At 41.5% G+C, this 72,089-nt stretch overlaps 1 protein-coding gene across 1 annotated transcript; it reads right to left on the bottom strand.

Annotated features, from left to right (window-relative positions):
• Positions 1-52,353: 52,353 nt before the first annotated feature.
• LOC130848764 (pregnancy-associated glycoprotein 2-like) lies at positions 52,354-60,944 on the bottom strand. The gene is made up of 9 exons (XM_057727165.1): positions 60,892-60,944; positions 59,644-59,794; positions 58,574-58,691; positions 58,359-58,477; positions 56,958-57,151; positions 55,940-56,056; positions 54,169-54,310; positions 53,984-54,082; positions 52,354-52,506 (listed from the first exon to the last, which is right to left on the bottom strand). The coding sequence occupies exons 1-9, from the start codon at positions 60,942-60,944 to the stop codon at positions 52,354-52,356; spliced, it is 1,146 nt and encodes a 381-aa protein (XP_057583148.1).
• Positions 60,945-72,089: the final 11,145 nt, after the last annotated feature.

Here is a 72,089-nt window from a genome sequence, read left to right as displayed (position 1 = left end):
GCGAGGATGTGGAGAAAAGGGAACACTCTTGCAGTGTTGGTGGGAATGTTAATTGATACAGCCACTGTGGAGAACAGTATGGAGGTTCCTTGAAAAACTAAAAATAGAGTTACCATATGACCATGCATTCCCACTGCTGGGCATATACCCAAAGAACACCATCATTCAAAAAGACGCATGCACTCCAATGTTCATTGCAACATTATTTACAATAGCCAGGATATGGAAGCAACCTAAATGTCCATCCATAGATGAATGGATAAAGAAGATGTAGTACATACATACAATGGAATATTACTCAGCTGTAAAAAGCAATGAAACTGGGACATTCTTAGAGACATGGATGGACCTAGAGACTGTCATACAGAGTGAAGTGAGTCAGAAAGAGAAAAACAAATATTGTATATTAACACATATATGTGGACTATAGAAAAATGGAACAAATCAACCGGTTTGCAAGGCAGAAATAGAGACCCAGATGTAGAGAACAAACATATGGACACCAAGTGGGGAAAGTGGGGAGGATTGGGGGGGGAATGAATTGGGAGACTGGGATACCAAATTGTATGCTCTAAATATATGCAGTTTATTGTATGTTAACTGTATCTCCATAAAGGTTCCCCCCAAAAAAAATTGGGTGGTGGCCCAATTCCTGGAAATCCCTGTCCCTTCCTGAAATAGCTGGAATACTCTTCCCAGTCATTAGCCTATGAAATTAACCAACCCTATAAAAACTGACAACCCCATACCCTGGTGCCTTTCTCATCTTCTGAGATGGCCCACAGTCTGTCTGTGGAGTGTGTATCTAAATAAATGCACTTCTTACCTATCAGTTTGTCTCTCACTCAATTCTTTCTGCAATGAGACATCAGAAACCCTAGCTTCCTCAAGTCCTGAAAGGAGGTATGTGATCTCAGTTGGAAGATCTTTGGTTCATGCAGGTTTGAGTCCCAGCCTCCTGGGTTTAAGTCTGAATCTGAGGTGCATTACAGAAAATTAATTGAAAGAATTTAAATACATAAACAGCCATGACTGGGACTTCCCTGGTGGTGCAGTGGAGAAGACTCTGTGCTCCCAATGCAGGGGCCTGGTTTTGATCCCTGGTCAGGGAATTAGATTCCACATGCCACAACTAGCATTTCACATGCCACAACTATAGATCCTGTGTGCCACAACTGAAGATTCTGTGTGGTGCAACTAAGACCTGGCACAGCCATATAAATGTGTAAATATATATTTTAAAAAGCCCAATGATATTTTTGTGTGTCTCCACCACATTTTCTTTATCCATTAAACTGTTGATAGATCTAAATTTTTTCCTACATCTTTCCTATTGTGAATGATGCTGCAATCTACATGACAGCACAAATATCCCTTTGAGGTCATGGTTTTAGGTTTTTGGGTTAAATAACCAGAAGTGGGATTGCTGGATCAAATAGGATTTTTTTTTAATTCTTTGAGGAATCTCCATTATGTTTTCTAGTGGCTACATCAGTTTACATCCCCACTAACAGTGTACAGGGATCCACATCCTCATCAACATTTGTTATTTCATGTTTTTGGTAATGACCATACTAATATATGTGAGATGGTATATTATTGTCATTTGATTTGCATTTTCCTGATGATTAGTGAAGGAGGAACTATCCTTATCACACATTTACAGAATAGGTAACTGATGTCCAGAAATGAACTTATCAAGGTCACATGACTAGTAGGTGTCACAGCTGGGATTTGAACCCAGGCAGAAAAGCTCCAGGTTGTACCTGCCTCGTGAGTATGATTCACTGTCTTCTATGTGCTTAGCAAACCAGGGATCATGTTACTTTGTGTTCTGTTCTTTGCTCTCAATGTCATATTGAATGATTTCTCCTAACATTAAATATTCCCCTAAAACACAATTTTAAGATGGTTGTTTGCATGATGGCCTATGTATGCTGTGGACACTTTATGTTTCATGGGTCTTGGGATGTCCCAGGTTTTCCCTTTTGTAAGAGGCTCTGTGGACTACATCCTTGTTTATTTATGTTTTTGGGTGCTTCTGATCATTACTTTGGCACAAACATTAGCAGCAAAACTGCTGGGGTAAAGAACATACATATTTTAAGAACAAGTCATCTCCAAAATATTATACCAATTTACACTCTTTTAAGAAGTGTTGTGATCTATATTTTTCCTTTTTTGTTTTGTTTCTTTTTTTTTCCTACTGTTTCTCTAACCGGTGGCTATAAACCTCTCTAGTCTTCAATGGGTAAATGATAAAAGTGGAAAGTAGAGGAAGATTTTTGCTTTGAAAAACAGAGTTTTGGACTATCTGGACCATCATGTCATTAAGACTCCACATTTTCAATGCAGGGAACATGGGATTTGATCCCTGGTTGAGGAAATAAGTTTCTACATACTGTGTGTTGTGGCATAATAATAATAATAATAATAATAATAATAATAATAATAATAATAATAGATCATAATTTTCCTCATTTGTAGCACAGGCTACAAATATAGAGTCTGATGATCAGTGGGCTAATTAACAGACATAGCTCCAGCCCTGGCCTTAGGCTCGTGTAAGGAAACAAAGCCTTTTTCTGGTTGATATTATGGCAGTAAGCCATGCTGGCATCATATGTCTCCCAACATGGATGCAGCAGTGTGTTCTAGTGGACGCATCTACCCATTCATACATTCACTTATTCAACATGTATTTATTGAGAGCCTACTATGTGTCTATCACCAGTACTGGGGCCAATGGGGGTCATGCTCTGCAGGGACTCATGGGGAGACAGTGAAATGGCATGTATAATTAACCAGAGCTATTACTCTTTTTCTTATTGGTTGGTTCTCACCAGCAGAGAGACATTTCTTATGGTTCTATGGAGAGTACTTGGAAAATGAGTTTGAGAAACTGTTCACGTGAGTCTCCATTAAGCCCACATCATGGTATTTACTATTAAAAAACATACCAGTTCTGCTCTCACCTTCACCCCATTATCAGTTCTGCAACTGGTCCTCCATAACTCCCCTCCAGCAGATCATAATCTACTGTCATCTCAAAGGACCAGGCATATGTAACAGTGGATATATGGCAGATCTGCACATACATGGTAACCTCAGGGATTAGGGGTGTATTTTAGGATGGGATGGCAAGATTGAAGTCAATGTGCCCCCTCAACCTACCCCAGCCTTTCTCTGGCTCCCTGAAGTGGAAGCCCCTCAATCTTCTGGCCTCCTAACCACACATTTTTTGTTTACTCCATCTGACCCTCCCCATTGTGGGTTGTCTCTATCTGTCTGCATGAACCAGTGGTGGATACCTAACCCAGCCTTCTATCCCTGGGGTCCACCACAGCACCTGGCACACAGGAGGTGGTAATTAATTTGTACTCAAGGAAAAGATGAGGTAGGAAGCTAGACCTCTCTTTAACTGATAATTATCTTCCCCGAGTAAAGGCACATACTATGCATTGTGTTGGGAGTTGTTTTCCACCTTATTTATTCTTTCCTGCTCCTTCTCTCATCTGGGTCTTCCTCTACCTCTGACCCCTACTATCCACAGCCTGGGCCTCTTCCTAGGGTCTCCAAGTGGGAAGAAGTGATGTTTCTTCTACAAATGTGCCAACCATAGCTGCTTGATCCAAATGGCTTGCAGCTCTGTCCCTGGAGGAAGCTCAGAAAGCCTGAAGGTTTTGTGCACCCTTGGCCCCCCTTTACATGAGTGGCATCCTCCCCAACAACTATGGAGGCCACAGGAAGGAACATACTGGGCCCTGGAGGGGTGGGGCTGTCTCAGGGATTCACATGGCCTGTCACTTGGGAAGTGGGACCAGAAAGGACACTGCAGGTATGAGTGTCAGAGAGCTAATGCCTGAGATGGGGGAAAAAGGGAAATCACCTCAGCTTGAAATGACTCACCCAGAAGCCCCCTGGAGCAGAAGGCCACTGCCAAAAATCCTCTTAGATGGGAGGAATTGAGTCTATTTTTATTACCCATTAACATACTTCTGAAAGAGGAGGTGGCGGCATTGATTTTGCTCTCACCAACAATCCCATAGTCCAGAACACGCCCCTGCCACTTCCCTAGGGGCTGACTATCCCCAGCCCCAGCCACAACGTTCTGGAGAAACTATCATTCACATTGGGCAGGGCCTGGTCACCAAGTAAAGCCAATCATAGTACCCCATGCACCTGCCAGGATTGATTTTCCAGGGCTCAACACATGATGTAAGGTGGAGCAATCAGAGCCCTACTAGTACTTGGATGTTTCCTGAGTTTGTTTCCTTATGGGTTAGAGGCATTGGGGGTATAAGTGTAGAAGCCTGAGGGGGAAAAAACTGTCAGGCTAAGAGAATCAAAGATGAGAGAAGGGAAAGTGCAAGGGAGAGAAAGAGTGAGCTGATGGCTTCTGATTTCTTGGGTCCAGTCACTGAGATGTTTGGATCTGGCCTGTTTCATGTGTCCCAGATCCCCACAATCCTTCCGGTAAGTCTCCCCTTTACTTGAAACCAGTTGGAGTTGGGCTTCTCTCATTTGTGTTTCATATGAAGTTCTTGATCCTGCCTAATTACGAGGTACCTCCCCAAGCAAAAGAAAAGCACCCATTCTATTAGCACCATTGGGAAGGAAATTCTTTATTCTACTGAGAATAAGACTTTGCAGAGCACAAAATACAGACCACCACCATCCCTGGGTGGGAGTGCCCTAAATGTAAGTGAGTGTGTGCTTGGAGTGGGCCTGATTGATTCCTGAGGCAGCCCCAGCATTTACACTGTGGGTGTCTGCCCAATCCTATTTTTCCCAGATTGTAAACCGAGAAATACAGCCTCAGGAAGATATTAACCAGGATCCAGGTCTTTGTCCAGTTTGAGGTTTCTGTGCCTCCTTGAAACTTGCTGAAACAGGTGCCCTCAGGAACCTGTGTGGACAGAAATACAACACTATAAGTGTGATCCCTGATCTGCCACCTTCCTCAGTATCAAGATCCAGCTGCTTCTTGATTTTATTTCCCTCCTTTGGTAAGAACCAAGTGGCTCTCTCAGCAGTTGCAGAAGTGGAGTGTCCATCCAAGAGCAAGAACAGCCAAGAGATGTGATTGCCCTCTGGGAGGGGTTGGAGTTTGGAAGTAGCAGATGCAAATTACTATGCAGAGAATGGATAAACAACAAGGTCCTCCTGTATAGCACATGGAACTATATTAAATATTACATAACAAACTGTAGTGGAAAAGACTAGGAAAAATAATATATATACACATGCATAACTGAATTACTTTGCTGTGTAGCAGAAATGATTGCAACATTGTAAATCAAGTATACTTCAATACAATGAAAATAATAGAACAAAAATGGCCCATAGTTCACCTGTTCTTTCCTTCTGACCCATGCTTGCACCTTTCTCTGCAGAGAATGCCTTTTCTTTCCCCTCTTCCCCACAACCTGCTCTTTAAAACTGTGTTCAGACTCTTTACTGTTACACTTTTCTGTCTGTCTTTAGAAAAATAAGGTGAGGGGGAAGAATCAAGATGGCGGAGTAGGAGGACATGCACTCACTCCCTCTTGCAAGAGCACCAGAATTACAGCTAACTGCTGAACAACCATTGACAGAAAGACACTGGAACTCACCAAAAAAATCACCCCACATCCAGAGACAAAGGAGAAGCCACAATGAGATGGTAGGAGGGGTGCTATCGCACTAAAATCAAATCCCATGAATGCTGGGTGGGTGACTCACAAGCTGGAGAACAGTTATAACACAAAAGTCCACCCACTAAAGTGAGTGTTCTGAGCCCCACATCAGGCTTCCTAACCTGGGGGTCCAGCAATGGGAGGAGGAATCCCCAGGGAATCAGAATTTGAAAGCCAGCAGTATTTGATTGCAGGACCTCCACGGGACTGGGGGAAATGGAGACTCCGCTCTTGGAGGGCACACAAAAAAGTGTGCTCACCAGGACCAAGGGGGAAGGAACAGTGACCCCATAGGAGACTGAATCAGACCTACCTGCTGGTGTTCGAGGGTTGCCTGCAGAGGTGGGGGGTAGCTGTGGCTCACCAAGGAGACAGGGGCACTGGCGGCAGGGGTTCTGAGAAGTGCTCATTGGTGTGAGCCCTTCCAGAGGCCACCATTAGCTCCACCAAGGAGCCTGTAAGCTCCAGTGCTGGGTCTCCTCAGGCCAAAGGACCACCAGAGTGGGAACACAGCCCCACCCATTAGCAGACAAGCAGATTAAAGTGTCACTGAGCTCCACCCACCAAGTTGGATTAAAGTTTTACTGAGCTCCACCCAACCAGCCTAACCCACCATCAGTCCCTCCCATCAGGAAGCACCCATGAGCCTCCTAGACACCTTCCTCCACAAGAGGGCAGACAGCAGAATCAAGCAGGATCAGCAGTATTTCATGTTTTGGAACTGAAAATCACAGCCACAGAAAGATAGAGAAAATGAAAAAGCAAAAGACTTTGTACCAGATGAAGGGACAAGATAAAACACCAGAAAAACAACTAAATGAAGAGAGGTAGGCACCCTTACAGAAAAAGAATTCAGAATAATGATGGTGAAGATGATCCAGGACTTTGAAAAAAGACTGGATGCCAATGATCAAAAAATTGCAAGAAAAGTTTACCAAAGACCTAGAAGAATTAAAGAACAAGCAAGCAGAGATATGCAACACAATAACTGAAATGAAAAATATACTAGAAGGAACCAATAGCAGATTAACTGAGGCAAAAGGGCGAATAAGTGACCTGGAAGACAGAATGGTGATAATCACTGATACAGAAAGGAATAAAGAAAAAAGAATGAAAAGAACTGAAGACAGCCCAAGGGACCTCTGGGACAACGTTAAATGCACCAACATTCGCATTATAGGGATCCCAGAAGGAGAAGAGAGAGGGAAAGGACGTGAGAAAATTTTGGAAGAGATTATAGTTGAAAACTTCCCTAACATGGGAAAGGAAAACTATGTTCAGACCCTGTAGGAAGCCTTCCTGAACCCATGCTTACATTCTCTGGTCACTCCAGGCTGGGTTGGGTGACTTACCCTGGTGCTCCCCTTGTCTGTGGCCCTTATAATCCCTAATCTGGACCAGGCACCACTTGGTACAGCCCCCAGTGGTACCATTTGCAGGGAGTCCAGTGTAGATTTGCCTCAACCCAAGCAGGCCTCCTCATGCCTCCATGAGGCTGGGGGTTTTGAATTACTGATATTCCCTTACTTCCTCAAAACCTTCTTTGAGCCCAACTCACAGACTGGGAACTGGGGCTTAGCAAGTAGCCTAGGAGGCCGTTAAAGGGGGCATGATCCAACCCAATCTGTGTATTCATCATAATCAATGCCTGGCCAAGGTTGATAAGGTCCCCGATCTGTGGGAGATGAGAGTGTTCCCACTTTAAGGTGTGGGTAGTGGGGCTAGGACTGGCCTGGGGTGGAGATGCCATTAGCACCACAGAGAAGACCTGAGGCCTGGCTGTGCCCTGAGTTGACCTCAGATGATTAGACCAAGCTGGATCAAGAATTTGGGTTCCATTTGTGCAGGGCCATGGATTTTAATGAACACCTGCTCCTCCTGCACACACCTTCTGAAGTGAGTCACATGGGCCTCATGTATTCTGTACAAGCCGGGAAATGGAGACTCAGGACAGGACCAAATGGTTCCTACTGGAGGGCAAAATGAGTAGAGAGCAGGGTAGTCTTCTCTTTGGCATCACTATGATCATGTAGCAGAAATAAGCCAAATTCATTGCAATGCATTGTGGATTCTGCATCTGTTCAGGAAAACAGAAGCCCATTATACAATGTTGCTGCCAGGTTTCTAGTGAAAATTCTGCCTGGGTAACAAGCTTTTCATGATGTGGTGTATTATAGATAAAGAGAGAGAGTATTCAGGCCCTTTAATGGAGGTAGAGCATAGATTTTATTGGACTCTCAAAGGCCCCCTAGATTGAAAACCCATTTATCAGGCCCTTCTTACATCTGTGGCCCCCTGCCCCCGCTTTCCCTGCCCACATGCCTGAAGCTCTTGACTGCCCCCAGGAGGCAAAGATCATTTTTATCCTCTCCCAAAATAACCCAGATCTGCATGAATCCTGAGGGATCAGCGCAGCTCCACCACTTACCAGATGTGTAACCTTGACAAAGCCCTTGCTCTCTGCACCTCGGTTCCCTCCTCTGTATAATGGCACTAATCATAGTACTTGCTGTGTGGGGTTGTTGCAGAATTAAACAACTTATTACCATGAAAGTACCCGACACATTCAGAGATTGAAAAGTGGGTGCTTTTTACCCTCTATCCCTGCTTCCAGTAAAATAAACCTTCAGCTGCTTATGGGCAAAGGAGCTGCAAATCCACACCCCAAGCCACGCTCTGGGTTAGCTGTTCTGGGAGTTTGAGTCTCAGCAGGAACGCTGTCACCCTAGGAACACGTTTCGTGTTGGGAGCAGGTACTAAGACACTTTGGGAAAGATGGGCCCTCCCAGTTGGTTCTGCATGTGTTTTGTAAGCAGCTGTTGCTCCCAGAGGCAGCCCTGTCTCACCTTCTTGATTCTAGTTACCCAAATGGTGTCATAGCCAAGAAATACATAAATCGTCCCAGAGCTGTACTTGAAGCTGGCGTGGCAGCCTAAGAGCTGACAAGTAGTGGACAAGTGATGGTCGAAGAGTTTGTGTGTGCCTGCAGACACAAGTGATGAGAATCCCTCGGGTGCCAAGGACAGAGAAATGGGTGGGATGGTGAGTATATGATGAGCAGGTGTAGGGGGTGGGGCAGGTACTCACAGCAGGTGGGTTGGAGCAGTAAATGGAGTGCACCTGCAAGTCAGATGAGCCTGTGTCAAAAAGGACACTGAACTACTGAGGGGGCATTCCAATTGTGATGTTGCCAAGATAGGACAGCTATGGGGGATGGGCAGGGGTGGTTAGGTGCCTGGCCACTCTTGATCCTTGAAGTTGTGCCTTCCTCCAGATTTCTGATGTCTCCTGAAATCACTTTAAAACTTTCCCAGTTCACAGCCTCTGCTCAGAACAGTGCCTTCAATTGCCTTTTTTTTTCTTTTTTCTTTTTTGTCCATGCACAATCTTAGTTCCCCAAGCAGGGATCAAACCCACATCAGTGCAGTATTAGCACAGAGTCTTAAACACTGGACCTCAAGGAAAGTTCCAGTGCCTTCATTTGAGGAGCTCTCCAGTCTCCCCTTCAAGGCCCAGCCTGAGTGTTCCTTCTCCAGCTGACCCTCCTAGGTCACCCCAGGCCACTTCCTCTAACCTCAGACCATATTCTATCAATACCACGCAGTTGAACCTTTTATTGGACATGTGTTTACTCTTTGCCTATCACTCAGTCTGCCCTATGTATTCTTTATTTTTTTTAATTTTATACTGCCCTATGCATTCTTTAAGGAGAGACAAAGGAAACTGGAGACCTTTTTTAAAATCAATAACAATAACTATAGTGTTAGGTTTTTATGAAGTCACAGGCCATAGGGCTCAGTAACTTTTCACTGGTGTCCTCCTTGGATCTTCAGAGGCTTATCTTGCTCTGCCTGGGGTTTCAAACTTGATGTGCAGTTGGTTTTATTTTTTGATCAGACATGGCTTACCTTTCACCTATAACTCCATGGTTCACTTAGTTCAGAAAGAAAAATCTCCCTCAAACTAATGACATATCTTTTGTACAAAAGGAATGTTTACCTGTCCCCTGGTCATGGCTGGGTCCAGTCACCACAGACCAAGATCTGAAGATGAGAGTGTTTTCTCCTCTTGAAATGTGATCCCTTTTCCCCAGTGTTTCTACTTCCTGCAGGAGCCTAGCCCCAATATGCAGCCTGGCCCCTCCAGATGACCCCCAGGGCTAGGCCAGAGCATTCACATCCAGGTAGTTCCTCAGGGTTTGAAGGGAAAAATTCAGGTCCTCAGTGACATTCTGGGACGTGTAGTCAATATTCTCCTCCAGGAAATTTGTCAGAAGGTTTTTTTTTTATCCCTGAGGGGTTCTCTCATGGTCTTGATCTTTGTGAGAGGGATTCTTTCACCAAGCATTGGGAAAGGAAAAAAAGAAGGGGCAGCAATCAGCTGTCCATGTTGTTGCATGGCTGTCTTACCTTGCATTGTAATGGTGTTGTGTATTTACCCAGCATTTTTAGAATGTTGTGTTATTATCAGGATGTTGTGCAATGAGCAGGGCAAAAACCTCAGTTTGAATACAGTTTATGTACTGTAATCTTGAGTTAAGCCAAATGTGCATTTGGAGTTTCAGTTTCCCCATCCATAAAGAGGTGGAATACAATAATCCCCATCGCCCGTACAGAATGTTGTGGGTATTAAGTGAGATGATGGATATAATGCACCTGATATGTATGAAGTCTCAACAATGACAGGCTTTACCATTGCTATTGCCGTCCACTGTATATTTTTCAAAGACTTTGGGAAGGAGGTAGAAGGGGGCATCATTATCTTCTTTTCACAGAGGAAGAACTTGAAATGCAGGGAGATTTGTGACTTGGTAGTGATTACACTGCTTGTTAGAGTTAAAGCAGCCTAAAAGTAGCCTTCCTGATCTTTCTGCAGGGCTCAAGCAGAAAAGAGGGGTGAGAGCAGAAGCCAGGAGATGGAGAATAAATTAGAGACATTAAAAGGTTAAAGAAACTACAAAAGTCCAAATAGAAAGCAAACAACACAGAAAGAAAAACTCAGAGAGTTCTGCATGCACAAAGACATCAAAAGTGATGGAGAGATAAAAGAGAGACACAGAGATGAAGGCACAGACACATTCACACTGAAATGGAGAGAGAGCAGAGAGAAGACCTACAAGCAAATACGGAGAAATGCTGTTCCATAGGACCACACTTACAGTTGCAGATGTTGTGCACTGAACAATTCTAAGGAGTGCCATTTTCACACAGGTCATGATGTGACTGGCACACCCAGAGTTGTGCAACCCTGCAGGCTGACCTCAGGACCCTTGGGCCTCATGGTGCCCATGGAAAGGTACTCATCAATAGGTGTGAGTTGAATTTTAACACTGTCAGGGAAAGATTACATTCCCTTCTAACTCTGATGGGGGGAAGAAGAAGAGGACAAGAAAAACCACAGAAAGGGAGATGATGCCACTTACAGTCCCTGTACTTACATGACTAGGCACTCTGAGAGGGCCACCAGACCAAGAATCCCAAGCTACATCATGTTTCTTTCATGGCTCCAATTACTCAAGAAAGAACATGCAGTGGTGGCCAAGAGCTCCTAGTTAGATATGCTCTGACCTGCCTTCATTGTCCCCTTTAGGCCACTAATGGATCTGATAAGGAATACACATATCTTGATAAAATCTTTACCTGCATCAGTATCCTAAGGGAGTGTGCTTAGAACATTCTTAGAACACAGATATTTCTACTGTAATCTCTTCCTTGGTGCTTGGCTGCAAAACCAAATTGAACCTCATGGGCTAACTAAGAGTGGGGAGACTCTTGCCAACTTGCATAGAAAACACTGCTACTAATGTGATAAAAGTAAATGCTGGGGGTCATGCTTAACATTGGCAATCTCATGTGGTTTTCCACACAAGTTCATGAGATGTGCGTTGCTGTCCTCAGTTGGAGAGGAGACTGCTAGGAGGAAAAGATGTCAAATTGCAAAGTGAAGACTTGAGCAGCAGCCCAGTGACATTCGAGTGTCTTTTGGTAGTGGGACAGATGGCACAAATCAGGGGCACTTATGATGCCAATCTGCATCAAAAATCTAGGCTAGAGTAGTATTACAATTGCAGAGTTTCACTATTGGAAGAAATGTGATACATGCATCCACAAGATACTTTATGTTATCCAACAAATAGCTGGAGGACCCTTTGTGCTGGGACTGGGTTAGATGCTGGAAAGTCAAAATCTAGTAAGAGACAGTTGGTCCTCATCTCCAGAGAGCTAGCAGTCTAGGGTAGTTCTCACAAACTCATTGCCCAGGAAGCAAGAGAAATGAATAGAAGGCCTGTGCGGGTGTCATAGACACGGGGCAGGTGGCACATACCTTACCAGTGGGGGCAGCCTCTCCTCAGCTCCAATGAGCATCTGCCATGGTGGAAAGTAGCCTGGTTGGCCAAGTTTTCAAGAGACATCAGAAGCCTGGATATTTATGTAAAATCCACTGTTTTTAAATGTTAGAAACTATATTTTTTTCTTCCAAAAACATTTGGTGAGCCACACCTGAAGCAACTGTGTGCTGGATTCATCTGGCAGGTTGTGCAGGCTTTTATTTTTGAACAAGTGGGGGGAATATAGAGGGGACAGAGAGGGGATTCTATTCAAGTTGGTTGAATGAATAAGAGACTGAATGCATCTTAACCATGATAATTTTCCTTCCTTTTGTAAGGAAAGGACGCCATGGTTACATAAATCAACAAATTTTATGATGTCCACTGGCAGAGCATCTGGTATAATTCCCTAATAGGATCCATGCCTGGGAACATATTGTCTACCAAACCAAACATAGAAAGAAAGGACAGAAAATACCACTCAGAGCTCTGGCTCAACCTGAGGTGAACAGGCTGCCTGTTAAACTGTTATGCCAGCCAAAGTAAAAACAATGGAGTTTTATGCTTCCTTCCAGGATTCTGAGGGCCTTGACGTTCCTGTGTGATCTATCCAGGCTACTCCCTTGGCTAGAACAATGGGAGGCTGACCTGGTCACCAGATGGGTGATAGATGGGGTGCTGCATCTTCCTACTCATTTTTGTACATTGTTAAAATTAACTTTTGGTAGTTCAATCCCCATGGAGGGGATTTGACAGCATTTAGCAAGTGACACACACAAATATTATTTAATTCAGCAATTCTACTTCCAGGGATCTATGCCAAAGATACAATGGCAAAAATGCAAAAAGACATAGGCACAAAGTATTCACTGCAACATTGTTTGTAAAAGCAAAAGATAAGAAACATACCTGAAGTGACCATCTATGGGGGAGTTTTGAATAAGTCATAGGGCATCCGAACAATTGGGTATAATGGGGGTGAAGGGAGACACGGAATGGGTGACATCTTCCAGGTATACAGGTTAATTTTTAAAAAAAGAGGGACCAGAAAAGTGCTTATAATTTGTTGCTTTTCTATATACATATATGTCTATCTTCAATAAGAAAGTGGAAAGATAAACCAAATGCTAATAAAAATTATAATTTATGGGGAAGGGACAGGGACAGAAGTAAGATTTTTCTTGTTTTATAATTTGCTTTTGAAACCATGTAAATGTGTAACAGAATCAATAAATAGATAAATAAACACATCTGTCAAAATTGATAGCTAAGACAATTGAACCTAATTCTGTCAAGTTGGTGACATAACTTCACAGAATGAAACATTTCTTTACTGGCTTTAAAATGAAGAATTTTGACTCTACATTCAGAGTAGGATATCTTTTAAGGAGTAAGAGGAACAAACACACAAAAACACCATCCCTTCAAAACAAAATCAAAAAGAAAAATCCAAAGAAATCTGTTAGTGTATCCAATACCTTATTGTTGGTGATATTACTACTGTTATTTTGAAAGTATGGTATGCATATACATGCTAGTTAAAGCAAGCAAGTAATTAATGCTCTTGTTGTTATGAAGCAAGACTTTCAGTGGAATAGAGAAAAGATATTTAAGTAGACAACAAAAAAGCTTAAGTAAATCTCATGTTCTTTTTTTTTTATTATTATTTTTTGGGGGGTACACCAAGTTCAATCAACTGTTTTTATACACACATCCCCGCATTCCCTCCCTTCCTTGACTCCCCCCAATCTCATGTTCTTAAAACTTGAGTTTGAAATATAAGTTTGTACCAATGAATTACTGTCCTTTTTTTTTTGAAAAAAGAATATCTGTACTTCCTTGATCTGACAACTGAAAAGCCTAGACGCAATGGCAACTTGACAATACCCTGTGAATATGCTGAGGCATAGCTTGTGGCCTCTAAATATGATTTCACATCAGAGGATCCATAGATTCTTGAAGAGATGGCTGATTTCAGGACTAGGCCAAGAGATTCATACGATAAGCCTTGGTATCTTGAAGGACTGGAAAGTTAAGGGCCTTCGAAGACCACCAAGGGTGAAACAAAAAGTTTAGGAATCCATTTGAAGAGGCCAAAAGTGGGACAATTTTGAAACATGAGGGAAGGGGGCAGGGCCAACCATTGGAAGGGTAACATAGCCCGAGGACAGGACACAAACTGAGGAGAACCAAAAGTCTCCAAGATGGCAGAAAAGTTGACTTCCACTAGACCTTGAGCCTCCATAATGGAAGTATAAGAATCAAAAAGTAGGCAGTGGCCCAATTCCTGGAAATCCCTGCCCCTTCATGAAATAGCTGGAATAGTCCTCCCACCCAATAGCCTATGGAAATACCCAACCCTATAAAAACTGACAACCTTATACCCTGGTGCCTTTCTCACCTTATGAGATGGCCCATAGTCTTTCTGTGGAGTGTGTTTCTGTCTATATAAATCCACCTCTTACATAGTTTCTCTCTGAATTCTTCTCATGATGAGACATCAGGACTTAAGCTTCCTTAAGTCCTGAAACCAGGTGTGTGATCTCAATTGGACAACAAGGTTTTGTCCTGGTTTGAGTCCTGGCTGTTTGGGTTCAAGTCACAATCAGGGTTTTTTCTGGTTTTGTGTCCTGGCACATGGGTTCAAGTTCCAGCCTGTTCTGCACAGTTTCAGCTGGTGAGCACAAAGTGACAATAATAAGGTAAGAAAATGGTAAGAGTTAAGTCATGGACTGAAACAGGCCCTTGGTACTGAACTCGGAGAGAGAGCAGTGAATGGTTATGTGAAAAAAAAATTAAATCCCTGCTCAGGAATTGAACCTGGGTAGCCTGCATGAAAACCAGGAGTTCTAGCCACCAGACCTGCAAGGGCTAGAGGCTAAAAGCTATTTTTTCACTGGCTCTTGCCCCAGTGAAAAATGCATTTCTCATGGAGGCTAAAATTGTAAAAGCAGGTACAAAGTTTATTACTAAAGACATAGCATAACAAGTGGAAGAGCACACAGAGAAACATTTTTTTTTGTTTGTTTGTTTAGTTAAGACAGAAGCAAGGCAGAGATGCACACCCAGAGAGAAAGGGTGTGGGTGTTGTCCTAATGAGGAGGAGTACAGTAAAGAGACAGTTAAGTCATTTATATAGGGCGTTTCTTCTGGGGCTTTGTTTATATTTGACCAATTATCTGACTTTGTTCACAACTGAACTGTCTCAGGATCCTCCGCATCACATGTGTGCAAGTTTTTTCCTATATGGATTTCAGCCCAGAGGCCTATGGGAAAGCCTTAGCATGACATATTATGGGGTCATTCTCCCTCCTTTTTGACCTCCAAGGAGGCTTTCTGTGCATGTGTACTGTCTCCCTTGTCCCAAGGTTGGGGAGTGTATGACCTCTTGATCTCTTAACAGGGTTTAGCTGCTCTCTGTCCCCTCCATAAAAGTGTCCAATGTTCAGTTATTTATGCTATTTCGGTGCTGTTCCTTATATCAAAGTGCAGATAATGAAATATAGACAGGAGTCCAGTCATAAATATGTAGTCCTGGAGCCCATTTGTCTCTTGCCTCTAAAAATGTGAAGAGGGGGTTGGTAGTGAATGTGTGGCCTGGAGCTTATATTCTTCTCTGCCTCATGAGATGTATATGAGAGGCCAGTTATAAATGCCTAGTCTGGATCCAGTCTATCTCCTATGTCAGTACATCATGTGCCAGGTATCCTGCAGAGGATGCTCTGCCGATGTCTGCTCACTTTTGACTGACGTATCAACCCTCGATGCTTATATACATTCAATAGCAGGTCCAGGAAAAAATTGTTAATCTGTATACTCTTCTCCTTGACTCTGAGGTTTTTGGACTATATTCTTACATTCTTCATCATTCCTGTTCCCTCCCTCCCTCCCTCCCTCCCTCCCTCCCTCCCTTCCTTCCTTCCTTCCTTCCTTCCTTCCTTCCTTCCTTCCTTTCCTTCTCCCCTTCCCACCTTCCTCCCTTCCTTTGTCTTTCTTTTATTTATTTTTTTATAAATTTATTTATTCATTTATTGGTTGTTTTGGGTCTTTACTGCTGTACATGGGCTTTCTGTAGTTCTGGCAAGCAGGGGCTACTCTTCATTGTGGTGCACGGACTCCTCATTGCAGGGCTTCTGTTGTTGCAGACAATGGGTTCTAGGCATGGAGCCTTCAGTAGTTGTGGTACATGGGCTCAACTGTTGTGACTCATAGGCTCTAGAGTGCAGGCTCAGTAGTTGGGGTGCATGGGCTTAGTTGCTCCGCCGCATGTGGGATCTTCCTGGAGCAGAGCTCAAACACATGTGACCACCAATGTGTACTTTTTATTACTTTACCTCCCTTTCCTCTGACTCTTACAAGTTCTGACCCTTTCTCCCCAACTTATAGCTAGATCAACTCCCACTGTTTGTCAACACTGTTGGGGACGTCTTCTGTGCTATTTCTTTGCAACAACTTTTTGGGCACTAACACCTGATTGGGAGACTACCTTGGAAGGGATAGCATCTAAAATCATAAGTGCAAATCTTGATCATATTGTGTGGTTATTTGTGACTTTAGCATGGAATTTTGGATAGCTCAGGATTTAGGGATGTGACTTCAGGCTTGTATGAAGTCACGCCAGTCCCAAACAATACCCCTTGGGGCCAATTACTCTGGGATTGGGAAAGATTTGGACAACAGGAATTAAAAGGAAAACAAACAATCAAAAAAAAAAAAACTTTAGTAGGTTATGTCATCAGGTTTGGCCACCATATGAGTTAAGAAATTTAAAGTGGAGTGAAGTACCCTATATTCAAGTTTTTATGCCCTCAGCTTCTAAGCAATGGAATCCAAATGGAATTAAAGGTGTGTGCAACTTACAGGGATAACTCCAGGAAGGACACAGAGGACAGTTAAATTGACATACCCTAAAGGACCATGAATCCTGAATGAAAGTGGATCTGTCCTCCCCAAGCTTCATACTCTTTTGGCTATGCAATTCCTAGACTACTCTGCGCCAAACCTCAGGCGTAAAATTTTGGGTATGATGGCTGGTCCTCAGACTATGATGAATGATTTTTTCCAATTAGCTTATTATGTTTTCAGTAACAGGGATATAGGGGAAAAGACTGAAAACACCCAGAGAAATATGCAAAAGGCCTAAATGATGGCAGTGGCTTTGTGTGCACAGAGACCACCAAAGGAGAAAATGGCTTTTCCAGGCCATTCTGGCCCTGGCAGACCACAAAGCCCATGGGTACCCATACAGTGCCAATGAACCCTGTGTGCACCAAACGGACACTGAGGGAGGATTGTGACTGTTGTGCCCTTTACGCATAGCCAGGGATTGGAAGAGGGAATGTCCCAGACAGCAGAGAGTGAAGGGACCCCCTTGGCCATTGATGGTTTTGCAATCAGATGACTGTGGGGGTCCAAAGCCAAAAGTGGCTCTGCCTAGAGATACCATCTGCATGACTAATGTCAAGCTTCGGGAGGTCATTGATGTGGTGGGCCATTTGATAGAATATCTCATAGACAGTGATGCAATCTTCTTGGTCTTAACTGAAAGGATTGCAAACATTAGCAGTCATAAGGAATATGTAATGGGGTTGTCAGGGAAGAGACAGGGGCACAGTTTCCTGGAATCCCTTTTGTGGAATATCAGTGGCCAGCTGTTTTTACATTTCTTTCTGTTTTTGCCTGACTGTCCCATCCCTTTAACAGGAAGAGTTTTATTAATGAAGTTAAGGTCTACTCTGTTTCTTGAGATGCAAGGGAACCACCCTCATCACCAAATGGTTCTAACAAAAAGCAAAAAGGAACAGATAAAATCTGAAGCTAAAATAGAAGCCTTAGTAAAGACTGTGGAATGTGGAATATCAAGATTCTAGGCTTGGCCAAATATATCCAGCCACTGATTTTTAAGTAAAAATGCTTTTATGGTGTCTAAATATGAGGTTCAGATTTCATTTTTTCTTTCTTTTTTTTTATGTTTCAGATTTCTTAAATCTAATGAAGATCCTCAAAAATGTTTGTAAATAGATAACCAAAATAGGAGGCACTGCTCTGACTAAACCGACAATAGCTGATATTCGGGGCCTGATTCAAATTTTGGAAGAGGCCTTCTCCCCTAGCTAAATGATGAAAAGTAAAATTTTCCAACATAGGTGAATGGGTATGTCAGGCTTTCAATATTATTGTTGTAAGCATGAAATTCTTTGAAAATGAAACAAAATTGTCTTGTTTTCCAAATATAAACTTTCCAGGAGCAGAAGTGTGTCTCCAAAAGTAATCCAAAGCCCACCAATCCTTTGACAACTCCCCAAACCTTCCCTGTTTATCTTAAGAGGCTTGTAAGTATTAAACAAAGGGGAAAAAAGTCAAAGTAGAAGGAAATTCCCTGCACTTTGAGATGTATATGTTCTTTTTGGTCTTATCAAGAACCCTTATCTCGGACACCTTTTTAAAGGCAAATTTTTTTAAAAAAGAGGGTAAAGTAATTTAGAACTTGACTTGTCAAGGATAAATAGAAATTCTAGGTGCCTTTTATGTAGACACCAGTAAGAAGTGTTTAGCTATCTATATAGGTGACCTTGATTTTTTCCATCTGCCAGGAGCCCAATTTGAATCACACCTCTTGTAACTGATAGGTTTTATGTTGTACTTGACAGAAATTTTGGAAGGGGAACTCTGAGGCCTCAGAGTTTTTTGTGTTTGTGTATTCCTATATACCTATGTGTGTGTCATAGATATATGGTATGCCAGAAATTAATTGTAAAAGAGCTGTGTTTAATTGACTTAAAGGAAATTAAGTGCTTATATAAATATGCAGGAATAGAAGATAATCTGGTCAGAATGAATTTCAGGTTCATGTCATCTGGGAAATATTCAGTACTAAAGTGATATCTGGTACTGTAGGTGGCTTAAACTTGTTTGTTTGATTAATATAGACATGTCTTTAGAATTATGTATGTTGAGTATAATACCTCTGTTGTACTTAGGTTTATTGGGGTGAAATAAAACCTTATAATGGTATAAATTTGTCAACAAGAAAAGTAACTCTATGTGGAAAAATAAACCTTTTAAGGAAACTAAGATGTTTGTTTTCAGTAGAAGAAGGTTGGAGGAATGAGCAAAAAAGTACTGAAAAGAGTTGTGCATGATGAGGATTGTCTAGGATTGGGATTAAATTTAGTTGGGTAAATGAATTTTGTTGGGAATGAGCTGGAACAACAGAGAATTTGGATTCTCCCTCCCAAGTTTTCTTGAAATGCTGCTTTTTATAACAGATATTGTGAGTTTCTTTGCCTTTAAATGACCTGTATTTGCTTTTGAGATCTTTTGTAACTTTGCTTAAGGAATAAGTATTGCCTCATAATGATGTATAATCTTATTTGATGAAGTGTTTTAAAAGTTTTTGACAAAATTCCCAAATATTAAATTTTAATTAAGTTTGTTTTGACTTCCAGCTAACTGTGAGGTCCTTAGTGGGCTTCTGTTGGTATCTTAAAGATAAATATTTAATTAGGATTATTTGGAATGTTAAGTGTAATTATTCACAATTCTGCTTATTGTAAACAAGTTCTTCGAGTATACTGTGATGAAATGTTTAACAATGCCTTTTAAGTCTTCTGTCATTTATAGATATTTTTGTACTCTAATGCTGGTACAAAAAATGTTTCTTCAACAAGGATATTCATAGAAAAGTTATGGAAGCAATTACAACAGTTTCACACTAAGATGATGGCTATGTGAGTATTCCAGCATATACTGACTTACAACAAAAACCTGTCCTGCCCTGGGGCCCCCTAGATCATGCATCCAAAGATTTTTACTCCCTGTCAGGCAAGGTTGATGCCCCTACTTAGTCTTGAAGAAACTACAGGACATGGACCATTTCCCTTCTGCTTTCCATAAAAATAAGGGAGTAAAATCTCTGAGTGGGGAATAAAACAGGAGGGAAGGGAGCAGGTGCAACATTTGAAAGAAAGGCATAGCCCAAGGACATGACATAAACTGAATAGAACCAAATGTGTCCAAGACGGCACACAAGTTGACTTCCACTAGATCTTGAGCCTCAGTAATACAACTGTAAGGATCAAAAAGTGGGTGATGGCCCCATTCCTGTAAATCCCCACCCCTTCCTGTAATAACTGAAATTCTCCTCCCACTCATTAGCCTATGGAAGTACCCACCCATATAAAACCCATACCCTGGTGCCTTTCTCACCTTCTGAGATGGCCTGCAATCTCAGACTGTAGAGTGTGTTTTTCTCTAAATAAATCCCCTTCTTACCTATTGCTTTATCTCTCACTGATTTTTTTTTTTTCTGTTATGAGACATCAAAAATATGAGCCTCCTTAAGTCCTGAAATCAGGTTTGTGATTTCAGTTGGAAGAGTTTGCGTTTTGACAGGGTTCAAGTCTCAGCAGCGTGGGTTCAAATCCCCATCAGGGTTTTGGCAGGGTTTGAGTCACTGTCGCTAGGGTACAAATCCCAATCTGAGATGCAAGGTTTCAATTTTAGCATGATAGGAAATCAATTGAAACAAATTAAATATACAAACAGCCATGAGAGGGACTTCCTTGCAGTCTCAGTGGAGTACACTGCACACTCCCAGTGCAGGGGCTTGGGTTTGATGCCTGGTCAGGGAATTAGATCCCACATGCCACATCTAATAGTTCACTTGCCACAACTAAAGATACTGCATGATGCAACTTAAGATCCTGTGTGCTGCACTTTATACCCGGCACAGCCAAATAAATGAATACTATTTTTTTTAACCCAAATAATATTCCTTCACATGTCTCTACCACATTTTATTTATCCATTCAACTGTTGATGGATCTAAGTTATTTCTACATCTTGGCTATTGTGAATGGTGCTGCAATGTACATGACAAGATAAATATCCCTTTGAGATCAGGATTTTAAGTTTCTGGAATACACACCCAGAAGTGGGATTTCTGGGTCAAATAGGAATCCTCTTTTTAACTTTTTGGGAATGTCCATTATGTCCAGCAGCTACACCATTTTATATCTCCACCAACAGTGTACAGGGTTCCACATCCTCATCAACAATTGTTATATTTTGTTTTTTGAAAATGACCATTCTAATGGTTGTGAGATGGTGTCTTATTGTCATTTTATTTGCGTTTTCCTGATAATTAGTGTGGGAGGAACTATCCTTCTCCCAAAGTTACAGGATAGGAAACTGCTGTCCAGAAATGAACTTATCAAGGTCACATGACTTGTAGGTGTCAGAGCTGGGATTTGAACCAAGGCAGAAAATCTCTAGGATGTACATGCCTGGTGACTATGCTTCTCTGGCTTCCATGTGCTTAGCAAACTTGGGATCATCCTGTTTTGTATTTTGTTCTTTTCTTTTAATGTCATACTGGAATGATTTCTCATAACACTAAATATTCTCCTAAAATACAATTTTAAGGAGGTTGGTTGCATGAAGGCCTATCTATGCTGTGGACACTTTATATATGGGTCTTGGGATGTCCCATATTTTGCCTTTTGTTAGAGACTCTGAGGATTATATCCTTGCTTATTTAAGTTTTGGAGTACTTCTGATCATCATTTTAGCATAAACCTTAGAAGCAAGAGAGCTGGGAGAAAGACCATACATATTTTAAGAACAAGTCATCTCCAAAAATATTGTACGAATTTACACTCTTTCAAGAAATGTTCAAGGTCTGTCTTTTTCCTGTTTTGTTTTGTTTTTTGTTTTTTGTTTCTTTTCCTACTGTTTCTCCCACTGGTCACTACAAACCTCTCCAGTCTGCATGAGTAAAGGATCAAACTGTAAGGTGAGCAAAGATTGTTGCTTTGAAGATCAGAGTTTAAAACATCCCAGGTGGTCCAGTCATTACTGGTTGATATTATGGCAGTAATTCATGCTGACAGCATATGCCTCCCTATATGGATGCAGCAGTGTGTTCTAGTGGAAGCATCTACCAATTCATCCATTCATTTATTCAACAAGTATTTATTGAGGGGAAGTTATGTGCATGTCACTAGTACTGAGCCCAGAAGAGTGGAGTTGACTTCCTTCTTCTGTACAGTTGGGGTCATTCCCTGCAAAGGCTCATGTGGAGGCAGTGAAATGGCATATTTAATTAACCAGAGCTATTACTCTTACTGTTATTCATTGATTCTCACCAATAGAGAGACATTGCTTATGGTTCCACTAAGAGCACTTGGAAAATGATTTTGACTAACTGCTCACATAATTCTCCATTAAGCCCAGATCATTATATATTTTTTAAAGCTCTTTATTGGAGTAAAATTTCTTTACACTGTTGTGCAAATTTTTGATGTACAAAATAGTGAATCACCTGTATGTATACACATAGCCCCTTATCACCTCCCTCCTGTGACTCCCTCTGCCCCTCCCTACTCCACCCCTTTAAGTCATCACCCATCATCAAGTTGATTGCCATGTATTATGCAGCAGTTTCATACCATCTATTTTATATTTGGTAGTCTATATATGTCAATGCTAATCTCTCATTTGGTCCTAGTGCCCCCTTTGCCCCCACCACTTATCCCCAAATCCATTTGCTACATCTACATCTTAATTTTTGCCCTGTCACTGGATTTATCAGCATGTTTCACTAAGAGTCCATATATATGAGTTAGCAAATGGTATTTGTTTTTGGTTTCTGACTTACTTTGCTCTCTATGATAGATTCTAGGTCCATCCACCTCCCTACAAATAACTCAATTTAATTCCTTTCTATGGCTGAGTAATATTTCATTGTGTATATATGCCATATCTTCTTTATCCATTCATGTGTTGGTGGGCATATAGGTTGTTTCCATGTCTTGGCTATTATAAATACTCCTGCAATGAACATTGTGGTATGTGTTTCTTTTTGGATTATGGTTTCTCAGGGTATATGCACAGGAGTGGGATTGCTGGGTCATATGGTAGTTTTATTTTTAGTTTTTCAAGGAGCTTCCATACTGTTTTCCATAGTGGCTGTTGATACAATTTACACTCCCATCAACAATGCAGGAGGCTTCCCTTTTCTCTGCACATCTGACAGGATTCTGCAGCATTCCTCAGTGTTGAAGAGAGTCAGGAGGAGATGGCGGCAGTCATCCCAGGTAGGTTGGTGGATGTAAAAAAATTGACTCATGGAGGTCAATCATTACTTGTGGCTTCTCCAAATAGGATGGGGTGTGGTGTTTCCACTTGAGAAGATCGGTGGTACTGAAGGGCTGATAATAAAGGACCAGGAGTCCTGGCTGGATAGAGCCATCCTCATTGACCTAGGGTGGGGCTTGGGCCTCTCGTAAGGGCATCTGCAGGGCTGCAGGCTCTTGAACTTGTTGGTTGGTTAAGCGAAGTCACCTTGGGCTTGGAAGCCATTCTGGATTTGGAGGCGGTGGAGACACAGATGGCGGAGAGCTGTCTGGTAAAGGGTGAGGAGGCTGAACGGGAAATGGCAGAGCAGTTGGCATATAGGGCAGAGGCACAGGGGGCTCTTCTTTGGGTTCTGCTTGGTGGATACCCTTTGCTTGCTTTTCTTTGCTTGTCCTTGGTGCCAGCTGGACCATGAGGATCCTACACTGTCCCTGTCTATTTGCACAGAACTGAACCCAAGGAGGGAGCTGAACGGTGACTTGCAACCAGGAATCTATGTATAGAAACTGGTCTGGGTGCCTGGGGGTCCCTGTCAGCACTCAATACACAGCTCTAACCATAGGAAGGTCTAGAGTACCCTCCGTGGGCCATCCCACCCTGAAGGTGGACCATTCTAACTCACACAGGGTACAGAGCTTTCCCAAGGTCATCTTAACTGCGTAGTCTCTGGAAAAAACGTTCTGAAAGTTTTTCATCATACAATCCAAAACAGTCAGCTTAGAGGCACTTCCCCCCTCATGTTGACAAGTGTAATCTGCCTCTTTGACCAGGGAGGAGAGGGGCATGCACAGGAAGGGCCTTGTCTTAGGGCCTTATAACTCAGGTAGTGCTGATGTTGCTACTCCTGGAATGCCCAGTATTCTCAGACAGTGTGAGTATGTGTCTCCTTAAAGATGGCCCTGATCGTTAAAAGTCTCAGGCAGACAGGGCTGTAAGGAGGTGGTGTCTTGTAATAGGGTTTGTGGAGGAATAACTTCAGGTGGGGCTCTGGAAGGTGTCTGGGGTGATTGACCCTCTTGTGGGCACTGAGCAGGTGGAAGGAGCAAGTATGCCTACTCTTTGCCTAAGTGAAGAGCCTGAAATCCTTGTGAATCAGGGGATTATGAAGGAAAGGTGACAGAGGAAGGTAGCCTCGTAATGAGAATCCAAAAGTATACAAGAACACATCAGAGTGTGCCACTCTGTGTGGAGTGGTCCAGTGGACCAAGAGGGAGGGAGGTACAGATTTGTCTGACAAATGTGCAGTTCTTTTGGGGGAAAACCTAATTTCTCAATAAGTCAGCTCAAAGACTCAAGTGACAGAAGGGGAGAGTGAGCCATGAAATTTTAAGAAAATAATTTTGGCAGAGGGCCCTAGGGCAAAAGGGCTGCTTGGACATACACAATTGCTAGATCAAATCAGTAATCAATTGTCTCCCCCTCCCCATCTATCCCACTCTGTGTTGGTGTTGCAAAAGCAAAGAAGGGTGGGTGCCCCCTCAGAAGAGAAGACCACTCAGGTGCCCACCTGGCCATGTCCCCATGGGGAAATTAGGTACATCTTAGCTTTGGTGGGTAGTATAGAGTCCCAACTTGAATCTGACTCACAGGGAGGGACTGGGTCCCCCAGAGACAGACATTGCCCTGAGTCATATGAGGTCACCATGGAACCACAGGTTAGGGTCCACTTGGACTCCATAGCCAGGAAGGCCATGGAGCCACACAATCGCCCTGGAATGAGGATGAACCAGGGCACTCACTCACACACACATTCACAACAGAGTTTATCACAGTGCCTCCCCTCTCTGGCAAGGTGGCTAACTGGTTGGTGCCTCCCCCCACTGGGAAGGTACTTAACTGGTGGTCTTCTTACTGAAGACCGTAGGAGGTGATCAAGTTCCTCTTCCGGAGATGGGACCTTACTGGGCTCATTGCTCTGGGGCCTTACCTGATCCTGTGGCCATTCCTGGTGAATTGGTCCATCCCTCCAATGAGTCCAGTTGGGGCCAGGCTGTCTGGAAAGTGAGAGCACTGGTCCGAAAGAGAACTCAGAATACCATCAGGTGGAGCACCTCCTTGTCCCTCTCAGAACTCCTCTCTGACTCAGCTGAGCCACTGGTTTGATGGCTCAAGGGGCAGGTGTGGTTGGAATCTCACTGGGGCCTCCAGAAATGTTGCAGAAATTGGTCCATTGAGAAACCAAGCACCACACTCAGAGGGTTGGAGACCTCAGGTTTATTAAGCTAGTGGCAGCAGAAGAGCTAATGCTCCAAAGTTCTGGGCCCCAAACTCAGGGTGAGCTTTACTTTTATAGTAAATGTGTTTACAGAGCATGGAAGTTTCCAAACAGAAACTTACAAGAGCAGGTGCAGTACATTCCATTTTTTAGCAAAACATCTTAAAGTTACATTGATTTGTTAGATCATCCTGTTTTCCTGTTTTTCTCCGTGCAGCAAGCATATTTCACAAAAGCAAAGCAAGCATGGAGTTATTTTTAGCTGAGTGTAAGTTTCTAACTTTCCTCTTCATTCTGATTGCAAAACCATCAATGGCAAGGGGCCTCTGTCACTATCTGGCCTCCTGGACATTACCTCTGCCAATCCCTGACTGTTTGCAAAGGGCACAAGGATCACAATAATTCTTTAGTGTCTGTTTTGTCCACACAGTGTTAACTGGGCTTGTTTGGGAACCCATAGGCCTTGTGGTCTGCCAGGGCCACATTGACCATGAAAAGCCAGCATTCCCTTTGGTGGATTATGACTGGACAAAGCCAGAGCCCTCATTTGGGCCATTTGCATATTTCTTCAGCTGTGTTCAGGCTTTTGCACCATACTCCTGTAACTGAAAAACAAATTAGCAATTTGGGACAAATCATTCAAAAGAGTCTGAGAATCAGCTGTTGTTTCTTGAATTTTGCACCTGAAATTTGGGGCACACTGAGATAGGAAATGCATAGCTAAAAGGTCCAGAAACACAAGGGAGTAGGGATCCACTATCACTCAGGATCAATAGCCATGTAGGGTGTGGCAGTTAAACATTCCTCTGTCTCCTACCTGGAGTTATCCCTCTGAGATATACATGCCTTAGATTCCTTTGGGGATCCATTGCCTAGATAGAAGGCCATGAAGAATTGAACATAGGGAACTTTACTCCATTTTAAATTTCTTATCTCATACTGTGGCGGAACCTGATGACATAACCAGCTAAGATTATTCCTTTGAATTCCTGTTGTCCGAATCTTTCCCAATCCCATATTATGTTGCCCAGAGGGGTATTGGTTGGGATTGATGCAGGTGGGCCCACTTCAAACAAGGCTGAAGTGACATCACTAACTCCCGAGCTATCCAAAATTCCCCTCTTAATTCACAATTAAGCAGGCAATAAGGTCAAGTTTAGCACTTATGATTTTAGATGCTATCACTTCCAACATAATCTCCCAACCAGGTATTAGTGCCAAAACATTCACAAAGAAATTGAACAGAAGATTTCTGCAATGGTGTTGACGATGAGCAGCAGTTATTCTAGCTACAAGTTGGGAATAAAGGGTCAGCACTTGTAAGGGTCAGAATGAAGGGAGCCAAAGCAATAAAAAGTATACTTCAGTGGTCACACAGCTCTTCTGAGGTTATCAGAAGAAAGAAAAAAAGACGAAGAAAGAAAGAAAGAAAGAAAGAAAGAAAGAAAGAAAGAGAGAGAGAGAAAGAAAGAGAGAGAAAAAGAAAGAAAAAGAAAGAAAGAAAGAAAGAAAGAAAGAAAGAAAGAAAGAAAAGAAAGAGAGAGAGAGAGAAAGAAAGAAAGAAAGAAAGAAAGAAAGAAAGAAAGAAAGAAAGAAAGAAAGAAAGAAAGAAAGAAAGAAAGAAAGAAAGAAAGAAAAAGAAAGAAAGAAAGAAAAAGAAAGGGAACAGGAATGAATAAGCATGTAAGAATGTAGGATAAAAAACTCAGAATCAAGAAGAGTATACACATTAACATATTTCTCCTGGACCTGCTGTTGAATATGTACACACATAGAGGGTTGACACATCAGTTAAAAATCAACAGACGTTGGCAGAGCATCCTCTCCAGCATACCTATCATGTGACTTACTGAGATATGAAAAATATGGGCTCCTGGCTAGGCATTTACAACTGGCCCCTTGTTTACATTTCATGAGACAGAGAAGAAAATGAGCTCAAGGCCAGACATTCATTGCCAGCCCCCTGTTTATCTTTCATGAGGCAAGAGACAAATGGGCTCCAGGACTATATATTTACAGTCAGATTCCTGTCTATATTTTTGACATCTGCACTTTAATTTCAGAGACAGCAAGAGGAATAAGGTAAAAATATGATTATTTACATGATTCTGGCATTGGCCAGGAGGCGCTAAACCCTGTTAAGAGATCAAAAGTTCATACACTTCCGATCCTTGAGACAAGGGAGAGAGTACGCAGGCACAGAAAGGCTCCTTGGAGGTCAAAAGGAGGCACCCCATAATGTGTCATGGTAAGGCTTTCCCATACGCCTTTGGGCTGAAATCTGTCTTGGAAAAAAGTTGTGCAGTCATGATGGGGAGAGTCCTGTGACAGGTCAGGTGTGAAAAAAGAAACCAGATAATTGGTGAATGGTAAACAAAGAAACGGAAAACTGCCCTATATACATGACTTAACTCTCTCTTACTTTTAAAAAAAAAAAGCTCTGTATTGGAATATAATTGCTTTACACTGCTGTGCCAGCTTTTGCTGTATACCAAAGTTAATCATCTGTGTGTATAATTATATCCACACATTCCCTCCCTCCCATGACTCCCTCCACCTCTCCCTATCTCACCTCCCTAAGTCATTACCCATTATTTAGTTGATCTCCAAGTATTATGCATTAGCTTCATACCAGCTATCTACTTTCTATTTTGTAGTCTATACATGTCAATGCTACTCTCTCATTTTGTCCCAGCTTCCCCTTCACCCCCCATCATGTGTCCCCAAGTATGCTCCCTACTTCTACATCTTAATTTTTGAGGTGCCACTGGGTTCATCAGTACCATGTCTTTAAGATTCCATATGTGTGAGTTAGGATATGGTACTTGTTTTCTTCTATCTTACTTCACTTTCTAAGACAGACTCTACATCCTCACACCTCCCTACAAAAATACTCAATTTTATTCCTTTTTATGGCTGAGTAATATTCCACTGTATATATGTGCCACATCTTCTTTATGCGTTCATTTGTTGATGAGCATTTAGGTTGCTTCCATGTCCTGGCTACTGTAAATAATGCTGAAATGAACATTGGGGGTACCTGTTTCTTTTTGGATTATGGGTTTCTCAGGGTATATGACCAGGACTGGCATTGCTGGGTCATATGGAACTTTTAGTTTTTCAAGGAACCTCCATATTGTTTTCCATGTGGAAAACATAGTGGATGCACCAATTTACATTCCCATCAACTGCACAGGAGGCTTCCCTTTTCTCAGCACCCTCAACAGCATTTATTATTTCTAATGTGGCTTTGACTTGCATTTCTCTAATGATTAGTGATGTTAAGCTTCTTCTCATGTGTTTGTTGGCTATCTGCATGTTTTCATTGAAAAATGTCTATTTAGGTCTTCCACCAATTTTTGGATTGGGTTATATGCTTTTATGGTATTGAGCTGCATGAGCTGCTTGTATATTTTGGAAATTATTCCATTGTTAGTTACTTCCTTGGCATATATTTTCTTCCATTTTGAGGGTTGTCTTCTTGTCTTGTTTATGATTTCTTTTGCTGTGCAAAAGCTTTTAAGTTTCATTAGGTCCAATTTGTTTATTCTTGATTTGATTCCCATTATTCTAGGAGGTAGATCCAAAAGGATCTTGCTTTGATTTATGTTATAAAGTGTTCTGACTATATTTTCCTCTGAGTTTTATACTGCCTGGCTTTAGATTTAGGTGTTTAATCCATTTTGAGTTTATTCTTGTGTATGGAATTAAGAAGTGTTCTACGTTCATTCTTTTACATATAGCTGTCCAATTTTCCCAGCACTGCTTATTGAAGAGGCTGTCTTTTTTTCCCATTGTATTTCTGCCTCCGTTTTCAAAGATAAGGGACCCATATGGGTGTGGGTTTATCTCTGGGCTCTCTATTCTGTTCCATTGATCTATGTTTCTGTTTTTGTGCCAGAAACATACTGTCTTGATCACTATAGCCTTTTAGTATCATTTGAAGTCAGGGAGCCTGATTTCAAAAGCTCCATCTTTCCATCTCAAGATTGCTTTGGCTATTCGGGGTCGTTTGCATTGCCATACAAACTGTAAAATTTCTCATTCTATTTTTGTTAAAAATGCCATTGGCATTTGATAGGTACTGTGTTGAATCTGTAAATTTCTTTGGGTTGTGTAGTTAATTTCACAATGTTGATTCTCCCAATCCAAGAACATGGTATATCATTCCATCCCTTTGTATCATCTTTGATTTCTTTCTTCAGTATCTTATAGTTTTCTGCATACAGGTCTTTTGTCTCTTTAGGCAAGTTTGTTCCTGGGTATTTTATTCTTTTTGTTGCAATGGTAAATGGGAGTGCTTCCTTAATTTCTCTTTCTGCTCTTTCATTGTTAGTGTATAGGAATGCAAGAGATTTCTCTGTATTCATATTGTATCCTGCTACTTTAGTAAATTCATCAATTAGTGCTAGCAGTTTTCTGGTAGCATCTTTAGGGTTTCCTATGTAGAATATCATGTCATCTGCAAAGAGTGACAATTTTACTTCTTCCTTTCTGATTTGGATTCTTGTATTTCATTTTCTTCTCCGATGGCTGTGGCTAAAACTTCCAGAACTAGGTTGAATAATTGTTGTGAAAGTGGGCACCCTCGTCTTGTTCCTGTTCAGAGAAGGAATGCTTTCAGTTTTTCACCATTTAGAATGATGTTGGCTGTTGGTTTGTCATATATGGCTTTTATTATGTTGAGGTACTTCCTTTCTATGCCCACTTTCTGGAATTTTTTTTTTTTAATCACAAATGGTTGTTGAATTTGTCAAAAGCTTTTTCTCCCTCTCTTGAGATTATCATATGTTTTTTAACCTTCAATTTTTTAATATGATGTGTCACTGATTGATTTACACATGTTGAAGAATCTTTCCATTCCAGGGATAAACTCCACTTCATCTTGGTGTATGGTCTTTTTAAAATGCTGTTGGATTCTGTGTGCTAGAATTTTGTTGACAAATTTTGCATCTTTATTCTTCAGTGATATTGGTTTGTAATTTTCTTTTTCTGTGTCATCTTTTCCAGACTTTGGTATCAGGGTGATGGTGGCCTTGTAGAATGCCTTTGGGAGTGTTCATCCTTCTGATATATTTTGGGAGAGTTTGAGAAGAATAGGTCCTAGCTCTTCTCTAAATGTTTGATAGAATTCGCCTGTGAAGCCATCTTGCCCTGGCCTTTTGCTTGTTGGGAAATTTTTAATCACAGTCTCCATTTCAGTACTTTTGATTGGTCTGTTCCTATTTTCCATTTATTCCTGGTTCAGTCTTGGAAGATTGTACTTGTCTAAGAATTTATCCATTTCTTCCAGGTTATCCAACCTGTAGTTGGATGTAGTTACTTGTAGTTGTCCTTCATCATCTTTTGTATTTCTGCAGTGTCAGATGTTATTTCTTTTTCTTTTTTCATTTCCATTTCTGTTGATTTGTGTCTTTTCTGTCTTTTTTTTTCCTGATGAATCTGGATGCTGGTTTATCAATTTTGTTTATTTTCTCAAAGATTCAGCTTTACTTTTATCAAAGATTTCTATTGTTTCCTTCCTTTCTTTTCCATTTATTTCTGATCTGATCTTTATGATTTCTTTCCTTCTGCTCACTTTGGGGTTTGTTTTTCTTTTTCTCTAATTTTTTAAGTGTAAGTTTAAGTTGTTTATTCGAGATTTCTCTTGTTTCTTGAGATAGGATTGTATTGCTTTAAACTTCCCTGTTAGAACTGCTTTTTCTGCATCCCATTGTTTTGGGGTTGTTTTGTTTCCATTATCATTTGTTGCTAGGTATTTTTTGATTTCCTCTTTGATTTCTTCAGTGATTTCTTGTTTGATTAATAACATATTATTTAACCTCCATGTGTTTGCAATTTTTACAGTTTTTTTCAGGTTATTGTTATCTAGTCTCATGGTGTTGTGGTCGAAGAAGAAACTTAATATGATTTCAATTTTCTTGAATTTACCAAGGCTTGATTTGTGACCCAAGATGTGACCTATCCTGGAGAATGTTCCGTGTGCACTTGAGAAGAAATTGTATTCTGTAGTTTTTGGATGGATGCCCTTTAAATATCAATTAAGTTGAGATTCTCTAACGTGTCATTTAAAGCTTGTGTTTCCTTATTTGTTTTCTGTTTGGATGATCTGTCCATTGGTGTAAGTGTGGTGTTAAAGTTTCTTACTCTTATTATGTAACTGTTGATTTCCCCTTTCATGGCTGTTAGCATTTGCCTTATATATTGAGGTGCTCCTATGTTGGACACATAGGTATTTACAATTCTTATATCTTCCTCTTGGATTGATCCCTTGATCATTATGTAGTGTCCTTCCTTGTCTGTTGTAATAGTCTTCTTTAAAGTCTAAATTGTCTGGTTTGTCTATTTCTACTCCAGTTTCCTTTTGACTTCCATTTGCATGGAGTATCTTTTCCCATCCCCTTACTTTCAGTCTGTATGTGTCCCTAAGTCTCAAGTGGGTTTCCTGTAGAGGGTATATATAAGGGTCTTGTTTTTGTATCCATTCAGCCAGTGCCTTTCTTTTGGGTTGAGTAATTAATCCATTTACATTTAAGGTAATTGTTGACATGTATGTTCCTATGACCATTTTCTTAATTGTTTTGGGTTTGTTTTTGTAGGTCTTTTCCTTCTCTTGGGTTTCCTGCTTAGAAAAGTTCCTTTAGCAATTGCTGTAAGACTGGTTTGGTGGTGCTGAATTCTCTTAGCTGTTGCTTGTTTGTAAAGCTTTTGATTTCACCATTGAATCTGAATGAGATTCTTGCTGGGTAGAGTATTCTTGGTGGTAGGTTTTTCTATTTCAGGACTTTCAGCATATCCTGCCACTCCCTTCTGGCCGGCAGACTTTCTGCAGAAAGATCCGCTGTTATTCTTATGGGTTTTGCCTTATATGTTACTTGTTGCTTTTCTGTTACTGCTTTTAATATTTTTTCTTTGTGTTTAATTTTCATTAGTTTGATTAATATGCACCTTGGTGTATTTCTCCTTGGGCTTATCCTGTATGGACTCTCTGTGCTTCTTGGGCTTGATTAATTATTTCCCTTTCCATGTTGGGGAAGTTTTCCACTATAACCTCTTCAAATATTTTCTCAGACCCTTTCTTTTTGTCTTCTTCTTCTGGGATGATTCGAATTTTGTTGCACTTAATGTTCTCACCGCAGTCTCTGAGAATGGTAATCTTTCCAAAGTAGACCAACTATGGGGGCTGAGGAGGGGCTGTTAGGGCAGGCCTGGCTGCCCTGGCCACCCTCAATTCCCATAATTCTACCCTTGAAGTTGTCCCTTGTCTCCTGAAATCATTTTCCAAGCATCGTCCTTCACAGTTTTTGCTCAGACTAGTGCCTGCATTTGATTTATTTTCTCCATGTGTGATTTATTTCCTTGAGAAGGGATCAAACCTGCATCATTGCAGTATTAGCACAGAGTCTTAACCACTGGACCTCCAGGGAAGTCCAGGTGTCTTCATTTAGGAAGGTCTCCAGTCTCTCATTCAAGGCCCAGGCTTAGTGTGTCCTTCTCCAGGTGGCCCGCTTAGGTCACCCAGGGCAATTCCTCTAAACTCAGACCATATCCTTTCAACACCACACTGTTGGCCCTTTTATTGGACATGGGTTTACTCTTTGACTATTCCTCAGGCTGGCCTACACATTCTTGAAGGAGAAATGAGACCTTTTTTAAAATCAATAACAATAACCAGAGAGTTAAAATTTTGTGGTGTCACAGGCCATAGGGCTCATTAACGTTTTTTCCATTGTCCTTCTTGGATCTGTGAAAGCTAACCTTCTCTGCCTGAGGTTTCAAACTTGAAGTGCAGTTGGCTTTATCTTTTGATCAGCATAGCCCACCTTTCACCTGTAACTCTGTAGCACACTTAGTTCAGAAATAACACCTCCTTCAAACTAATGACATATCTTTGACACAGAAATGTTTGTTTACCTTCCACCTGGTCATTGCTGGGCCCAGTCACCACAGACCAAGAGCCAAGGAGGACAGTGCCTTCTCCTCTTGGAGTGAGGTCCCTGTTCCCCATAGTGTGTGCTTCCTGCAAGAGCCCAGCCCCAACATCCAGCCTGGTACCTCCAAGTGAACTCCAGTGCTAGGCCAGAGGATCATGGGGAGATTTAGAGCACCATCCTTCCAACACACTCAGAGCCAGGATTCTCCCCAGGGGATGAAGAGATAATTTAGGGTCATCAGTTTCATTCTGTGACCGTGCGTCTGTGTTCTCCTCCAGGAAATGTGTCAACAGGTATTTCTCCTTGGAGGTGTCTCACAAGGTTTTGCTCTTCATTAAGGGAATACTTTCACTGAGCATTGAGAAAAGGAAACAAAGGAGGGGCTGCAATGATCTGTCCATGTTATTGTATGACTGTCATACTTTGCATTGTAATGGTGCTGTGTATTTACCTAACATTTTTATGAATGTTTTGTTATTTTAGGGACGCACTGCAAAGAGCAGGGCTAAGACATCGGTTTGAATACAGGTTCCATTCTGTAATCTTAAGTTAAGTCAAATGAGCATTTGGAGGCTCAGTTTCCCCATTGCTAAAAGTTTGGAATATAATAACCCCCATCTGCCATACAGGATGCTGTGGGTATTAAGTGAGATGATGGATAAAATAAATGTGATATGTAGGAAGTCTCAACAATGACGATTGTTACCATTGTTATTGCCATCCCATTTTATCTTTTTCAGAGATGCTCTGGTAAGGAGGTAGAAGGGGGATCATAATATCTTTTTACAGGGGAGGAAACTGAAATGCAGGGAGTTTGTGACTTGGCTGTGGTCAACCTGCTTGCTAGAAGTAAAACAGTCTAGAAGTAGCCTTCCTGATCTTTCTCCAGGGCCCAAGCAGAAGAGAGGTGTGAGAGAGAATATCAGCAGATGTGGTATAAATAAGGAAATGAAGAGGTTAGAGAAGGAAGGAAGAGTCATAAGATGAAGAAAAAACTCAGAGTTTTCTGCATGCACAGAGAAAGCCAAAGAGATGGAGAGATAAAAGAGAGAGATTCAGAGATGAAGAACAGACACATTCACACAGAAATGGAGAGAGAGCAGAGAGAAAACCTAGATGCAATCACAGGAGAAGTGCCTTTCTATCGTTCCACACTTAGAGTTGCAGATGTTGTGCAGTGAACAATTCCAAGGAGTGCCATTTTCACTTAAGTTGTGATGTTACTGCACCCGCAGAGTTATGCAACACTGCAGGCTGACCCCAAGATTCCTGGGCCCCTCAATGTCCATGGCAAGGTACTCATCAACAAGTGTGAGATGAAGTTTAACTCTGTGAGGGAATTATTACATTTCCTTCCAAGTTGAATGGGTGGAAGGATAATAGGACAAGAAAAAACACATAAAGGGATATGATGCCACTTAGCAGTCCCCATGCTTATATGAATAGGCACTCTGAGAAGGCCACCAGTCCGAGGATCCCAAGGCACTTCATGTTTCTTTCCGAGCTGCAATTACTCAGGAAAGAGCATGCAGTGGTGGCCAAGAGCTCCTAGTTATATGTGCTCTGACCTGCACTAATTGCCTCTTTTTGGCCAATAATAGATCTGATAACCAATATGAATCTGTTGCTAAAATCTTTACCTCCATTGGTGTCCTAGGGGAGTGGAGGTAGAAAATTTTCAGGATACAGTGATTTCTATTGTAATCTTTTCCTTGGGGCTTTGCTGCAAAACCAAACATAACCACATGGACTAAATAAGATTGGGAAGACTCTTGCCAACTTGAAGATAAGACACTGGTAGTAATGTGATAAAAGTAAATGCTAGGGGCCATGCCTGACATTTGTGATCCCATGTGATATTCCTAGCAAATTCATGACATGTGCCCTGCTGCCCTCAGTTTGACAGGAGATGCTAGGAGAAAAGAGGTCAAATGGCAAAGTGAAGATTTGGGCAGCCCAGTGGCATGAGAGTGCTTGGCTTTAGGTAGTGGGACAGATGGCACAGATCGGGGGCACTTATCATGACATTCTGCATCAAAAATCTAGGCTAGAGTAGTATTACAATTGCACAGTTTCACTACTGGAAGAAATATGATGCAAGCATATCATATGCCAATCATTTGTGGAGCACCCTGTGTGCTGGGGTCTGGGATAGATGTTGGAAAAATACAGTCGTGTAAGACACAGGTGGTCTTATTTTCAGGGAGATAACAGTCTAGGGCAGTTCTCACAAACTCATGGCCCAGGAGGCAAGAGAAATGAATAGAAGGGCTGGTCAGGCATTGAGGACACAGGGCAGGCAGCACATGCTCTACCAGCTGGGACAGCCTCTGTTTAGCTCCAACCAGTGACTGCCATGCTGGAAAGCAGACTGGATGGCCACATTTTCAAGAGAGGTCAGAAATCTGGATATTTATGTAAAAGCCTCTAATTTTAAAAGCTAGCATGTATTTTTTTTTTCTTTCTCACAAAACATATTGTGAGCCAAACCTGAAACAAATGTGTTCTGGGTTCAACCTGCTGGTTGTGCAAGTTTTTATTTCTGGTCTAGAGGTGGAAGTAGAGAGGGGAGAGAGAGAGTGTTCTATTCATGTTGGTCGAATGAATAAAAGATTGAATGCAACTTAAGCATGTTAATTTCCAGTCAGTTTGTAAAGAGAAGTCAATAAGTATCATGTAAACCAATGAATTAAAAAAAATCCATTTGCTGAGCATCTGATATAATTCCCCAATAGGATCCATACATTGAAATATTTTGTCTACCAAACCAAACATAAAGAAATAATTATTCAGTGTCATCTTTCAAAGAGATAGAAAAGACTACTCAGAGGTTCTGCTGAGGCTGAGATGCACAAGATACCTGTTAAAGTGTTATTCCAGACAATGTAAAGACAATGGAGTTTTATGGCTCATTCCAGGATTTCCAGGGCCCAGGTGTTCCTGCATGTGATCTATCAAGTCCTGTCCCTTGCTTAGAACAACAAGAATCTGGTATGGTCACCAGGTAAGTGATAGATAGGATGTTGCATCTTCCTCCTCATTTTTGCACATTGTTAAAGTGTGGCTTTGGTGGTTCCATCCCTATGGAGGGGATTTGTCAGCACCTAGCAAATGATACATACAAAAACCATTTAGTTCAACCATCCTAATTCTAAGGATTTATCCCAAATATACACTGGCAAAAATACAAAAAGACATATGCACAAGCAATTCACTGCAAGATTGTTTGCAAATGCCAGTGATTAAAAGAATACCTGAAGTGCCCATCCACTGGGCAGCTTTGAATAAGGCATATAACAACTGAACAATTTGGTATAATGGGGATGGAGGGAAGCATGGAATGGCTGAGATCTTCAGGCTATACTGTTTAGTTTTGAAAAAAGAGGGACCAGAAATGTGCTTATAGTCTGTTGCTTTTCCATATACACATATGTCTATTTTCAACAAGAAAAAGTGGAAGAATATATCAAAAGCTAATAAAAATTGTAATTTATGGGGGAGGGACAGGGAGAGAAGTGAGACGTTTCTTGTTTTATAATGTGACTTTACAACTATTTAAATGTGGTACACAATCAAAAAATAGGTAAATACCTCTGTGCAACTTGAGAACTGAGACAAATGAACCTATTTCTATCAAGTCTGTGATATAGCCACACAGAATAAAATATTACACAAGTGGCTTTAAATTGCAGAATTTTTACTGTACATTCAGAGTGGGATATATCTTCTAAGGAGAAAGACAAAGAAACAAACAAAACACCCTCCCTCCAAAACAAAACCAAAAGAAAAAGCCAAAGAAATCTGAAACTGTACCCAACACCTTATTATTGGTGATATTGCTGCTGTTATTTTGAAACTCTCATAAGTATGCACATACAATTTAAAGAAAGCAAGTAATTTACACTTATGTTGTTATGAAGCAAGACTTTCAGTGAAAGATACAAAAAAGGTTTTAGTGTACAAAAAGCTTAAGTAAATACCTGTGGTCTTAAGAATTGAATTGGACATATATGTTTGTAACAATGGATTTTTTTTTTAACAAAAATGTATCTTTCTTGGCTCTGACCACTAAAAGCCCCCTCTCTTCCCCCACTTTTCTTTCCCTTTGTTTGAAATTGTATTAATTAATCCAAGGTTGAAGTCTCAGGCAATGTGGGCTGTGATTGTATCTCAAAAGCCTGATAAGAGTTAACTTTTAGCCTTCTCCTAGGCCTATTTTGGTTGTGTCAGAGTCAGAATTCTGAAAAAGATATTTTAACAAGCTAGCTGTTTTTAATTGCATATGCAGAAAGAATCGGTTTTGTCATGTAAAAAAAAATTTAAACAATTTTCTCCAAAATCTAAAGAATATTTAGACATAATACTTAATTAAATGTTTGACAATATTTAATAGTTCACATTATTAAAAGACATCCTTCTCTTTCTATAGTGATGGTTTCACAGCAAAAATTTTAAGAAAATAGTACAAAAGTGGCTGTGAGAATAAGGGCAGCCTGGCTGATAAAATGTTTTCCCAGCAGGGATTGTCCCTATAGGGAGGTGTGGTCTTTGTTTGTTCAGAATAATCTGAATGCATAAGAGAAATTTCAGGAGTGGGGTAACCTGGGTCCCCACCACTGAGGGTTTGGAGAAGATAGGAAGGGATTCTTTAGAATGTTAGGATAGTTTTTCCTCCTTTCTCAGGCTTTTGAATATAAGAGAAAGCCCTGAACAAAAGAGAAGGTCAGTCCATTTTTCCATGCTGTGGCCATAAAAGTCTAATTAAAAAATACCCATTTTCAGGCCAGTATTCCATCCCCCAATATAAATAAAGGTTAGGCATGGCTACAGTAGAATCTAAGTTTTTCCCTTTTTTTTAGCCCATCTGTCTTAGAAAGGGGATCCTCCCATGTGAAGTAACCTGCAACCAAGAACATGGCAGTGCTCCTAGAGTGGAATCCAGCATCCTAGAAATGTTTACTAGAAGGTTGGTGCCTGAAGGGATGTAGGGTGTCCCCTCAATTCCCTTCAAAGCTGGTGGGGTTTTAAGCATATATGCCCACCAATTCCTGACCAGACATCGCTGGCCCTTCTTGAAGCCTCATGCAAGGCACCCATCAGGGTCAGAGAAGGACTTTTGAACCTGTGCAGACCAGTTGCCAGAATTTTTCTTAGGATGGATCCCTTGTCTCTAGGTCTTATTATGCTGGAGTGTATTCCTGGAGACTGAGCATCTATAAAGCCTAGGACATAGGCTTTTTGGAAGTGGCCAGCCCAGTAGGTAGTCTGTTACAGGCTATGGGCTGTTAAGGCCTGGATTGAAGGCAGAACTCCTGGAGCAGCTGAAGTTGGCCTCAATGGAAAGTGCCACCAGGATCAGAATCTGAGGGATGAGTGATGGGAATATTCCCAGAGAGGATGTTTGGGCACAGAGTAAGGTGGGATATTAATGAGCAGAGGAACCCCAAGCCTATCAAACTGTTTGTTTGACATCAAAGATACAATTGAAGGAGACATAAGGCTTATGTGAAAAAAAACAGGCCCTGTTTCCTGAGTGGAGTAGGTTAGAAAATCACAGGAAAAACATAGTGAAGAGCTGGGTGTGTGCCTGGCAGGCTGCTTGGGAGAAAGACATTGGAAGGTAGCGGGTCCCATGGAAGGTAATTTTTCCTCTGAAAGAAATAAAATGTGGTGTGTAGCAGGGCTCAATTTGTAGGAGACAGCAGCAGGCACTGAGCTTGGGCTCCAGGTGCATTGCTTGCTGATGCAGAAGACCTGCTTGGGGTCAGGGCATACTGGGAGTTGTAGTTTAGGGAGACAGAGAGAAAGAAAGAGAGAGAGAGAAGGAAGGAAGGAAGGAAGGAAGGAAGGAAGGAAGGAAGGAAGGAAGGAGGATCTGAGAGTTTGAGTAAAAGATTGAGAGAAGGAATGCAAGTGAGAGAGAGAAGAGACACTTTGGACTCCAGAACTGAGAGAGCTGAGAAGCCCTGCATGTCTTGGGAAGAGAACAAAGCAGAGAGCAGAGGGCAAACATTTTCTCACAGGAGAGACGGTGAAAGTCAGAAGTCTCCAGCCAGCAGTTTGTGAGAGACCGGCCATTTACCTTGCATTATTGGGTTTCAATACCATTTCACCCCAAAGAGGCAGCAGTGAGCAGTGGGGGCAAGTGAGACCTTAATTCCCTGCTCAGGTATTGAATACGGGTAGCCCGCATGAAAAGTAGGACAGCTAATCACCACAACAGCAATGACTAGAGGCTAGAAGCTATTTTTCCCTGGCTCTTGTCCACAGTGAAAAGTGCATTTCTCATGAAGGCCAAAACTCTAAAAGCAGGTACATAGTTTATCATTAGAGATATAACATAACAATGAATGGGAGAACACACAGAGAAACAATCTGTTTACTTATGACAGAAGCAAGGCAGAGATGCACACTGGGAGAGATAGCATGTGGGCATCCTCCATAATGAGGAGTGCAGTAAAGAGGTAGTTAAAAAAGTCCAGGGCTGGATGGCTTCCCAGGTGAATTCTATCAAACATTTTGAGTAGAGCTAACACCTATCCTTCTCAAACTCTTCCAAAATATAGCAGAAGGAGGAACACTCCCAAATGCATTCTACAAGGCCACCATCACCCTGATACCAAAATCAGACAAAGATATCACAAAAAAGAAAAAAGAAAAAAGAAAAAAACACAGGCCAATATCAATGATGAACATAGATACAAAAATCCTCACCACAATTCTAGCAAACAGATTCCAGCAGCACATTAAAAAGATCATAAACCATGATCAAGTGGGGCTTATCCCTTGAATGCAAGCATTGTTCAATATACGCAAAGCAATCAATGTGATATATTAAGAAATTTAAGGCTAAAATCCATATATCGTCTCAATAGATGCAGAAAAAGCTTTTGACAAAATTCAACAACAGTTTATGATAAAACCTCCCCAGAAAGTGGACGTAGAGGGAAGTTACCTAAACATAATAAAAGCCATATATGACAAACTAACAGCCAACATCATTCCAAATGCTGAAAAAATAAATAATTTCCCTCTAAGAACAGGGACCAGAGAAGAGTGCCGAGTCTCACCACTATTATTCAACATAGTTTTGGAAGTTTTAGCCACAGCAATCAGAGAAGAAAATGAAATAAAAGGAATCAAAATTGGAAAAGAAGAAGTAAAATTGTCACTTTTTGCAGATGACATGACATCATACAAAGAAAACATTAAAGAAGCTTCCAAAGAATACCTAGCACTAATCATTGAATTTAGTAAAGTAGGAGGATAAAAAAATGAATGCAGATAAATATTTGCATTCCTATACAATAAAAATGAAAGGGTAGAAAGATAAATTAAAGATACAATCACATTTACCTTTGCAAATGAAATAATAAAATACATAGGGATAATCCTGACTAAAGAGCAAAAGACCTTTATGCAGAAAATTATAAAACACTCAGGGAAGAAATCAAAGATGATGCAAAGAGATGCAGGGACATACCATTTTCTTGAATTGGAAGAATCAATATTGTGAAAATGACTATGCTACCCAAAGCAACTTACCAATTCAACACAATCCCTAACAAATTCCCAATGACATTTTTCATGGAATTAGAGCAAGAAATTTTATAATTTGTATGGAAAAGCAAAAGACCCCAAATAGCCAAAGCAATCTTGAGAAGGAAAGATGGAGCTGGAGGAATCAAGCTGCTTGACTTCAAACTATACTGCAATTCTATAATGATCAGGACAGTATGGTACTGGCACAGAAACAGAAATATAGATCAATGGAAGAGAATAGAGGGCCCAGAGATAAACCCACACACTTATGGACACCTTATCTTTGGAAACGGAGGCAGAAGTACAGTGGAAAAAAGCATGCTCTTCAATAAGTGGTGCTGGGAAATTGGACAGCTACATGTAAAAAAAAAAAGAGCTTAGAACACTTCCTAACACCATACACAAAAATAAACCTGACATGGATTAAAGACCTAAATCTAAGGCCAAACATTGTAAAACTCTTAGAGGAAAACATAGGCAGAACACACTATGACATAAATCAAAGCAAGATCCTTTTGGATCCACCTCCTAGAATAAAGGAAATCAAATCAAGAATAAACAAATGGGACGTAATGAAACTTAAAAGCTTTTGCACAGCAAAATAAATCTTAAACAAGACAAGAAGACAACTCTCAGAATGGGAGAAAGTATTTGTCAAGGAAGCAACTGACAAATAAATAATTTCCAAAATATACAAGCAGCTCATGCAGCTTAATAATAAACAAGCAAATACCCAATCCAAAAATGGGCAGAAGACCTAAGTAGACATTTCTCCAAAGAAGACATGAAGGTGGCCAACAAACAAATGAAAAGATGCTCGACATCACTAATCATTAAAGAAATGCAGGTCAAAGTCACCATGAGGTATCACCTCACACTGGTTAGAATGACCATCATCAAAAAATCTAAAACAATAAATGCTGGAGAGGGTGAAGAGAAAAGGGAAGATTCCTGCACTATTGGTTGGAATGTAAATTGGTACAGCCACTATGGAAAAAAGTATGGAGGTTCCATTAAAAACTAAAAATAAAAGTACCATATGATGCAGCAATCCCATTCCTGGGCATATACCCTGAGAAAACCATAATCCAAAAAATAACAGATACCACAATATTCATTGCAGCACTATTTACAATATCCAGGACATGGAAACAACCTAAATGTCCATCAACAGATGAGTGGATAAAGAAGATATGGCACATATATACAATGGAATATTACTCAACCATGAAAAGGAATGAAATTCAGTTTTATGTAGGGATGTGGATAGACCTAGAGTTTGTCATAGAGAGTGAAGTCAGAAAGAAAGAAACAAATACCATATGCTAACTCATATTTATGGAATCTTAAAGAAATGGTGGTGATGAACCCAGTGACAGGGCAAAATTTAAGATGCAGATATAGTGAATGGACTTGGGAACATGGGGTGGGGAGTGAAGGGGATAATGGGATGGAATGAGAGACTAGCATTGACACATATAGACTACAAAATATAAAATATCTAATATGAAGCTGCTGCATAATACATGGAGGTCAACTCGATGATGGCTGATGATACAGACGGGTGTGATAGGGAGGGGTGGAGAGAGTCTGGGAGGGAGGGAATGTGTGGATATAATTATAAATACAGATGGTTCACTTTGGTATACAGCAAAAATGTGACACAGCAGTGTAAAGCAATTATACTCCAATAAAGAGATTAAAAAAAAAAAGAAAGAGGCAGTTGAGGCATGTAAATAGGGCAGTTTTCTGTGTTTTTCTTTACCATTCATCAATTATCTGGTTTCTTTCTTCACAACTGACCTACCCCAGGACCCTCCCCATCATGGATGCACACCTTTTGTCCAAGATGGATTTCAACCCAAAGGCCTATGGGAAAGCCTTACCATGATGTATTATGGGGTGGCTCCTTTTGACCTCCAAGGAACCTTTCTGTGCATATGTACTGGCTCCCTTGTCTCAAGAATGGGGAGTGTATGACCTCTTGATCTCTTAAAAGGGTTTAGCCCCTCTCTGCCAATGTCAGAAAAGTGTCCAATATTCTTTTTTTCCCCTTATTCCTGTTGCTGTTTCTGAAATTGAAGTGCAGATGTCAAAAATATAGACAGGTCTGGTCATAAATATGTAATCTTGGAGCCCATTTGTCTCTTGCCTCTGGTAACGAACGGCTGGCCTTGAGCTCATTTTCTTCTCTGTGTCATGAGTTGTAATCAGGGGTCATTTGCAAATGCCTAGCCTGGAGCCCATCTATCAAGTACCTCAGTACGTCACATGCTAGGTATGCTGGGGAGAATGCTCTGTCAATGTCTGCTGATTTTTGAGTGATGTGTCAAATATCTATGTATGTACACATTCAACAGCAGGTCCAGGAGAAATATATTAAAGTGTATACTTTTCTCCTTGACTCTGAGGTTTTCTCTTACACTCTCACATGCTTATTCATCTCTGCTCTATTTCTTCCTTTTTACTTTCTTTCCTTTTCTTTCTTTCTTTCTTTTCTCTCTTTCTTACTTTCACTTTCTTTCTTTCTTTCTTTCTTTCTTTCTTTCTTTCTTTCTTTCTTTCTTTCTTTCTTTCTTTCTTTCTTTCTTTCTTTCTCTCTCTCTCTCTCTCTCTCTCTCTCTCTCTCTTTCTTTCTTTCTTTCTTTCTTTCTTTCTTTCTTTCTTTCTTTCTTCTTTCTTTTGTCCTTCCTTCCTTCTTTCCTTCCTTCCTTTTCCCCTTTTTTCTTTCTTACTTTCTTTCTTTATCTTTTTTCTCTTTCTTTTGTCCTTCCTTCCTTTTCCCTTTCTTCTTTCTTTCTTTCTTCCTTTCTTTTCCTTCTTTCTTTCTTTATCTTTTTTCTCTTTCTTTTGTCCTTCCATCCTTCCTCCCTCCCTCCCTTTTTTCTTCCTTTCTTTCTTTCTTTCTTTCTTTCTTTCTTTCTTTCTTTCTTTCTTTCTTTCTTTCTATTTTCTTTCTTATCCTTCTTTCTTTCTTTGTCTTTCTTTTTTGTCTTTGTTTCTTCCTTCCTTCTTTCCTTCCTTTCCTTCTTTCCTTCCTTCTTTCTTTCTTTCTTTCTTTCTTTCTTTCTTTCTTTCTTTCTTTCTTTCTTTCTTTCTTTCTTTTTCTTTCCTCTGTTTACCTCTGAAGACCTGTGTGACCACCAAGGCATACATTTTATAGCTTTTACTCCCTTCACTCTGATCCTCATGAGTGCTGAATCTTTATTCCCAACTTATAGCTAGACTAACTGCTGCTAATCATCAACACCATTGGGGACATCTTCTGTTCCATTTGCCTGTGAATTTTTTTGGCACTAATACCTAGTAGGGAGACTACCTTGGAAAAGATAATATCTAATATCATAAGATCCAGACTTGACCATATTGCATGGTAAATTGTGACTTAAGTGGGGAATTTTGGATAGCTTGGGGCTGAATGTTGTTACTTCAGGCTTGTCTGAAGTGGGCCAGGCTCCATCAATCCAACCAATGCCCTTCTGGGCCATATACTCTGGGGTTAGTAAAGATTTGGACAACAGGAATTCAAAGGGAAAATCTTAGCCGATTATCTTATCAAGTTTGTCCACAATATGAGTTAAGATATTTAAAATGGAGGAAAATACCCTATGTTCAATTTTTCATGGACTTCTATCTAGGCAATGGATCCCCAAGAGAATTTAAGGCATGTGTAACTCCAAGGCATAACTCCAGGAAGGACAGAAGAACAGTTTACCTGACACACCCCACAGGACCATGGATCCTAAGTAATAGTGGAATTCCTCCTCCCTTGAGGTTCAGGACCTTTTAGCTATGCATTTCCTATGCCAGTGTGCTATAAACTTCAGATGCAAAATTCAGGAAAAAGCAGCTAGTCTTCATACTCTTTTGAATGATTTGTTCCAAATTGCTAATTTGGTTTTCAGTTACAGGGATATGGTGCAAAATGCTGAACACAGCCAGAGAACAATGCAAAAGGCCCAAATGATGGTTCTGGCTTTGTCCACTCAGAATCCAGCAAAAGGAAAGCTGGCTTTTCAGGGCCAATGTGGCCCTGGCAGATCACAAGACCTAAGGGTACCCATACAAGGCCAGTGAACCCTGTTTGGACAAAAGGGACACTAAGGAAGGAATGTGATCCATGTGCCCTTTGCAAACATCCAGGGATTGGCAGAGTGAATGCCCAAAAGAGTAGAGAATGACAGAGGCCGCTCAGCCATTGATGGTTTTGCAATCAGAGGACTGTGAGTCCAAGGCCAAAGGTGTTCTGCTTAGAGATACTCTGTATATAATTAATGTCTAGCCTTCAGTGGTCATTTTTGTGGCAGGTCACTTGATAGAATATCTCATAGTCATTGGTGCAAACCTTCTCAATCTTAACCAAAAGGTTTGGAAACCATATCTGTCACAAGGAAAACATAATGGGGTGGTCAGGGAAGAGACAGGGGACACTTTACTGGAACCCCTTTTGTACAAGATCAATGGCCACCTGTTTTTCCATTCTTTTCTGCTTGTGTTTAATTGTGCCATTCCTTTAATGGGAAGAGATTTATTATCTAAGTTAAGGGCAACTCTGTTTCTTGATGGGGCAAGGGAACCTCCCTCGTCACCAAATTTTTCCAACAAAAAGCAAAAGAAATGGATAAAATCTGAAGCTGAATTAGAAGCCTTAATAATGACCCTGGAATGCAGAATATCAAGGTTTCAAGCTTGGCCATGGATATCCAGCCCATGATTATGAAGTAAAAAGGGTTGTATAGGGTCTAAATATAACATACAGCTTTTTTAACCCTAGGGAAGATCCTCAAAAATGTTTCTAAATAGATTACTCAAAAAGGAGGTCACTGGTCTGACTAAGCTGACCATATCTGATACTCAGGGATTGATAGGAATATTGGAAGAGGACTTCTCCCAAAAGATAAATGTGGAAAAGTCAGTGTTCCATCATAGGTGAATGGGTTTGTCAGGCTTTCAATATCATTGTGCTAACCACCCAATTCTCTGAAAAATCAAACAAAACTGACCTTGTTTTGCAAATGTAGTCTTTACAGGACCAGATGTGTGGCTCCAAACGTCATCCAAAGCCCACTATTCCTTTGAGCACTCATCAAAACTTCCCTACTTATCTTAAGAGGACTGTAAGGTTTTTTCTTAAGTAAACACATTTCTTTATCTGTTTATTGGCTGCATTGGGTCTCTCTTGTTTTACATGGGCTTTGTCTAGCTTTGACGAGGAGGGACTACCTTCGTTATGTTGCACTGTCTTCCCAGTGCGATGGTTTCTGTTTTTGTGGACCTTGGACTCTACAAGTGTGAGCTCGTGTAGTTATGGCAAGTGGGCTTAGTGGTTTTGGTTCATAGGATGTAGAGGAAAGGCTCAGTAGTTGTGGTACATGGGATTAGTTGCTCTGCATCTCATAGGATCTTACTGGATCAGGGTTCAAAACCCTGTCCCCTGCATTGGCAGGCAGATTCTTAACCACTGCACCACCGGGGAATTCAGGAATCTTGTAAGTATTAAACAAAAGGGAAACAAAGTCAGATGAGGAGGAACTGGGTTGTACCTTTGAAATGGAAACCTCCTATTAGGTCTTCTGTGGAAACTTTATTTCTGTCATAATTTTAAATGCAAATTTTTAAAAAAGAAAGTAAAGTCATTTAAAATGACTTGTCAGGGAAAAGTAGAAATCCTAAGTGTCTTTTCTGTAAACACAGTAAAAAAGGTTTAGCCATCTACATAGGTTACCTTGATATGTCCCATCTGCCAGAAGTCCAATTTGAATCCAACTGCTTGTAACTGGTAGATTTTATATTTTAGCTGAATCAGGAGTGAAGTATTGGAATGAAAACTTTGAGGTCTCAGGGTTTGTTTTTGTTTGTGTGTTCATATGTATCTCTGAGTGTGTCATAGATGTGTGGTATTGTCAAAAATTAATTGGTAAAATACCTCTATTTAATTGACTTACACGAAATTCAGTATTTATATAAATACTCAGAAATAGAAAACAATATTGTCAGAATGTATTTCAGGTTCACTTCATCTGGAAAATATTCAGGACTAGAGTGATATCTGATACTGAAAGTGGCTTAAACTTGTTGGTGTGATTAATATCAATGTGAATTGAGTAATCCATATTGAGTATCATACTTTTGTTGTACCTAGGTTTACTAGAGGTCAAATAACACTTTATTCTGCTTTAAATTTGTCAACCAGAAAATAACTTTATATGGAAAAACAACAACAACAACAACAAAACCTTTGAAGAAAAGTAAGATGGATTTTTTCAGTAAAAGAAAGTGACAGGAACGACCAAAACAAAACAAAACAAAACAAAAAAACAAAAAAACTGTATGCAAAGAGAAGTATTTAATCAGGATTTTCTAAGATTGGATTAAATTTCCTTGATAAATGGATTTTTATTATTAGTGGGCTTGGCCAAGACTGAATTTGTTTCTCCCTCCAAAGTTTTCTTGAAATGCTGCTTTAATAACAGATAATATGAGTGTCTCTGCCTTTAAGTGATCTGTATTTGCTTTTGAGATCTTTCATAACTTTGGTTAAGGAATAAGTATTTTCTCATAGTGACCATTGATCTTATTTGACAAAGTGTTTTAAAAGCTTTAGAAATATTTCACAAATATAACAATTTTAATTTTATCCTTTGACTTCCAGCTAACTATGGGGTGCTTCAGAGGGCCCTTGAGACACCTAAAAGAGAAATATTTAACTAGGATTACTTGGTATGTTAAGGGTAATCATTCATAATTCTGGTTATTGTAAACAAATCTATTGATTACACTCTAATGAGCTGTTTAACCATGCCATTTAAGTCTTCTGTCTTTTATAGATATTTCTGTACTCTGATGCTGGTAGGAAAAGTGTTTCTTCATCAAGAAGATTCATAGACAGGCTATGGAAGCAACTACAAGAGTTCCACATCAAGGGGTTGGCTATGTGATGATTCTAGCATATACTGACTTAAAACAAGGAGCTGTCATGCCCTGGGTGCTCTTAGATCAGGCATCCAGAGATATTTATTCCTTGACAGCTAGGTCCAATGGCTTTATTCAGCCTTGAAACTGTTACAGGGGATGTATCAATGCCCTTCTGTTTCCCATAAGAATATGGGTGTGGGTACATCCCTTGTGACACAGAGGTTAAGAATCTGCCTTCCAGTGCACAGGACACCAGTGTGATCTCTTGTCTCAGAAGATCACACATGCAGTGGAGCAACTTAGCCCGTGTGCCACAACTACTGAGCCTGTGCTCCACATCCCATGAGGCACAGCCAGTGAGCCATTAGCCAAACATTTTGAAGCCCACACACCTAGAGCCCATCCTCTGCAAGAAGGGAAACCACTGCAATAAGAGCCTTTGCACTGCAACGAAGTGTAGCATCCATTCACCACAACTATGGAAAGCCCATGAGCACCAAGAGAGACACAAACACAGCCAACAAATAAAAATATTAAATGCATTAAAAATAATACTATGTGAGTAAAATCTCTGAGAGGGTAATGGTACAGTAGGGAAGGGGACAGGCCCAACCTTGAAAGAATGACATACCCCGAGGACATGATATAAACTGAGCAGAGCCAAATGGGTTCAAGATAGTGAATAAGATAATTTCCACTTGACCTTAACCTCAGGAATACAAATACAAGAATCAAAAAGTGAGCAGTGGCCTAATTCCTGGATATCCCAACCCCTTCCTGAAATAGCTGGGATACTGCTCCCACTCATTAGCCTATGAAATTACCCATCTATATAAAAATGACAACCCCATACTCTGGTTCCTTTCTCACCTTCTGAGATGGCCCACCACTGTCTGTGGAGTGTGTTCCTGTGTAAATAAATCCACTTCTTATCTATCAGTTTGTCTCTCAATGAATTATTTCTGCAATGAGATATCAAGAACAAGAGCTTAATTAACTCCTGAAACCAGGTGTATGATCTCAATTGGAAGACCTTGGGTTTGAGATGGATTTGGATTTGAGTCCCAGCCACATGGATTCAAGTCCTAATCTGAGGAGCATGGTTACATTTTTAACATTACATCAAATTGATTGAAAGAAATTAAATATATAAACAGCCATGATTGCAACTTTCCTGCTGGTGCAGTGGAGATACTCCACACTCCTCATGCAGGGGGCCTGGGTTCAATCCCTGGGCAGGCAAGGACATCCCACAAGCCACAACTAATTGTTCACACTCCACAACTTAACATCCTGTATGCCGCACCTGAAGGTCCCACATGGTGCAACTTTGACATGCTGAAGCTAAATAAATGTATACTTTTTTTTTTTTGAAAAATAGTGAATGATATTCCTTTGTACATGTCTATCACATTTTCTATACCCATTGAAATGTTGATGGATCAATGTTGTTTCTACATCTTGGCTATTGTGAATGATGCTGCAAGGTACATGACAGGAAAAAAATCCCTTTGAAATCATGATTTTAAGTGTTTGGGATACATACCAAGAAGTGGAATTGCTGAATGAAATATAAATACTCTTTGTAATTTCTTGAGGAATCTCCATTATGTTCTCCAGCATCTACACCATTTTACATCCCCACCAACAGTGTACAGGGTTCCACATCCTCATCAACACCTGTTATCTTTTGTTTATTGATAATGACCATCCTAATGGATGTGAGATGGTGTCTAATTGTCATTTGATTTGCATTGTCCTGATGATTAGTGAGGGATGAGCTATCCTTATCTCAATTGTACAGAATAGGAAACTGATGTCCTGAAATGAACTTATGGAGGTCATATGTTTAGTAGGTGTCAGAGGTGGGATTTTAACCCAGTTAGAAAAGATCCAGGATGTACATGCCTGGCAAGTATGCTGCACTGACATCCATGTGCTTAGCAAACCTGAGCTCATGCTCCTTTGTATTCTGTTCTTTCCCTGAAGGTCTTATTGGAATGAATTGTCTTCACATTAAATATTCTCCTATAACACAAATTGAAGGCAGTTGTTTGCATGATGGCCTATCTGTGCTGTGGACACTTTATGCTTAATGTGTTCTGGGATTCCTAAATTTTACCATTTGTATGAGATTTTGAGGACATCCTTGCTTTTTTGCATCTTTGGGTGTTTCTGATCATCAATTTACAATAAAACTTAGGAGCCAAATTCCTGGGACACAGACCACACATATTTTAGTATCGATTCATCTGCAGAAAGATTGTACCAACCTACACTGTTTCAAGAAATGTTGTGGTTTTTCTTTTTCCTTTTTTGTTTCTACATTTTCTCTTACTGGTGGTTATATGTCTCTCTGGTCTGCATGCGTAAATGATAAAAGTGGAAGGTGGGGGAAGATTGTTGCTTTGAAGATCAGATTTTGTGACATTCTTGGTGGTCCAGTGCTGAAGCCTCCATGATTCTAATGCAGGCAAAGTGGGTTTGACCCCTGGTCAGTTAACTAAGATTCCACATAATGTGTGGTGTGGTCAAAAAAACAAAAAAGAAATTGAATAAGATCAGAGTTTATCCTCATGTTGGTAGCACAGGCTACAAGTATAAAATCTCATAAAAAGTGGACTCATTAACAGACACAGCTCCAGCCTCAGTCTTAGGCTCATTTAGTGAAGCAAAGCCTGATTTTCTGGTTGATATTATCCCATAAGACATGGTGACACTATGTGTCTTCCAAGAGGGATGCGGCACTGTGTTCTAGTGGAAGCATCTATTAATTCATTCACTCAATTATTCAACATGTATTTATTGAGGTCCTACTATGTCCCTGTCACCAATCCTGGGAACAGAAGACTAGAGGTGGCTTCCTTCATCTCTATGAGGGGGTCATGCCCTGCAGGGGCTCATGGGGAGACAGTAAATTGGTGTATGTAATTAATAAGATTTATTACACTTACTCGTATTGGTGATTTCTCACCAACAGGGAAACATTGCTTATGTTCCACGAGGAGCACTTGGAAAGTGATTTTGAGAATCTGTTCACATGAGTCTCCATTAAGCCCAGGTTGTGATCCTTAGTGCTAAATACATATGTTCTGCTCTCACCTTTCCTTCCTTTATCAGCTCTGCAACTGCTCCACTTTCACTCCCCTCAAGCCTATCATTTCCCAGTCCTCTATCCCTGAGGTCCATCATAGCATGTCATACAGACTAGATGCTCAGTGAATTGGTTCTGCATGAAAAGATGAGGAAGGAAGGAAGATGTCCCTTTCCTGATGTTGGTCTTGAAAGAGAAAAGGCACATACAATGCATTGTGCTGGAGTGTGTTTTCCACCTTATGTATTGTTTCTTGCTCTTTCTCACATCTGGGTCTCCCTCCATCTCTGACCCTTGCTATCCCTACATTGAGCAGCCTCCTAAGGTCTCTATGAGGATAGAATTTATGCTTCTATTCCAAATATGCCAAACCATGACACCTTGATCCAAATGATTTGTAGCTCTGCCCCAGAGGATGCTCAGAAAGGTTGAAGGTTTTGTGCACCCTGAGTCCCCTTTACATACATGGCATCTTCACCAACAGTGTTGGAGGCCAAGGGAGGGGACAGCCTGGGCCCTGGAGTTGTTGGGCTGGCTTAGGGATTCACATGGTCTATCTCTTGGGAAGAGGGACTGGAAAGGACACTGCCGATGTAGGTGGCAGAGAGCTGGTGACTGGGGTGTGAGGACATTGGGAGCTATCTAAGATTGAAGGGCCTCACCCAGAACTCCCCTGGTGGAGAAGACCACTGCCAAGGTCCTGTGAGATGGGATGAATAGAATCTATTTATATTATCCCGTATTTTCCCTATGAGTGAGGAGGTGGCAGAGTGGGTGGTGGCACCACTATGTCTTCCATGGTGTAACATCCTGCTGCCACTTCTTTTGGGACTGCCTCTCCCCAGCCCCAGTCCACTGATGCTGGAGGTAACTGTCAATCACATTGGGCAGGGACAAGTAACCAAGTAAAGTCAATCATACTACTTCAGACCCCTGGGCAGGATGGTTTGCCTATGGCTGGACACATGAACTGAGGTGGATCCATTAGAGCCCTCCCTGTTACACTGATGTTTCTGAGCTTTTTTTTCCTTATGGGTTAGGCCCTTGGATACATATTTGTAGAAGCCTGAGGAAGAAAGCTGTCAGGCTAAGAGAATCAAAGATGAGAGAAGGGAAAGGGGGTGGGAAAGAAGGAATGAGCTGATGGATGATTTATTGGGTCCATTCACTGAGATGTGTGCATCTGCTCTGGTGTCTGTGTCCAGATACCCAGTATCCTTCCAAAATGTCTCTCCTTTCCTTGAGATCAGTTAGAGTTGGGCTCCTCTCACTAGTAGTTCACACAAAGTTCTAGATCCTGCCGGATTATGAAGCACCTCCCCTTCCGAAAATACAGGCAACCATTCATATTGGAACCATTGGGTATGGAATCCTTTATTCTTTACTGAAAATATTGCTTTACAAAGTTCCAAACATAGTCCACAACCATCCCTGGGCAGAAGTGCCCTATGTGTGAGTGACTGTGTGTTTGGAGTGGGCCTGATGGACTCCTGAAGCAGCCCCAGCCTTTATACTGCAGGAGCCAGGCCAATCCTGTTGTTTCCCCGATCATAAACTGAGAAATACTGTCTCAGGAAGATGACACCAAGGGTCCAGGTCTCTGGCTTATTCGAGTGCTGTGGTTCCCCTTGAAAGTTGCTGAGACAGAAGCCCTGAGGACTCTAGGGGAGATGGCAATACACCCCTGTCAGCCTGAGTGCTTACCTGCCACCCCCCTCATTACCCAGAAATGGCAGCTTATCAGATTTATGTCCCTTCTTTAGTAAGAACCAAGTGGCTTTGTTAGAAGTTGAGGAAAGGGGGTGTCCACCCAAGAACAAGAGAGCCAAGACATGGGGTTGTCCTGAAGCACAGGGGTGGTGTAGGGAAAGATTGGAGATTTTGATTAGCAGATGCAAGCTGCCATACAGAGGATGAATAAGCAACAGTGTCTTGCTGTACAGCACAGGGAGCTCTATTCAATACCAAATGAAAAACAGTAATGAAAAAGAACAGAAAAAAAAATATATATGTATGCATGAGTCAATTTGCCCAACAGCAGAAAGTAAAACAACATTGTCAATCAACTATACTTCAACAACAACAACAACAACAACAAAAAGGGCAAGAATAGCCCATAGTTCCTCTTTTCCTTTCCTTCTGACCCATGCTCAGTGTTGCCTCTGCAGAGAATGCTTTTTTTTCACCCTCTTCCCCTCCCTCTTCTTTAACACTGTGCTCGGCCTCCCTAGGGTGACTTCCTGGACCCATGCTCACCTTCCCTGACCACTCCAGGCTGGGTTGTGTGACTTGCCCTGGTGCTCCCCTTGTCTGTAGCCCTCATAACCCCTAATTTGGACCGGGAACCACTTGAAACAACCCCCAGTGATGCCCTTTGTTTGGAGGTCAGTGTAGATTTTCCTCAACCCAAGCAGGAATCCTCATGCCTCCATGAGGCTGGGGGTTCTGAATTACTAAAATTCCCTCTCTTCCTGAAAGCCTTCTTTGAGCCCATTAGCCTACTCTAAAGTCTCACAGGGAGCTGACATTAAGCCTCAACCCTGTGTCAGGGCTGTGCAGTCACTGTGAACCCTTTACTCATGTGAGCATCCAACCTCCCCACAGAAGGGTCTGGTAGCCCAACTCACAGAGGGGAAACTGAGGCTTAGCAAGGAGAAATTACAGCTGATGAAAGGGGAACTATGTATTTGATTATCCACCAGGACCCTTTTGAGATGGGAAGGGAGACTGTTAATCATGATGGTGGGACAATACAATCAGACTGACCCCAGCCAACCTTAATTGTCACTTGGCCTATTTCTGGGGTTGCTTGAGATAACTTTCTGAGTTCATTCATTTGAGGGCTCTGGTGGAACTGAAGCTGTTTCAGGGCAGTGGCCTTAGTGTTCCCCTCTCCTTGTGCCTCATACCATGCCAGGATGGGGTGGTGCCTCCATTTATTCCAGGATGATGGATGGCCCAGACTGCCCTCTACTCTCAAGTGGTTAGGTTTATGGGAGGCCCTGGACCAATCATAGGGGCTCAGCAACATCTGCAGGGCTGTTGCTTGGCCTGCAGAGGTTCTCCACTTTTTACCAGCAGCCCAGAGTTTCTGCCAGTCCCAATTTTGAGATCCAGCCCCCAGGGTTGTCCCCTCACCTTCCAAATGTAGGCTTGAGCGGGCACTGGGTAGTCAGTGCCGTTGATGTTGAGGATGAGGGTAGGCAGTTGAGTGACAGAGCTACATGGAACCACATGCTATAAGAGAAAGCAGAGAGAGGTTGGTCCAGCTGATCCCTGCTGTTTGGAGAACCCCAGAGTGACCCTGTGGCATGTCAATTCACCTCTTGCTGAAAACGTTTGCTTTTGATGAGCTTCAGGATGTTGCTGATCAGTCTAGTTGGGCCAATCAGCGAGGTGGTCCCAGTATCCAGAATGGCCTGGCAGCCATTGAAACAACCAACAGTCATTCCATCCATGGAGATGCTGAGAGACAGTGGGACAAAGTGGGCACCAGGATCACTCTGAAGTCTTCCCCAATGACTGCCCCACTCCCTAACTGTCTCCAGAACAGTCCTTCAGCTAATTCCTTGACTATGTTTTCCTTTGCTTTGGTCATGTAATCTTCTTTGACTTCCTTTCATTTCTTGAATGCACCAGGCTCTTTTGTGCCTCAGGATAGGCTGATAGCCCTTCCTAGAAGACCCGATTGCCTTTGTCTAGCAAATTTATCCTCCTCTTGCAGGTACCAGCTTAAATGATACTTTTTCAGGGAAGTCTTCCCCCAGACTAGATCAGGCTTTTGTCTTGGTCTCTCTTTTAGACCCTTCCTCAATTGTATCATGTATGAAAGTGGTAATTCATTATGTATGTGACTCATTTCATGTATGTCTGCTGCACTAGATGTGAGGGCAAGTTGTATTCACGGTGCCTCCCTCAAGTGTGCAGCACACAGTGGATGTACAGCATATGTTTGTCTAGTGAATGAATGAGTAATTTAGTGAGTGAAGAAACGAATGGGGAGTAACCACAGACCTGTGTCTTGTGTCTGAACAATAATGTGTCACCACACACAGTGAAGACAAATGTTCTCTGGGGCAGCAGATGCTCCTAGTGTTGAGTGGGGAAAAACAGGCTGCCCAAGGAGAGGTTGATTCCAAGCACGGCCCCCTATTGTGGCTCTGACATGGAGGCCCCCACCAGGTGATGCCCGAGCTAGCCCAGGAGACTTACAAAGGACATATAAGATTCACTCTGAGAGTATCACACAGAATCCCATCATTCATTGCCCCTTGTTCTCAAGCCACTCCTGGATTTCAGCTTCCCGATTCTGTCTGTCACATCCCCTGCCCCACTGTGTTCCAGGGATATGTGAATGTGTATCAGTGGATGGGGAAGTGTCTCTCACTATGAGTTGCTTTCAAATTCAGGAGGGTAGCCAACCTCTCTCTCTGTTGCTGGTAAGTTTCTCCCTAAGGAGATCAGTTTTCCCTGTTTGTCCAGGACTTTACCTCTTTTTAAACTAGCAGTTTTGTGTAATACAATTTCCCTTGGGCTGGGGTAGCCCTGGAGAGTTGCTCATCTTATGACAGCCCTGTTTATGCTGGTGAATTTCTCCCTAATCCTCATTTCTTCACAGTTTAGGGTCCTTTAACCATGAAGAATGCCTCAGAGCACACAGTGGGTGCAGGACTCTCTGGGCTGTATACGCCTCTCCGAACCCTGTTCAGGATGCTGGTCAGGGCCCTGAGTGGGAGACCTGGAGTGATTATGAGCCCATGTGTCATGTGTGTATCTGTGTGTTTGTGTGTCTGTATATGTGTGTGTCTGTATGTTTATCTGTGTGTGTTTGTGCCTCTGTGTCTCTGTTTGTCTCTGTGTGTGTCTCTGTGTGTGTGTTTGGTTGTGTGTATCTGTGTTCTTGTGCATGTTTGTAAGTGTGTCAATGTGTGTTTATATGTGTCTCTGTGTTTGTTTTGTATGTATGTCATTGTGGGTGTAGTGTATGTGTCTGTGTTAACTGTGTGTTTATGCGTGCATTTGTGTGCATCTACATGTGTCTGTTTGTAAGTGTGGGAGTATAACTTGGGGTGACCCTTGGAGGGAAATTCTTACCGGTCCATGGTTATCTGCCAATACTTGGTTTTGGACACTGGTATCCACTTGAGCTGTCCTTTGTGGTAGCTGTGGTCCACCCCGCCAAACATCACCAGGCTGCCATTCTCCTTCCCACTGGGGAGAGAAGGAAGTGGGAGGGCTCCTTGTCAGAGAATAACAGCATTCATTGAGTGCTGTGCTTATCCATCCATCAGAGGCACTAGTATGGTACCCATTTGACAGATGTGGAAATTGAGGCACAGAGGGATTGAGTACCTGACCAGGGCCAGTCACCCACTAATGAATGGCACAGAAGAGGTTTGAAGCTTGGCAGCCTGGCTGGACTCCAACAGCTCACTCTTCTGAAGAGGGATGTCCTCTCCAGCAACCAAAGTGCTCAGAGCCACCCTCAGAGCCATTATGCTGGAGGGGTCTGGTCTCCCCTTTGTGTAGCCTGTCATTTGTCAGAAAAGCCGAGGCAGGAAGGCACTAAGGGCATGAGTTCAGGCTCACTGAGGGTTGGCTTCATGGGCCTGTGCCATGTGACAATCATGCGCCCAGCACTCAGCAGGGACCCACATATTTGGTATCCCTGTTTTGTAATTCCTAATACTTTTTGAACAGGAGGTCCCAAATTTTCATTTTGCACTGACTCTAGTCAATTATGTAGCTGGTCCTGGGCTCCCAGTAAAATGTTAGTGAGGAAGTAAACATTCCCACCATCCCTCTCCTTCCTTCCATATCAGCATCAGCAAATCCTCTTGCCTTTTTCTGCACCCTGTATCCTGAGATCTTCCATTGATCTCCTTCTTGCCTCCCTGTCTTGGACTAAACCTCTGCCCTTGAGCTCATGAGCATGCTGTGTTCCAATAAAACTTTATTTAGAGATACCCGTGGTGGGGCAAATGTGGGCCTGGGGCTACAATTGTGCTGGGCTAGACAGTCTCTCAGGAAACTTCTGGCTTAGGTGGTCTATAATTTCTCATGAAACTGAGTGCATCTTAGAGCTGAGAGAGCTTCACCAGGTCAGACTTACTCGCTTAAGTAGAAGGCAAAGACAGGCTGAGAAATAACGCCTTGTGTCTTCAAGTTGTCAAAGACAGGTGTCGTGTTTTCAATGGCGAGGCTGGGGTAAGCCAGGCCCAGGATGCCATCATAGGGTTTATGTTCGTACCCAGTCTGCCACTTGTTCAATTCAAATGCCTGGCCCAGGTTGACAAGGTTCCCGATCTATGGGAGAAGATGTGTTTGGGTTGTGGGGCTGGAACAGGGGTGGGGTGGAGATGCCCTGAGGACCAAAAAGAAGACCTGAGGCCTGGCTGTGCCCTGCATTGACCTCAGATGGTAAGACCAGGCTGGGACAGGAATGCAGGTTCCATCTGAGTAGGGCTGTGGATTTTACCCAACACCTGGTACTCATGCACATACCATCTGCAATGAGTTAAATTGGCCTCATGTCATTTGTACAGGTGGGGAAACTGAGACTCAGGACAGGACCAAGTGGTTCCCACTTGAGAATGAAATGAGAGGTGTGCATGGTAGCCTTGTCATTTGCATCTGTATGATAAGATGACAGAAATGGACGGAATACTTTGGAATGCATTGTGGATTCTTCAGCTGCCCAGGAACACAGAAGCCCATTATACAATGTTGCTACCAGTGTTCTTAGAAAAATTCTCCCTAGGGAATATGCTTTTGGGTATGTGTGTCTTAGATACAGAGAGAGAGAGAGAGAGACAGAGAGACAGAGAGAAAGAGACAGAGAATAGTAAAACTCTTTGGTCGAGGAAGGCCATATAATTTATTGGACTGTCAAAAGCCCCCTAGAGTCAGAACCCTTTTATCAGGCCACTCTCATATCTGTGGTCCCCTACCTTCCCTGCCCAGATGCCTAAAGCTCTCAGCTGCCCCCAGGAACCAAACATAATTTTTCTTCTCTCCAAGTACTCCACACCTGCATGAATCCTGACTGTCTAGCCAAGCTCCACCATTTTCCAGATGCCTGACTTTTACAAAGCTCTTGCTCTGTGCACCTCAGTTTCCTCCTCTTTATAATGGAGCTAATCACAATACTTGCTGTGTGGGCTTGTTGCAGGATGAAACATGTTATTACCATGAAATTGTCCAGCACAGTGTGAGAATAGAAAAGTGACTGCTTTTTCTCCCTTTCTTCCTGCTCCCACCAAAATTAACCTCTGAATGGCTCATGGGCAAAGGAGCTGCAAATCCACACCCTGAGTCAAACTCTGGGTTAGCTATTCTTGGAGTTTGTGTGACAACAGAGGTGCTGTCTCCCCAGGGCCAAGCTTTGCAGAGCAGGGGCCAGCCACTAGGGAATGTTGGGAAAGACAGGCCCTCCCAGTTGATCCTAGATGTGTTTTGGAGGCAGTGGTAGCTCCTAGGGGCAGTCATGTCTCAGCTTATGGTTTCCAGTTACCCGGACGGTGTCATAGCCAAGAGATCCAACAGTCGTCCCAGTGGCATATATGTGTTTGAAGAACTTGCATGTATGCTGGAAGGTGGTGGACAAGTGAGGGTTGAAGAGCTTGTTTGCACCTGCAGACACAAGAGATGAGTGTCCCACAGGTGCCAAGTAAGGTGGGTGGGAGAGTGAGTGTAAGATGGGTAGTGGGGGGTGGAGCAGTTACTCACGGCAGGCGGGGCTGGTGCAGTAGATGGAGAACACCCACAAGTCAGATGAGCCTGTGTCAAAGAGGACCCTGAACTCCTGAGGGGGCGTTCCAATGGTGATGTTTCCGAAGTAGAGCAGCTACAGTCACCGGGGAAGTGTGGTTAGGGCAGGCCTGGCTGCCCTGGTCACCCTCAATTCCCTGAGTGCTTCCCCTCCAAGTGTCCCATGTCCCCTGAAATCAGTTTCCATCCACTCTCCTTCACAGCTTCTGCTCAGACCTGTGCTTTCCTTTGATTTTTTTTTTTCTACGTGTGAACTTACTTCCGTGACCAGAGATCGAACCAGCGTTAGTGCAGTATTAGCACAGAGTCTTACCCACTGGTGTCTTAACCCAGTGCCTTCATTTGAGAAACTCTCCAGTCTCCCCTTCAAGGCCGAGCCTGAGTGTATCCTTCTCAAGATGGCCTCCTTAGTCTTTCCCTGGCACTTCCTCTAAACTCATTCCATGTCCTATGAACACCATGCAGTTGGCCCTTTTATTGTACATGTATTTACTCTTTGACTATCTCTCTGGCTGGCCTAAGCATTCTTGAAGGAGACACAAGACCATTTTAAAATCAATAACAATATCCATAGTCTTAGATTTTTATGGCATCATAGGCCATACGGCTCAGTAACTTCTTTCTGGTGTCCTTCTTCAATCTGCAGAGGCTGAGGTTCCTCTGCCTAAGGTTTCCAACTTGATGTGCAGTTGGCTTTATCTTTTGACCAGACATGGCTCACCTTTCACCTAAAACACTGTGGCTAGGTTAGTTCAGAAAGAACAATCTCCCTCAAACTAATGACATATTTCTCACACAGAAATGGATGTTTACCTTCCCTCTGGTCATTGCTGGGCCCCGTCACCACAGCCTAAGACCTGAGGATAAGAGTGCCTTCTCCTCTGGGAATGGGGACCCTGTTCCCAAATGGTTCTGCTTCTTGCATGAGCCCCACACCCAGCATTCATCCTGGTACTTCCAAGTGAACCCCAGTGCTAGGCCAGAGCACCAGGGGACGCTGTGGAGCAGCATCCTCCCCACACACTCACATTCATGTGGTTCCTCAGGGGGTGAAGAGAAATTTTTGGGTCATCAATTTCACTCTGGGACCTGTTATCCATGTTCCTCTCCAGGAAATTTATCAGCAGGTTTTTCTCTCTGCGGATTTCTCGCAAGGTGTTGATCTTCGTTAAGGGGATTCTTTCACCAAACATTTGAAAAGGAAGAGAAGAAGGGGCAGCAATCACCTGTCCATGTTATTGCATGAGTGTCATACCTTGCATTGTAATGGTGCTGTGCATTTACCCAACATTTTTATCAGGATTTTTTTCCCAGTTATTATCAGGATGCCATAAAAAGAGCAGGGCAAACAGCTCCTTTTGAATACAGATTCTTTTCTGTAATCTTGAGTTAAGTCTAATGTGCATTTGGAGTCTCATTTTCCCCATCAGTAAAAAGGTCAAATATAGTAACCCCCATCCCCCATATAGGATGTTGTGGGTATTAAGTGAGATGATGGATATAATGTACTTGGTGTGTAGGAGGTCTCAACAATAACAGCTATTACCATTGGCATTGCCATCCCACTGTATTTTCTTCAAAGTAGCTCTGGAATGAGGTATCAGTGGGATCATTAACTTCTTTTTACAGAGGAGGGAAATGAAATACATGGAGCTTGTGACTGGGCTGTGGTCACCCTCCTTGTTAGAGATAAAAAAGCACAGAAGTAGCCTTCTTTATCTTTCTCCAGGTCACAAGCACAAGAGAGGGTTGAGAGTGGAAGTCAGGAGATGGGGTATAGAAAAGGAAATGATGAGGCTAGAGAAGAAAGGGATAGTCATAGGAGGAAGAAAAAAGTCATAGATTTCTGCATGCACAGAAACAGCCAAAGAGATGGAGAGATAAAAGAGAGCAATAGAGAGATGTAGAACAGACACATTCACTCAGAAATGGAGAGAGAGCAGAGAGAAGACCTAGAAGCAAATACAGGAGACATGATCTTCCATTGGACCACAGTTACAAGTGCAGGTGTTGTACACTGAACAATTCCAAGGAGTGCCATTTTCACATAGGTCATAATGTGACTTCACCTGTAGGGCTGGTCATCTCTGCAGACTGACCCCAAGACCCTCTGTCCCCTCGTTGTGCATGGCAAGGTACTCATCAGTTAATGTGAGTTGATGTTTAAGACTGTCAAGGAATGATTATATTTCCTTCTAACTCTAATGGGTCAAAGAATCAGAGGACAAGAAAAACCAGAGAAAGGAGATGATGCCACTTTCAGTCCCCTTACTTACATGACTAGGCACTCTGAGAGGGTCAGCAGCACAAGGATTCCAAACCACTTCATATTTCCTTCCTGGTTGCAGTTATTCAGGAAATAGCATGCAGTGGATTCCAAGAGCTCCTTGTTATATATGCTCTGACCTGCCCTAATTGTCCCCTTTGGCCACGAATGGATCTAAAAAGAAATATGAATCTGTTGATAAAATCTTTCCCTCCATTGGTGTCTTAGGGGAGTGGACATAGAAAATTCTCAGAATACAGAGGTTTCTACTGTAATCTCTTCGTTGGGGCTTTGCTGCAAAACCAAGCTGAACTGAATCGACTAACTAAGAGTTGAGAGACTCTTACTGACTAGAGGAAAAGACACTGGTAGTAACAGGATAAAAGTAAAGTCTAGGAACCATGCTTGACATTTGTGATCTCATGTGATCTTCTTAGCAAATTCATGAAATGTGCATTGCTGTCCTCAGTTCAACAGAAGGTGCTAGAAGGAAAAGAGGTGATACGACAAACTAAACACTTGAGTGGCAGCCCAGTGACCTATGAGTGAGTAGCTTTAGGTAGTGGGACAGATGGCACAGGTTGGGGGCACTTATGACACCAATCTTCATCAAAACTCTAGGCTAGAGTTGTATTGCAATTACAGAATTTCACTACTGGAAGAAATGTGGTGCATGCATCCACGAGAAACATCATAACATCCAACAAATATTTGCAGAGCAGCCTGTATGCTGGGTTTAGGTGTGGGAAATTAAAATTGAGTAACACATAGGTGGTCCTTATCTTCAAGGAGTTAACAGTCTAGGACATTTCTCACAAACTCATGGCCAAATTGGTAAAATAAATGAAAAGATGTGCTGGGCAGGCATCATGGATACGGGGTAGGAAACACATGTCCTAGCAGAAGTGACAGCTTGTGCTTAGCTCAACCTAGCGACTGCCATGCTGGAAAGCAGCCTGGATGGCCACGGTTTCAAGAGAAGTCAGAAGTCAGGATATTTATGAAAATCCCTTCATTTTAAATCTTAGCATATATATATATATATATATATATATTTTTTTTTTTTTTTTTCCTTTTTCACATAGCGTAATGTGAACCAAACCTGAAGCAAGTGTGTGCTGGATTCAGCCCACTGGCTGCACAGGTTTTTATTTCTGCCCTGGAGGTAGGAGTAAAGAGGAAACAGAGAGAGGGTTCTATGCATGTTACTGGAATGAATGAAACTGAATTCAACTTAAGCATATTTAGTTCCCTTCCATTTGTAAAGAAAAATCACCAGGGTCACATAAAGCAATGAATTGAATCATGTCTACTTGCTGAGCATCTGATATAATTCCCCAATGGGATCCATGTCTTGAAATATTTTGTCTACCAAAACAAACATAAAGGAAGAAATTATTATTCAGTGTTTTAATTCTCAAAAGAAGTAGAAAAGACCACTCAGAGCTTCAGCTCAGCCTCAGGTGAACAAGATACCTGTTAAAGTGTTATTCCTACCAATGTAAAGACATTGGAGTTTTATGGCTTCTTCCAGGATTTCCATGGCCCGGGTGTTCCTGTGTGTGATCTATCCAGGCCTGTCCCTTGAGTAGAAAAATGGGAATCTGAGCTGGTCACCAGGTAGGTGATATGTGGGGTGCTGCATCTTCCTACTCAGTTTTTGCACATTGTTAAATCTTGGTTTTGGTGCTTCAATTGCTCTGATGGGGATTTGACAGCCCCTAGCAAATGACACACAGAAAAAGCATTTAGCTCAGCCATTCTACTTCTAGGGATTTTTCCCAAAGATACACTGGCAAAACTACAAAAAGACATATGCACAAGGTATTCACTGAAACAGTGTTTGTAAAAGCCAATGATTAGAAACATATCTGAAGTGCCCATCCACTGGGGAGCTTTGAATAAGGCATGGGGCAACTGAAGAATTAGGTATAATGGTGATGGAGGAAGGCATGGAATGGGTGTGATATTCATGTTATGTTGTTCAGTTTTGGAAAAAAGAGGGACCAGAATGTTGCTTATAGTTTCTTGCTTTTCCATATACACACATGTCTATTTTCAATAAGAAAGTGTGGAAGAATAAATCAAAATCTAATAAAAATTGTAATTTATGGGTGAGGGACAGGGACAGAAGTGAGATATTTCTTGTTTTATAATGTGACTTTGCAACCATTTAAATGTGTTACAGAATCAAAAAATAGATAAATAAACACATTTGTGGAACAAGAACACTAAGAAAAATGAACCTAATTCTATCAATTTGCTGATATAACTGCACAGAACAAAACATTACTTAAGTGGCTTTAAATTACAAAATTTGACACTACGTTCAGAATGGGATATCTTCTAAGGAGAAAGACAAAGAAACAAACAAAACACCCTCTTTCAAAAACAAAAACAAAACAAGCAAAAAAAAAAAAAAAGGAATCTGGAACAGTATCCAACACCTTATTGTTGGTGATACTGCTGCTGCTGTTGTGTAAGTATCATAATTATGTGCACACAAGTTAAAGAAAGTAAGTCATTAACGCTGATGTTGTTATGAGGCAAATCATTCAGTGCAAGAGATAAAAGAGATTTAAGTATGCACCCAAAAAGCTTAGCTATACCCCTGTGGTCTTAAACTTGATTTGGAATATACATTTGTACAAATTAATTATTTTCCTTATAATTTTTTCAAACAAAATATGTACCTGTGGCTCTGATCACTTATAGCCTAGAAACAATGGCAACTTGATATCAATGACTATCCTGAGGCCTTGTTTGTGACCTCTAAATACCATTTTCCACCAAAAGATCCAGAGATTCTTGAGGAGATGGCTGATTTCAGGGCTGGGCCAAGAAATGCACAAGTTAAGCCTAGGAATCTTGAAAGACCAGAAAGTTGAGGGCCTTCAAAATCCTCCTGGGGGTGGATACAAGTTTAGGAATCCATATGAGGAGGCCAAAAGTGGGACACTTTTGAAACAGGAGGGAAGGGGGCAGGGCATATAACCTTAGAAAGAATGACATAGCCTGAGGCCATGACATAAACTGAGTAGAACGAAATCAGTCCAAGAAGGCAGGCAAGTTGACTTCCACTAGAAGTTTAGCCTCTATAATACAAGCATAAGGATCAAAGAGTGGGCTGTATCCCTATTCTTGGAAATCCCCAACCCTTCCTGAAATAGCTGAAATACTCCTCCCACTCTTTAGCCTGTGAATGCACCCACCCTTGAAAAAACTGACAACCCCACACCCTGGTGCCTTTCTCACCTTCTGAGATGGCCCACAGTCTGTCTGTGGAGTGTGTTTTTGTATAAATATATCCACTTCTTACCTATTTTAGTTTGTCTCTAACTGAATTTGTTCTGTGATGAGACATCAAGAACATGAGCTTCCTTGAGTTTGGAAATCAAGAGTGTGATCTCAGTTGGACTGCTTTGGGTTTTGTCCAGGTTTGAGTCCTGGCCACATGGGTTCAAGTCCCAATCAGGGTTTTGGCTGGGCTTGTGTCCTGGCATGTGGGTTCAACTTCCAAACTGATGTGTACAGTTGTAGTTGGTGACCATGAAGTGGCAGGGATAAGGGAAGAAAATGTTGAGTTAGGTCTTGGTCCTAAGGAGGCCTGTGGTACTGATCTTAGAGAGGTGCCAGTGAGACTTGGTGTGAAGCAAGATCTTAATTTCTGCCCAGGATTTGAACCTGGGAAGCCTGGGTGAAAAGCAGGAGTCCTAGCCACCAGACCAGCCAGGCTAGAGGCTAGAAGCTATTTTCCCCTGGATCTCGCCCCGCAGTGAACAATGCATTTCTCACAGGGGCTAAAACTTTAATAGCATGTACAGAGTTTATTATTAAAGACAAAGCATAAGAACAAGTGGCGAGCACACAAAGGAACAATTTATTAATACAGACACAATTTAGACATGCACATCCAGAGAGAAAGGGTGTGGGATTCCTCCATAATGAGGAGGAGTAAGGAAAAGAGACCATTAAGTCATTTATATAGGGTGATTGTTCTGGGGCTTTGTTTACTTTTGCAAATTATCTGATGTCTTTTTAAGATTTGTTTATTTATTGACTGTTTTTGGTCCACATTGATGCATATAGGGTTTCTTTAGTTGTGGCACAGGGGTAAATCTCCATTGTGGTGCATGGCTTCCTCATTGTGGTGGCTTCTCTTGTTGTTGAGCATGGGCTCTAAACATGTGGCCTTCAGTAGTTGTGGCACACAGGTTCAATAATTTTCACTCCCAGGCTATAGAGTGCAGGCTCAATAATTATGGTGCACAGGCTTAGTTAGTCTGCAGTTGTGGGATCTCCCTGGAGCAGAATCCTGGAAATGGGATTTTTGAACCCATTTCCCCTGCATGAGCCATAGAATTATTAACCACTACACCACCAGGGAAGTCCCTAATTATCTAGTTTCTTTCTTCACACCTGCCCTGTCCCAGGACCCTCCCTAGCATGCGTGCATACTTTTTTTTTTTTCCAAATGGATTTCAGAACAGAAGCCTATGGGAAGGCTTTACCATGACATATTATGGGGTGATGTCCCCTCCTTTTTGAACTCCAAGGAGCCTTTCCATCCATGTGTAATATCTCCCTTGTCCCAAGAATGGGGAGTGTATGACTTCTTGGTTTCTTAACAGAGTTTAGCCCCTCCCTGCCCCTGCCATAAAAGTGTCCAATGCTCAGTTATTTACACTATTTCTGTTGCTGTTCCTTCAATTGAAATGAACATATGAAAATATTGACAGGAGTCCAGTCATCAATATGTAGTCCTGAAGCCCATGTGTCCCTTGTTCAGAAAGTGTAAAGTAGGGACTGGGATGAATGTCCAACCTGGAGCTCATCTTCTCTGCCTGATGAGATGTAAATGGGAGGGCATTTGTAAATGCCTAACATGGAGCCCATTTGTATCCTACCTCAAATCATCCCTGAGAGATGAGAACCCCAATAAGTCTTTATTCAGATGATGAAGGGTGAAGGTCTGTCTTCTGCAGCTTCTTCATGCTGGCCTGGGGCTTGTAGACCCTACCTAGTTGGGGTAACCAAAATCTCATCTTGTCACATTAAGGGGCCCAGGGTGACTTTTGCTGTTGTTGTTGTTTTTAGCAGGATCTGTTCTGAGGAGTGGCTGGAATCTCTGCATCACCATCATCTGGTCTGGGAACCCACTGTGTCCTTAGAAAGAGTGACATAGAGAAGTAGATCAAGAAGGCATGGGCCAAAGATCAGTTAAAAAAAATATTGTAACCAGGAGTCCAAGCAGGAGTAGTAAACTTTGGGATATTCTGTTCAAAGGGATGAAGCCATTTGGCTTGCTCATATATAATTTTGATGCCTTCTTTTATTAGCCTAATAAAATTGATATAGGTATAACAGACCCAGCTCAAAGCAGTTGGAGAGTGAGAACTTGAACTTTAATAGAGAAAGAGATCCTTGGTTTTTTTTTTTTTTTTTTTTTTTTTTAGGAGAATAACCCTGAAAACTAGTCTGGACCTGGTGCTTTGGGGAAATGTGTAGCCAGGTAGCCAGTTGTCTAGTTTTCATCTAAGTAGGTTTTAAGCTTTGGTGTTGTATCAATACATAGATCACAGGTTACATTGGTCTGAAAATGTTCTCATTAATAGCAAGAGCAGACCTTACTGTTAATGATGTTAGTGATTTTCTAGGTATGAGAAGATGCAAGAATTTGGGCTCATAAAATCTTTGTTCTGAATGTGTCTAACTTTCCAGATACCTGTTCTGCAAGTTTCTTGCAGAGCACAGAGTGCCTCCTTTTTGATTTCTTCACTGAACTTCTTTCAGGGAGGGTTGAAGTTCATCAGCTGCAGTGGCCACAATTTTGTGCTTGTAGAGGTGGATGGCAAGTGTCACTTTTCCAGTTGGCAGAGCTCCTTCATGGTCATAAGTTTACCCATGGTTTGGGGGGCATTTCATGATCATTTCTTCCCACAGTGCTAGGAAGTCTCATTCCTATGTCTGGTGAAATTTCACTGAAGGCCATTCAATGTGCTGTTCCTTGAGTTGGCCCTGCTAACAGTAGCCAAAAACCTCTGGACCACCTGTCTAGCCTTTTATGATCCAGGAGAATATTCAATGTTGTTGCATCTTTCCATACTAGAGTTAAACTCTTACCAACACTTTTCTTACATGGAACTGTATATCCTAATTTCATTAGAGGCTCAATCACACACTTGGTAATGCAACAAACAACAATTTCTTGAAATAGGTGATATAGAAAATAATATAGCTAGCAGTATTAGTGAGATCAAATGTATGAATTGAAGGCAAGAATTTCCATTAAGTGCAGCTTAGTATATACCCACGCTACCTGACTTAGTCTGTTCTGTAGTAATCCTTACTTTTCAGGGAAATTGTATATTGGTATTGCTCATAAGGCATTAAGCCCAATTTTCTAGTGTAACTAGAATGATGATCTTTAGTATGATTCAATTGTTCCCAGAACACAAGAGCTGATAATGCTGCTGAGAATCTAAGAGGCTTTAGTCTTAGGAAGGAGCAGGTAGAGAGAAACATTAATATTTCAATTTTACCCACAGTTGTAAATTAACAAATTGTTGTAAAGCATAAATACCTTGAGGAGAAGGGCTTCTTAACATCTGGAAAAAACAGACGAAAAGCCAGCAATATGTCAGACAAAATTCATAAAATATCTCATACTTTGTAGTTTGATTAACCCCATGTAATTAACTTTTGTTCTGTTTGAGTCTAGTCATGTGGGTACCTTAACTGCTGGAGACTGTAAAAGGCATACCCCAAGTGGAAACCACAATTATAACTATTGTTTTCAATATGAGGGCATCAGCCCTGCAGCCACGAAATGCTTTAACCCATAAAAATTAAACATTGAGGTGTGTTAGGGAGCTGGGAAAAGCCAATGACCATCTTGGATTCCCATAGCCCTGACTGTTTATTTTACAGCCTGTGTTGACCCATTTTCAATTCCCTGATTTAGGAGTAGACCATTGCCATGCTTTAAGGACATCAGAATAGCAAAAATCTGAAAATGAGGGGTTCATTTTTGTAGAAGCAGATTGATCTTTATCTGCACATGCCATAGACTTCATTGATCACTGTGAAAAGCTACTTATTCACTCAACCAAAGTAGCAAAAGATCTTAAATGCTAATATAATTCAGTTAAAGGCTAGGTAATTCACACAGTCTGCTATCAAAAGCAGCATTCCAAGAAACATTTGTTTTCTTAACAGAGAGTGAAAAACAAGTTCCAGTCTGGTACCAGCATGCTGTTGATAACATATTTATGTACCTAATTCATTTTAACTTAATCTTAGAAAATTATTTTCATAAATCTTGAAAAGGTAGTATCTTTGCAGAGACATCAGATTGACCATAGTGGTCTATAACGATCAAAGACACAAGAAGACCCATTTAAAATCTTATTACAGTGAAGTTGATAAAGTAACTTGGTTACTGTTAGGACATACATCATTTTTAGTGAATAACTAGAACTGTGACTGATAACCTTTTTTCAGGACATTTCAGAAATTTAGGAACTTCACATAATTTCTAGAATACCCACACTAGCAAGCGATTACTATACAATATGAAAAGGGCTTAAAACATTCAGTCAAATAGGATAAAACTTCTCAGTGTGACACCAAATACATTTATTAGTAGTTTTAAACCTTTTATCTCTAAAAGGAAACCAATGTTCAGTAATTAACATTCTATTTTTTATTACCAAAAGTGCACCCAAATTTCATTTCACATTTGCATTTTTCTCTAAAATTTTCTTTGCATTGAATTATTTTCTTTGCTAACAAATTTGCTGCATATAGCTTATAATGAACCTAGGCACAATAAAAATGTTCTACTTAATGCTGATGACTTTAAATACATGTCTATATTAATTTGATTAACAAACATTAATAGCAGGTGTTAATTTAATATTGAATATTTCCCATTTCACATCAACCTATAATTTATTCAGCTTAAATTCTCTTGTATTTAGAACGGTTTGATTTGTAAGTGCTTACTTTTCTTTAGGCCAGCTAAATAGAGCTCATGTACAAAAAACCTCAGTAATATTATCCAAAGACAAAGACTCATACTGAGACATACACATATATCCAGACAGACAAAAATCTCATATTTTCTGCTCGACATTTAAAATGCCTTTTGGCCCCTCCCCCACATTTTCTTTCCTTGACTTTAATTTGTATTAATTAATCCAAGGTTGAAGTATCAGGCAAAGTGGGCTGTGATTGTGTCTCAAGATCCTGATAAGAGTTAACTTCATGCTTTCTCCTAGGTATATTTTTGTCCTGCCAGGCTCAGAAATCTGAAAAAGGTATTTTAAAAAACTAGCTGTTTTTAATTGCATATGCAAAAAGAACAGGTTTTGTCATGTAAAAAATTTTATCTTTCCCAATTTTCTCCAGGATCTAAAAAAATATTTTCTCCACACTATGAAAATTCATCCTTCTATTTCAGTATTTATGATTTCATAGCTAAAATTTTAAGAAGATAGTACTAAATTTGGCTGTGATGATAGAGGTAGTCTGGAAGGTAAAATGTTGTCCCAGGAGGCATTGTCCCTGTAGGGAGGTGGGGTCTTTGATTAGAAGAATCTGATCAAAGTTCGGTACAATTCAGGACTGGGGGAAAATGGGACCCCACCACTGAGCATTGGGAGAAGATAGAAGGGAATTCTTTAGAATGTTAGGAGAGTTTTTCTGATTCCTCAGGCTTTTGGTTATAGGAGAAAGTCCTGCACAAAAGAGAACTTCAGTACATTTTCCCATCCTGTGGTAATAAATGTCTAATTGTAAGAGACCAATTTTCAGGCCATTTTACCATCCCCCAACTTAAATAAAGGCTAGACAGAGCTACAGTAGAATCTAAGCTTTTTCTTTTCTCAGGCCTTCTTGCTTAGAAAGGGGATCATCCCATGTGAAGTAACCTATAACCAAGAACAAGTCAGTGCTCCTAGAATAGAATCCAGCATCCTAGAAATGCTTACTAGGATGCTGATGCCTGAAGGGATGTGGGGTGTCCCTTTAATTCCCTTCAACCTTGGTGGGGATTTGAGCACATTTGCCACCAAATCCTGACCAGACATCTCTAGCTCCCATCGTAACCTCATGCAAGGCCCCCAACCCAGCAGGGACAGAAAAGGGCTTTTGAAACAGTGCAGACCTGTTGCCAGAATTTTCTTAGGGTGGATCTCATGTCTCCAGGGCTTACTATGTGGAGTGTATTCCTGGAGATTGAGCATCTATAAAACCTAAGACACAGTTTGTTTGGAAGTGGCCAGGCCAATTGGTAGTCTGTTCCAGGCTATGGGCTGTTAAGGCCTGGAGTGAAGGTGGAATTCCTGGAGGAGCTGGCATTGGCCAGAATGGAAAGTGCCACAGTGGCAAAGATCTGAGGGTGAAGAGATGGGAATATTGCCCTAGAGGATCCTTGGACACAGAGTGAGGTGGGAGATTAATCAGCAGAGGAACCCCAAGTCTTTCACCCTGTTTTTTTGGCATCTAAGTTACAATTGCAGGCGACGTAAGACATATGTGAAAAAGACATCTTTTTTCCTGCTTGGAGTAGGTTAGAAAAATGCAGGAAAAAAAAAGTGAAGGGTGTAGTGTGAACCTGGCAGTCTGCTTAGGGAGAAAGACACTGGAAGGCAGAGGGACCCTTGGGAGGTAATTTTTCTTCCCTGAGAAATAAAGTGTGATGCATAGCAGGGGGCAACTGGTAAGAGACAATGGCAGGCACTGAGCTTGGGCTCCAGGTTCATTGCTTGCTGTTGAAGAAGAACTACTTGGGTGTGGGGCATGCTAGAAGTTGTAGTTTGGACAGAGAGAGAGAGAGAGAGAGAGAGAGAGAGAGAGAAAGAGGAGGAGGAGGAGGAGTTTAGGAGTTTAGAGAGTTTCAGCAAAGGATTGAAAGAGGGAGTGTGAGTGAGAGGTAGAAGAAGCCTCTTGTGCTCCTGAACAGAGAGAGCCTAGGTGAAGTCATGTGGGTCATGGAAAGTGAACAAAGCAAAGTGCAGAGAGCAAGCAAGTTCTCTAGGGAGAGAGAGTGGAAGTCAGAAGTCTCCAGCCAGCAGTTTGGGTGAGACCTGCACTTTACCTTGAATTCCTTGGTTTCAGCACCATCTAATCCCAGAGAGGCAGCAGTGAGCAGTGAGGTGAAGCGAGATCTTAATTCCCTTCCCAGGAATTGAACCTGGGTAGCCTTCATTTAAACTAGCAGTCCTAGCCACCAGACCAGCAAGGGCTAGAGAATACAGGCTATTTTTCCCTGGCTCTTGTTTCCAGTGAAAAATGAACTTCTCATGAAGGCCAAAACACTAAAAGCTGGTAGGAAGTTTATTATTAGAAACTTAGCATAACAACGAATGGGAGAACACACGCAGAAACAATTTGTCTACTTAAGACAAAAGCAAGACAGAGATCCACACATGGAGAGATAGCCTGTGGGCATCCTCCATAATGAGGAGGAGCACAGTATACAGGTAGTTAAAAAAGTCCAGGGCCAGATGGCTTCACAGGTGGATTCTATCAAAAATTTTGAGTAGAAATAACACCTATCCTTCTCAAACTCTTCCAACATATAGCAGAAGAAGGAACACTCCCAAATGCATTCTACAATGCCCCCATCACCGTGATACCAAAAGCAGACAAAGAGGTCACAATAAAATCAAATTGTAGGCCAACATCATTGAAGAATACAGATGCAAAATTCCTCAACAAAATTCGAGCAAACAGAATCCAAAAGCACGTTAAAATGATCATACACCGTGATCAAGTGGGGTTTATGCCTAGAATGCAAGGATTCTTCAGTATATGCAAATCAGTCAGTGATATATCATATTAACAAATTCAAGGATAAAAACCATATGACCATCTCAATAAAGGCAGAAAAAGCTTTTGCCAAAATTCAACAACATTTTTGATAAAACCACTCCAGATAGTGGGCATAGAAGGAAATTACCTCAGCATAGTAAAGCCATATATGACAAAGCAAGAGCCAACATCATTCTAAATTGTGAAAAGCTGAAAGCATTCCCCAGAAAAACAGGAGCAACACAAGGGTGCCCAGTCTCACCACTGTTGTTCAACACAGTTCTGGAAGTTTTAGCCACAACAATCAGAGAAGAAATTAAAAAAAAAAAAAAAAAGGAATCCAAATTGGAAAACAATAAGTAAAATAGTCACTCATTACAGATGACATGG

This window comes from Hippopotamus amphibius, chromosome 3, assembly GCF_030028045.1.
Source record: "Hippopotamus amphibius kiboko isolate mHipAmp2 chromosome 3, mHipAmp2.hap2, whole genome shotgun sequence".
Classification (NCBI taxonomy): domain Eukaryota; kingdom Metazoa; phylum Chordata; class Mammalia; order Artiodactyla; family Hippopotamidae; genus Hippopotamus; species Hippopotamus amphibius.
Note: the sequence above shows the minus strand (reverse complement) of the source record. Positions and strands in the feature narration are given on the sequence as shown.

Coding starts and splice junctions, on each gene's coding strand:
- LOC130848764 (XM_057727165.1), bottom strand. CDS start 60,944: ATGAAGTGGTTTGGAATCCTTGTGCTGCTGACCCTCTCAGAGTGCCTA. Junction 54,083..54,168: donor GCAAACGTTTTCAGCAAGAG/GTGAATTGACAT, acceptor TTTCTCTTATAG/CATGTGGTTCCATGTAGCTC. Junction 52,507..53,983: donor CTCAAGCCTACATTTGGAAG/GTGAGGGGACAA, acceptor CATCTCCCCTAG/AGTCCTCAGGGCTTCTGTCT.